The sequence below is a fragment of the Olea europaea genome, chromosome 13 (assembly GCF_002742605.1).
Source record: "Olea europaea var. sylvestris chromosome 13, O_europaea_v1, whole genome shotgun sequence".
NCBI lineage: Eukaryota > Viridiplantae > Streptophyta > Magnoliopsida > Lamiales > Oleaceae > Olea > Olea europaea.
Genome location: NC_036249.1, coordinates 25,034,445 through 25,088,724, shown reverse-complemented (window position 1 = coordinate 25,088,724; position 54,280 = coordinate 25,034,445). Strand labels below are relative to the sequence as shown.

At 34.9% G+C, this 54,280-nt stretch overlaps 1 protein-coding gene and 2 pseudogenes across 1 annotated transcript; 2 read left to right on the top strand and 1 right to left on the bottom strand.

Annotated features, from left to right (window-relative positions):
* Nucleotides 1–15,747: 15,747 nt before the first annotated feature.
* LOC111408585 lies at nucleotides 15,748–16,781 on the top strand (annotated as a pseudogene).
* An 8,475-nt stretch (nucleotides 16,782–25,256) lies between these two features.
* LOC111408004 lies at nucleotides 25,257–31,988 on the top strand (annotated as a pseudogene).
* Nucleotides 31,989–32,775: 787 nt separating this feature from the next.
* On the bottom strand, nucleotides 32,776–33,982 carry LOC111408584 (expansin-A10-like). The gene is made up of 3 exons (XM_023038329.1): nucleotides 33,853–33,982; nucleotides 33,440–33,752; nucleotides 32,776–33,079 (listed from the first exon to the last, which is right to left on the bottom strand). The coding sequence occupies exons 1-3, from the start codon at nucleotides 33,980–33,982 to the stop codon at nucleotides 32,776–32,778; spliced, it is 747 nt and encodes a 248-aa protein (XP_022894097.1).
* Nucleotides 33,983–54,280: the final 20,298 nt, after the last annotated feature.

The window sequence follows — 54,280 nt, the reverse complement described above, 5'->3', positions numbered from 1 at the left end:
CCAAATATTAGAGAGAGAATTGCATCCCAAGCTGTTTCACAATCTTGGATACAAAGAGTGAGTCATTCCCAGAAATTATCAAGTCATCCACATAAACAAGCAAATAGGATATGATAGATCAAGAATGATATATAAACAAAGAGGTATCTTCTTTAAAGTTGATATATCCAAAACTAAGCAAGGCCTCTTTAAGAGTAGAGTACCATGATTGATGGGCTTGCTTAAGACCATAGGTAGCTTCTCGCAACCGACGCACATGGTCTGGATATTGGGAATCTTTGAACCCAGGTGGTTGTGATATGTAAACATCCTCTGTAAGTGTACCATGTAGGAACGCATTGTTGACTTCAAGTTGACGCAAGCTCCATCCTTGCATCATCGCAATATATAAAATAGTGCGGATGGTAGCCTGTTTTACAACCAGACTAAATGTCTCTTTGTAATCAAGCCCTGGGCACTGATTATACCTTTTTACCACTAGAAAAGCTTTAAATCTATCGATGGTCCCATCAGGTTTACACTTTACATGAAATATTCATTTACAACCAATCAAATTGGAACCCACAGGGGCATGAACCAAGTCCCAAGTACCATGTCACATAAGTACACTGAGCTCTTCAGACATAGCAGTACGCCAATGGTGATTTTGAAGAGCTTGGGTCACAAATGTTCGTTCTAAGGTAGGAGGTATGGGATGCTTTGTAATAAGATTGAGCTGTTTAGGTTTATATATATTGTTCATAGCTCTAGTGGTCATGGAATGTGTTTTAGATGAGGGCAATGGTAAAGAAATAGGTGATGGGTGTGGTAAATCTAGAAGAACAAAAGAGTACTGGATGGATTTAGACTTAGGACAGTTAGTGGAGGAATCGTTTGGGCCAACACTGGAAGAGCATAAAGAACTTATATTAGGGGAAAATGGAGGGGACATACAATGAGGAAGTGCAGAAAACATCAATCCTTGCATCCAGATTCACTGGTAGCTCTATCAGAGGTTGGGTCATTGGCGACGTGAGAGAGATGGGAAGTAGCCTTGGCTGGCGCAAAAAAAGCCTCATGACTGGGGATAAAGCTTTAGGATCTGGTTGAGGTTTTTGAGAGGCCAGAGGAAAGGCGTCTTCCGCAAATAGAACATGTCTACTGAGATAGATGTAAAAGGTTTTGAGGTCCAAGCACAGATAGGCATTTTAGCTTTGGAAATAACCTAATAATACACATGGCTTGGATTTTGGCTCAAGCTTATGAATATTGTAGGGCCTAGTATAAGGAAAGCACAAACAACCAAATTGTTGGAGTTTTGAATAATTTGGAGAGGTACCAAACAATGCTTCAAATAATGATTTATTTTTTACGCAGAGAGTGAGCATCCTGTTTATAAGGTAAGTGGCTGTTTGAAAGGTATATGACTAGTATTTTAGGGACATGGAGGCATCAATAAGAAGAGGAGACCAATTTCAACCAGATGGAGATGACGACGCTTCAAGACTCCATTTTTTTAGGGGTGTGAGGAGCATTAGGATAGTGACTAATCTCATTGAGAGAAAGATAGGATTTTAAGGCAACATATTCACCACCATTGTCAAAATAGATGCTTCTAATTTTGGCTTGAAATCGTTTCTCCAGAATAATATTTGAATTGGGGAAAAATGCTTTGGACGTTGGATTTTTGTGCCATAGGATATGACCAAACATATTTAGTGACGTGATCAACAAGGATGAGATTGTATTTTGAGCCATCTATTCCAACTTCATGAATAGGGCCCCAAACATCAGTATACATTAATTCAAGAGGGATAGTGCTAGTGAGACTAGTAACGCGAAAAGGTTATCAATGATTCTTATCAATTGAGCAAAAGATACATAAGGAAGATGTTTTTGATTGTTTAAAAGGTAAATGAAATTGATTAACAATATGAGAAACAATTTTTTAATGATGGATGCCCAAGCCTTCTGTGCCAACCAGCTTCCATGGTGCATTTATGAACATAAGCTACTCTCTTTGGAGTAGTAGGTGCCAGTGAATCAAGAAGATGATATACACCATTTTCACATTTTCCTCATAGTAGTGTCACCTCTGTGGTCCAATTATTCACAAAGAAATGAGATGGGTGAAACTCAAGCAAGACATTATTATGTTTAGTAAAATGATGAACCGAAATTAAGTTATTTATAATACTAGGGACATATAGGGTATCTCAGAGGTGGAAAATATGAGAGGGTGATTTTAAAGCCAAAGATCCAACATGGGAGATAGGCAAACCTAATCCATCACCAATGACTATTGCATCCGTACCACCATATTTTGAGTGAGTAGATAAATTGCATATGTCGGAGTTGATATTGTGGGAGGCTGCAAAATCAACAAGCCATTTTTCTGACATGTCCAGAGGAAGAGGCATAGTGGGTCGAGACACTTTGGCCTTGTAGTTTAGGGTAGTGTTTAGCTGTGTAGCCCAAATCATCGTGTAACTGACATTTAGGCTCATAACGGTGTGTTTCGAATAACTGGCCTTGTTGGTCATAAGATTGTTGTTTAGGAGATGCAAGATCATTTTGGCTATTGTCTCTAGTTGTAAGGTTGCGAGGCCTAGAGTACCCATCACCATGAGGTCCTGAAGTAGTACGATGCTGGAATGTGTTGGTGGTGGCAAAAAGAGGATGGATAGAAGTTTCTAGGCGTTGGAGGTAGCTCTCATGACCAACAAGCAACTCATGGATCTCTTCAAAGGTCAAGGATGACTCACGATTAAGAATGGTCTTGCAATCTCTCGAAATTCTTATCCCAAACCATTGAGAATGTAGATAGTGAGATCATCATTGGATTTTGATGGCTTGGAGTCTATTGCCAAGCGGTTACCCCGTTGAATAACAGTGAGTTCTTCCTTCAACTGAATGGCACAGGTCTGAGATTTGCTCACATACATCTAGTGGTGTTTTGTCCAGGCATCATGTGATGTCTTAGACTTTGCAATAAGAGGGGTGATGGTGGGAGAGATAGATAAGATAATGCCATGGAGGATGAGTTCATCCTGGCGGACCCATAGAGAGTGTGCAGTGTTTGGGGGCAGAATCAGATTTTTATGGACAGACGGAAACACCTGTGACATAATCCATGAAATTGTAGCTGATAAGTGCATTTTGTGCACTTATTTATGCCACATTACTAAACTTGTATGTTGTCAAATTAGTGGTTTTATACTTAATTTGAGTTAATTTTCATTTGTTTCAGTGTTCAACTCGTTTAAAGCAACTAGGAAAAGAAATAAGGATCAATTAGCTATTGGATGCATGTTTTCGGGGTCAAAGTCTACACTATAGAAATCGAAGGACTAAACTACACATTTGGAAGAAATGAGATCTTGAAAAGAATTATTATATTAATTGGGCTTTGAAATTGGACTCCCAATTGGCACACAAAACAGAAAGGGGCTTGACTCTTTTTCCATAGCAAAAGGGTGGCTCACTTGGATTTCATTATATTAGACATTTAAAATTCCAATTGGACTATATGAGAAAGCAAAAGAAAGATACATAAAAGATAATGGCTATGAAAAGCGAAGGGGGCTGAATTTGCAATATAAACATACGCAAAAACACAAGAAATTGGACAGCTGCTTAGGGGCTAAATTGATACATTTTTCAACAGAAAACGGAGAGAAAAAGAGGAGAATTAGATTTTGTTTTGAAGTCAAACATTGCAGTTGGTTGGGAAACATATATACATGGCTGAAAGACAAAAGGAAAAAAAAAGGCAGTTGGCAGAGAAAATAAAGTAGATAATTGCGGCTAAACTTACAGAAAAAATGGGAATTTGCTAGAAAAAATTGAGAAACAAAGATGAATTTGAGGGGAAAAAAGGAGGTTACTTTTGGCTGCAATTATATACACATACAAAAACCAAAGATGGAAGATGAAGATATACACAAACTCATAAAACAACAACTTGGGGTCCTTTTGAAAAGTTTAGAATTGAGGCTGAATTATAATAGATATACACGCACAGAAAAAGCAAACACGAGACGGTACACACATAGGAAAATTAATTATGTTTCATCCATTTTTGGTGATGTTCTCTATCTTTTGTCTGTTTAATTCCAACAATACGCTTGATTAGATTTTTATATTGTTAGGATATGATGAACCATTGTTATGAAATTTTTGGTTTGAATAATTAAATTAACGTTAATTTGTTTAATTGTTTGGATGTTTATTATGGTTTAATTTACTTTTCAATTATTTGGTTATTAGTTGGATTGGTTGTGGATTTTATTATCATCGATAAAGCTATAAAATCAATAGCACATAGTGATAAACATTGTGAGGTTCGACAGATAATACATATATGCTTCACATGATTTCTATAAATGTTCTAGTTCGTCTAATGCTTTCTTGCACGTTTGTATTTTTCATAGAGATATAGAAAAATCACGTGTAGGATTATATTTAATTTCTATCGAGAGAAGATTTTTAATAAAATAGGAACATTGACCAACAAGTATGATTTGAAGTTGTCAATTTAAATTGTTGAACTAAAAATGCATTAGCAAATGATATTCTACACCTTAGCAATATGTCTCATAAATTTGATAAATTTTTACATTGCTTTCAAATTAGTTAATAGATTTGATAGTGTTAATACAACTCGATTTTTCTAATCGATTAAGGAAATTGTTAGCTTTAACTTGATCAAACACATAATCCTCATGAGATTGACACTCTACACACTACTATATTACTTGTTCATGATCTCGTTCACTTGCCGGTAATCAAACGATCAGTAGCCAATGAGTAAGGCCTCAAAATCGGGCGTGACATAGAGGAAAAGCGGATAGGGCGAGCTTTTCATTGACTTGTGCAGCAGCATTTAGAGTAACCAAGTTAGGTTCTGAGGGAGAGATGACAATGACAGGAGAAGTGGAGGAAGAGGTGGTTTAAGTGGAAATCATTTCAGAGGATTCAAGATATTCCTTAAAGGTTGTACACTCTGATACCATAAAGAGAATTTCAGACTACACTTCAATTGTAGAAAAGCCTTCACACACTTTTATTCACACACACACACTCACTGCATAGTGTTCTATGTATAGAATATACATAAGATCAGCTCTAGAATTTTTCTCCTAGTCACAGCCATTATTTCAACTAACAGTTGGTGTCCTAATGTTTTGTTGATTGCATGATTTTGGCCTCCTAATTGCTTGCTAGTTTAGCTGGACTTTCTTCTTTAATATATTCTATCTTTTTTAGATTTTTGTTCATTTACTAATTTTCAATTGGAGGGGAATCATCATTTGTAGGCTAGTTATTCTTATTTAATGGAAAACAAATGTGATAATTTTGTTTGACTGGCTTCAGTTTTGAACCTTCAAAATTTGTTTGCAATTTATATATCTTTTATGTATTTTGAAATAATATTAGTCACTCTATCCTATTTATGTAGACTGACTTTCTGTATTTTCTTGTCCTAATTATATAATTTCGTTTCTTTTATTGTGAATGTTTTGTTTTGTTTGTTTGCTAATATACCCTTATTTAATCTACCTAGATATAACCAATTTTCTCCACATAATCTTGAAATTGTATAAATATAAATAAGGGTAAAATAGGATTTTTTTTTTGACAAAAATTGCTTTTTCAATGATATTAAGTAAAATTTCTTAATTAATGTGAAAAACCAAACCTGCCTATATAAATGGGATGAAGAAAGTATTTTATGATAAAATATATATTAAAATAAAAATTAATGAATTTTTAAATTACAATTCAAAACAACAATAGATTTTTTTCCATAGTAAGCTAATAAGAATTAGCAAAGGGAAAAACCAATGAAAGTTATTTAGTAATTACAGAGGGACATAGTTGTAGAAAATTATGTTGTTTAAAAAATTCGTTGGTAATTATTGATGAAATTTTTTGTCTTTATTTCATCGTTTAATAATCGAGGGACTTTCACATAGAAATTTATCAACGAAATAAGGCAACATTAGCGAAGAAATTTCGCCTTTTTAATTACTAGTGATTGTTGCTCAACAAACATAAAATTTGGAAAAAAATTGGTTGTCCAGAGCCAACGTGGCCCTGGATGGACAGGGAGGCCAAACGGCGCCCCCCACCTGTCCGTCCAAGGCCCACGTTGCCCTAGACTTATAGTATCTCTCATACAATTTATTTATAATATTATCAAGACACAAAAAATTCAAATAGGATTTTCTTGGTTGCTTTTAAAAATGACTCTAAACCTGAGAACATTAGTTAATATAAATAGAATGCCCTATAATCCCTAATATGCAATAAATTATAAAGCATATACTCTAAATTCTTCGATCTACAATTTGCGGAGAACTATTGACAAGCATCCAATTGCCTTTGGATGGATATTCCACCCCTTTTAGTAGATACCTTTTGCATTTTTGGAGTTATTTTTTTTACACCATAAACATTGATTGAATTCAACATTGCTTTGATGGGTTTTGATACTAACTATACTAATAGAGAAAATTATTGGCATAATTAGAAAGTGTTTGAGCCTCTTTTTTGGGGGATAATGGATTTTGTAATAATGATTTTTTGGTTAAAAGGTATGAAAAATTTTGAGTTTATATACAAAATTATTTTATTGGGAAGAATGTAATTAAAAATGAGATTGAAGAAAAATATTTTATTTTATTTTTTTAAGATGAAGCTCAAACATGTTATTGACCACATATTTTTCATAAGTGGATACAATTAATAAAGTAACATGACATTTCATTTTTTATTGAGTCTTTAGGTTATATAATAAAAAATAATACTTATATATTATTATTTTTATTATTATTTTAGTGCTCCAACGAGTTAAATTATTTTTCTGATCTTCATCATTTCTCCCTAATTTCTAAATAAATCACACCTCCACTCCTTCAATTAGGAATAACCTTTTAGTTATTAATATTAATGCCATATCCCAAGTTTCGCTGAAACTTATTCATACAAAATGCATATCTTGAGTGTTCATGAAATTATGTATGTACAATTTATCAAATGTACGGTTCATTACCAAGTAGTGAACAAATTATGAGTCCGAGTATCGTACCATAGAGATAGAATAGTTTTAATTCTAAGTAACATGGCCTTAACCAAATCAAGTAGAAAGATTATGATATTTTAAATTGAACTATATTAGCTAAAATGCGATTAATGTCTAAATTAATGGAATGAATACAAAATTATATCTAAATGCTAGTTCATGAATTTATATGAATGAAAAACCTACTAAGATCCCGAATCCCCATACAATTAACATTTCATTTTTTTTTTTACCTTAATTCTACAATTTAACAACACAAATTTAATTATGAAGAATCTATGTTCCTATCCTATTCGACAACCTTTTTCGGTTAATTGTCGAATCTATTCTCATACATGACCCAACTATATATCTATGATGGATGCAAACATACATGAATCCATTGAATTTTTATAAACACTTAATGTTCGTATAGAGTATGATAATATATTTCTATTCCCTATTGAACTCTATGATAATAGTCACTATGTTATATTTATTTTTCTTCTTTCTAAGGCAAAACAATTCACCACATGCATAAAATTACCATGTACTATAACTGAAGATAGATTCAAATGAAATTGTTCAATATAAAAAACATGCTTTTAATATCAAAATTGTAAAATTCAGACTTAAAATTTCAAATTACATGGTTCATCATTCTCATAGCACCAAAAAAATCTAACCTAGCATGCTAATAAGAAGAAACAAAAATATGTAAGAATCGACACCACCCCCATTAAATGAATAATTTTTGGAAGCACTTGATGTGATTTTGATGTTTCCTACCTCCTTCAATGCTCTTGATTGTCAAATAATGCGTGGTATCCCTTCTGGAGGCATTCTATATCGTATAAATATGTTACAAGATTGTTTCCATAAATAGTTGATTGAAATAAGGAAACTTGATTTTTTCACGTTTTTTTTTTTTTTATCAAAGCAGGCGCTTAGTTCTTTAGTGAATGCCCTTTAAAATCCTTGCATGCCTCCAAGTGAGTGCTTGGACTTTCCTCTTATGCGGGCACATATAGTTATGCATCTTTCAATTCTTGTGTTTTGATCCCTGAATTCCATCTTTTCGTTTCTTGACCTCTTTTTTCCGGTTTTTCTTCTTTCAATACTCTATTCCTTTGCTCAGTTGATCTTCAATTCTTTTGCATCTTCATTTATTCTTTTGGATAATCTTTTAGCTATTTGCACATTGGTCCTAAAACTTTATTTTTCCTCTGTTTTGGTCCTTTTTCACTTCTTTTCTTCAATTCCTCCTTATTCATCAATATTTTCTTATAAAACACAAATCACATAGAGTCAAACCATAATTCATGATAATTCACAGATAAAAGTCCATATTTTGTGCCAAAATAAGTACATAAAATACACTTATCATTGAGTTTTTTTAGTTTGAATCTCTTCTCTATAAATGTGACCTTTTAGTTAGGTTGTCGAAAAAACCATGCCCTAACACCATAAAATGATAAAGAATCAATCTCGATTGGACTCTTTGGACTTATAAAGATCAACTATTATGCAACGGTCTTCTTGGCTCTCTATCTAACAGAGGTGTTTGTTCTTGATGTACCTCACACGACATCTCAAGGAGTGTGTAATCATTTATTTACCTTCTATACAAACAAATCTAACCCTCCAGTCATGGGACTCAAAAACTACTATCAAGGTTGAACATGGGTCTTATACCACAGCTTAATATTTACGTACAATGAATGGGCTGGCGATGAGTTTGCAATGATTGATGCTCTTCTACCCAATGACTATCTTATTGTCCATGTCCTAAACGGACTAGGTTTTGGTTATAATTAAGAGATCTCAGTAGCAATTCATGCGATAGACATATTGAACGCCTTTGTTGAACTCATTGACAAAATAGTGGCACATGGGGCTTTCTTGAAGACTAATAATGAAATCACAACAACATTATGGGCCTGTTTGGGAGCGATTTTTCCTCCCAAAAAATTAATTTTTTGATCGTTATTTCACTATTCCAGCCGTCATATTTGACTTCCTCTCTCACAGGTGGACCCCACTTTTCTCCTAACGGTCAAAAAATCAATTCTCAAAATCACTCCCAAACAGGCTCTATATATCATAACTACAAAAACACAACCCGTCTAGTAAAGAATGGAAATCAATCTTGCCAAGAAGCTCTTGTACCATAGAGTGACAACAAAAGATGTTGATTATAAAGACTTTTCATATTAAAGGTCAACTTTGATAAAAACAGTAGCCTTGGTTCTTGGTTTCATAAATAACAATGTGAAATTATTCTCCTTAATATGTTTTGAAATATGATGACTTGTCTGATAAAACAAGTTTTGAATCATATGACTCGTTAGAGCTTCTAAACGAATTGAACGACTCATCTGAACATTAGGGCTTCAATACAATATTAAGCCCTTGTTTGAGCCGCATTATTTTTATAAAAATGCATCTTTAAATAATGTAATGTTGGGAAATGTGTGGTTAAAAGATAAGAAAAGTTTTGGATTCACATAAAATATTATTTTATTAAAGAATGTGTGGTTGAAATGATATCAAATCACTATAAGAATGTATTTTTTTTCCCAAGAATGTGGCTCAAACAAGGCCTAATTAAGGCATAAAGTTCCCTTTTAAAATGTCAAACTCGTTAAAAGTAGTCTAAGTCCTTTATGTACCACTCGTTTGAGAACACCAATCTCAAAATCTAATTGCTTGCTTAAACTTTTAAACATGTGAGTTTGCTTGTTTGAGTTTATCACATAGAAGTTTGGAATTCTATCTTAAAAGTAAATATTTTGTTAAACGGAGTAGCATAGCCCTTATATGCTGTTATTCGTTTCATATTTAACTAGTGTAGGAGTTTTATCTTAATTACTAATGAATTTATTGTGTATTAGTTCTCATTATATAAAATACATATACAATTCCTTAGGAGGAGAAAAATGAAAGAAATCAATATATATAGAAAAATGAGGAAATGACTTGGCCTCTGTTCAGGTTTCCTAAGTGCATTTGTCCATGGTCGTCTATGTAAAGATATCTACATATAACACATCTCAACCTCCGAGGTTTATTGATGAGTCCTACCCCAAACATGTTACTTCCTAGAAGCCATCAAACGAGTACTTGGAGTCAAACGAGTACTTGGAGAAGGATTCAATGAGCTCCATTCATTCATTCTGTCTTGTGGTTTTCATAATTCAAGATCACATATATAATTTTTTATTTATAAAGCCGATAGCATAGCTCTGTACATTCTTGTGTACGTTGTTGATCTTGTCAAAGGGAACTCAATGCAATTCATTGGCTTTTTAATTACAACACACACACACTCTCTCTCTCTCTCTCTCTCTCAATTTTTATTATATATATATATTTTTCAAAGTTTTGATCTCAAAATACATTTTTTCTCAAACTCATTTTTAATCACACATTCTCTAATAAAATAAGGGGAATTTACCAAAAAGTCACTTTTTTTGAAAATGCACAAAAAATTTTGATGTGCACACAATTTGTACAAAAATGTCACTTTCTTGTTGTCAAATGTCTAAATTACCCTTAATTTGACCTTATTTGGAGCATTTAATGCTCCTTCGTGATTGTTTTTCAAAACAATTAAAGTTGTGATTTGATTGTTTAATTTGTATATTATAATCATTGAATATATGAATATTATATTGTAAAATACGAATTTACTTAATAAAAAATGAATATAAAATCCTTCAAAACCCTAGTTAATATAAAAAAAATTATTATTAAACAAACCCTTATTTCATTCATCTTCTTCATTCATTTTCTTCTTTATCAAGAAGACATTACTTCATCCATATTCTTCATCTATTTTGAAAGGTCGATTATTACGAATTGTTTATATTTTTATGTAATAGCTTACTCTTTTTAAAATGTTAAAAACAACATGGTAATCACTACTATTAATCATCATGGTCTTTTTTTTAAATATTTTTGAAGGAAAAACATACCAAAAATATTTAGGAAAATATGAAGTATTCCATATTTAATGAAGCATTCAGCCATTTATTTCTTGGAAATAGGTTGTGATGTTGTAGTTGAGAAATGATTATAAACATTAATGCTACTCGACAATTCGAAACTGTCGGGATCGACATTTTAACTTTCGAACCTGACATTTATAAACTACCGGGATAGATAACTAAACTGTCAAATTGGACAGCTGAAAATTCTTGATACCCTTCATTTGACCTTGTACTATTGCATAGGTTTAAATATTTGAACGTGTCACTTCCATGCTATTATATAATCGACATATCAATTGCGCATAATTCTTATCGTTGCAATCCCAACATTTCAGGTATGAACAATAATTTGAGATTCATCGTGTCGTACGGGAGAAAGTTCGTTCACGTAAATGACGAATGGAAGTGAACTGGGGACAAAATCACTTCCATTTTAGTGCCGAGCAGTATTACACTATCGGGGCTATTGTTATAGTTGAACGAGAAACTTGGTGTTCTCGATCTGTGCACAAAAATGGAATTGAAGTTCAAAATTCCGAACATAAATATACTGCCGGTTGAAATACTCGAAGATGAAGACGTAAATTGGTACATATTAGTTTATAAGGAAATTGCCCTCTGCGTTACAACTTTGGAAACCGGCTTGCCAAATGTTGAAATGGAGAGAGATAGAAATTACAGCCAAAAATTGTTCGCGGCAGCGGAAGATCACCAAACCGTACAGGACGACGAGCTCAATCATCAGCACAGTGTCCCAAACAATAATGCAGTGGATACTCCAATTTTCGATGTTGGGACTGCACCATTAGATGAGATGTTCGACAACCCCTTACATAGTACAAATACTGGTAATATTGCTGACGTTGACGAAGAAGTATTATCACATTCCAAAAGTCCGGATACATGTGACTAGATTTCCACTGTGAATACGTCGGATTTTACCGAAAGGCAAATATTTTTTACCAAGAAAGAGTTGTACTCGAGAATTCATCTACTTGCTTTGCGAGAGAAGTTTCAATTTCGGGTTAGCAGGTCAAGCCTAAAAATGTTAACCTTTGTATGCGCGGAAGATAATTGCAAGTGGATGTTACGTGCTTCGAGTGTCAAGCAGTCCGCCATTTTCATAATTCAAAAATTCAACAATGTGTACACATGTTCCATAGATTATCGTCGTAATACATATCGACATGCCACTAGTTCCATAATTGTCGAGCAGATTATGGGAAAATTGGATAGTACGTACAAATCGTATGATCCTACCGCTATTGCACGTGATATGAGTTTGGTGTGAAAATTAGTTATTATCAAGCACGTAGGGGGAAGGTCGTTGCTTTACATATGCTACATGGTACACCGGGTGATAGTTTTCAAAAACGTTCTTCGTACTGTCACGTCCTAGGAGAGAGTAACCCAGGGACAATAACACATATCGAAGTAGATTCTCGTAACAGATTTCACTACTTTTTCCTAACTTTCGGTGCAAGCATTCGGGGTTACGTGCACTATCTGAGGCCTGTTATTTGTGTTGACGAAGTCACTTGAAAGGTCCATACAAAGGTACATTTCTACTGGTAACTGCCCAAAACGCCAACAAATAGATTTATCCGTTAGCGTGGGGGATCGTTGATGCCGAAACGAATAGATCGTGGATGTGGTTTTTATCAAATTTGAAGATTTTATAAGTGACTCGGACGAATTGGTGTTAATTTCCGACAGGAAAAATAGTATTGAAAACGCCATTGCCCACCTATTTCCTCTGGCTCACCACGGGTGCTGTGTCTGGCATATGAAAAAGAATTTAATCCAGCGGTACAACAATGCAAGTTCAATATTTCTATTCAAAAGAGCCACAAAAACTTACCGGACCAAAGAGTTTGAAAGAATTATGGAACATTTTCGTAGGGTAAGTGCAAGAGCATACAGGTACTTGGAGTTAGCAGGTTTCTCATTTTGGTCATGGGCACTATTTGTTGGCCAACAGTACAATATTTTGACCAACAACAACGTAGAATCTTTGAACTCAATGTTGAGACATGCCCGTTCGTTACCGATCACGTGCTTAGTGGATCACGTTCCGCATACTATGCAGAAGTGGTTTTATGAACTTCGAGCCAGTGCAACTGCATGCAGTACCGTACTATCACCAATGATGGAAAATGAGTTATGGACGATGTTCGAAGCATGTACTAGGCTGCGAGTGCATGGCTTGACAAATAACTTAACACAAGTTGGAATATCCAACGACACGGACATCGTAGACTTCTCCAAAAACATGTGTACTTGTCGTGAGTTCTAACTAAATCGTATGCCGTGCGTTCACGCAACCCGTGCTGCTTGCTTGAGAGGTAAGTCATTGTACAATCTATATTCGCCCTATTACACATCCAACTACTGGAAGGGTACCTACAGTGAAGCTATATATCCTGTTTTGCGTAAAGTGGACTGGATTGTTCCAATCGAAATTACAAGTACTCCTATTATGCCCCCAGTGTACGTCATCCTCCAGGTAGACCACCGACACAACTTAAGCGATCCAGACACGAGTGTACCACACGACTCAGGAAATGCACTCACTACGGTGGACTTGGTTATAACCGGACCACATGTTCAAACCACACTGTACCACGTCCGATGTAAGTAGCATTTTGTACGCGAGTGGTTGAAGTTGTAAGTGAAGTGTTCTCCCAATGTCGTTCGTATATGACAATGTAAATATTGTATTACTGTTTTCATTCTCTTACGCATAAACATTACTCTCTCTTATGTTCACAATTATAGTACGCAAATAGGCACAACGTACTGCATAACACCCTCGAACCAAAATACAATTTTGTTGTGCATAACATTGTTGCCATTGTTGACACATGTAAATTGAATGTACGGAATAGGAAATGTTCAACCAATATATATGTTTCCTTTCATATGCATATTACGAACACATCATTTTTAGCGCATAACACTTCCCGCATTGTTCACAAAGTACATTGAATGTACACATGAGGTTGTGTTCGTTAACCCAAAATACATGTTATAATTCATATGCATACTACAGACACAAAAAAATTGCTAGTAAACCCTGACAGTTCATCGGTCGTTCCCGACAGATGGTGCCTGCCATTCTCGACAGTTGTTGGACGGTCCACTTAACAAAATACAAAATACACATAACATGCTAACGGGAGTTTCCTACATGCTACAGAATTTGTACATACGTAACAAAATCCATCCCTTACAAAAAAAAATACTAAACATACATATGTAGAAACCCACACATGTAACAAAGTCGGACTCTTCACTCGGAGCTAACACTTGAACCTTCTTTCCCACCGTCATCATCTGAATCATCCGAGCTTATGACAATTACCTCAGGCGATGGAATGTGACCCTGCCCCTCATCCTCGTGATGTTCAACTTCGTCTGCATCCATAAATGGGACGACCCATTCAAGCACATTTATCGGAGACTCACCTGCATCACTTGCAACTTCGTCCAAGTTCGGAAAGGGAACGACAGTGATGGCTCTCCAACCACCATTCGAACTCACTTCGTCATCGTCCGAAGAAATTACGATGGGACATAGTGGGGTTGAACCGGTGTTTGCAAAGGCTCTTGAATTGGCGGGGTTGAATTGCTTCCCGTGGACGATGCCATTATTTTGATATGATGAAACAGACTTGAAATATTATGATACGTTCCTGCTACAAGATGCCTCACAAAGAGTCTCATATATCCCACTTGAAGAGTGTAAGTCATGCTTTATGCTGGAGGTATTTGAGGACATTTAAAACAATTTAGCAACCAACTACCATTTCATTTCTACTTAACACTTGATTGACCATTGGTGTGATGGTTTAGTGTGATGGTTTAGGGTGTTAAGTGTACTTTCACCCCTAGGCTCTCTCCATAAATGGTGAGAATTATGAGTAAATTGTACCCATGTGCAAGACCTGCAATGGCAACATTCTTGCAGCCGGATTGACAATCAATTTGGAAGTTAAATGACTTTATTGAATTTTTGTAGTCCTTAGTCATAATTGAATACAGTTTTTAAAATCTAAATCATATGAATTGCATTAAAAATTGATAAAATTAATGTCCCTACCAATGAAGATGAACATTGGGTGACACAACAAGCCATTGTTCAAATAAATTATAATTTGTACAAACAAGCTAATTTATACTAAAAGGCATGTTGAAATAAACATACACCGGTTGTAATGTTGGGGCCAACGTAGCAAAGATAACAACGAATTATTCATACTACGGTAATGTGAATTTTACAATAATCATTGTCCTCGATCCTTCGACCACACTCCATTACACACAAAATCATTACATACCATGATTCATTTATAACACCTTCAACTCCAATGAAATTAAAGTACAAAATACTACTGCTTCACCAACTAGCATGAACATCAATCTAATTAGAGTACAAACAAATGTCCTGTCTCAATGTCCGTTCTACTTAACCATATCCCAATATGGAATTGAAGTAATCTAATAACCCCCTTGAGATCTTTAACCACATCATATGGAATAGGAGTAATAGTCTCCACAGTTACACCTTTAGGCATGAACCCAGGTTTAGGTCGCTTTGGCTGTTTTTTGGTGCTAATCACTTCAACTCTTGATTTAGTCTCAGCCTTCATTTTGTCTATACTCTTCATCATTCTGCAAAAATTTATCATCACACCTCGATGAATGCACATGATCAACTCAAAAATCAGCCCTCCGAATGAATCTGCTGCCAGCTTGCATCAGGTGTGTGCTAAACTGAAATGACACAAAAGAGAATGTTTGTAACTATCCATCCAATCAACGTACAAACCAAAAAATTTACTCACCCATGGAATAGGAAACGTACATGCAATCTAATCTCCAAAAAATGAACAACCCTTTTACATATCATAAACAATACATGCCATAAATATAATGTTCAGGCCAAGATACAAGACAAGGAAGGCATGCCATCAGACCAACAGAGGCTCATTTTTGCTGTAAACAGCTTGAGGATGGCCATAGTTTGGCCAACTATAACATTCAGAAGGAGTCCACACTCCACTCGGTGTTGAAGCTTCGTGGTGGTAAACAGATTTTTGTCAAAACCCTTACTGGGAAGACAATAACTCATGAAAGTGACAGCTCCGACACCATTGATAATGTTAAAGCTACAATTCAGGACAAAGAGGGAATCTCACCAGACCAGGAGAGGCTGATCTTCGCTGCTGAACATTGGCAGACTATAACATTCATAAGGAGTCAATTCTGCAATTGGTGCTGAGGTTGAGGGGAGGCATGCAGATTTTTGTGAAGACTTTGACAAGAAAAATCATCAGTTCTTCTTAAAAAATCATGTGACTGGGATGTATAAGAATGATGATATATTCATTTTAGTTCTGATGTTGATCTACCCTTTCACATTTCATGAACAATACATACATTATTTTGTCAACGTATACACATAAAATTGATCAGCAATACCATCTCATGCTTGCACTAAACATTTATGGGAAGACAATAACTCATGAAAGTGACAGCTCCGACACCATTGATAATGTTAAAGCTACAATTCAGGACAAAGAGGGAATCTCACCAGACTAGGAGAGGCTGATCTTCGCTGCCGAACATTGGCAGACTATAACATTCATAAGGAGTCAACTCTGCAATTGGTGGTGAGGTTGAGGGGAGGCATGCAGATTTTTGTGAAGACTTTGACAAGAAAAATCATCAGTTCTTCTTAAAAAATCATGTGACTAGGATGTATAAGAATGATGATATATTCATTTTAGTTCTGATGTTGATCTACCCTTTCACATTTCATGAACAATACATACATTATTTTGTCAACGTATACACATAAAATTGATCAGCAATACCATCTCATGCTTGCACTAAACATTTATTATCGCAAAACGATATGTACTCTACATAAGACAATTTAACATGTAGCATATGGCTGAGCAAACATATTCGTCCATAAAACTAACCAAATTAAAATTATGTCCTTATTACGAACAACGTATCTACTACTACAACACACCTTATCGGACTACTTGAACTCACTTATTTCTTTACTCTCTTTGCCCTTCCTCTCGTGTATGGAGTCCGGGTAGGTGGTGCAAGACGTCGAACACGAGTTGATCATCGCCTGTTTGTGCTGCACACATTGCCTCCCTTTTCTGGTACAATCGCCTGTGCTGGCAACTCTGTGGCAGCGCCCATATAAAAAATTTCAGAATTTTAGTGAAACAGTTATGTGTGCAGGAGGCCACATAGTCATGGAATAAGATTATTCAAGGAAAATAGGCACGTATCATCCACCTCCGTGACGTCATGGGTCGATGGGCCTTCCTCGTTGTCGTCGCTGGGGAGGGTGGGGATGGGTCTCCTGGGTCTAGTTGAAAGCAAATTGGGTGAAATGGACAAACACAAGATATAAATTATTATTTGCATAAGGGGAAAGTGATTGGTAATAGAACCGAAATCACAGAAGTTGAAAACAATTTCGCACGTACCGTTCACTTCCTCCATGTCGCCCTCTTCTGCACGGTGGTTGTCCTATGGGCTCCGTTCGTCTTCGCTTTTCCCGTCTAGTTGGAAGACAAAGAAAAAATTAATGAAGGAGTGAAATTGAATACATATGCATATGACAAGATGAGATGACAGAAGTTGAAAAAAATTACGCAGTACCGTTCACCTCCTACATTTCACCCTCGTCTGCATGGTCGTCGTCGTGTGGGCTCCGTTCGTCGTTGCCTTCCCTGACTACTTAGAAACAAAGAAAAAATTATTCAAGGAGTGAAATTGAATACATTTGCATCTCATGAGATGAGATGACATAAAATACAAAAATGACGTACGTACCGTTCACCTCCTGCATTTCAGCTTCCTCTGCATGGTCGTCGTCATGTGGGCTCTATTCGTAAGCGGCCTTCCCCGTCTAGTTGGAAAAAAAAAAAATTACTGAAGGAGTGAAATTGAATACAGTTGTATATCACGAGATAAGATGACATCAAATACAAATATGTGTTACACATAACTAACCGACATATCATTCACCTCCAAGTTCCCGGTAGGCGAAGGACGACCACCATCATCTGGGCACAGGTCCATGTCTCCTCCATCTACATCTAAGTAATTTGGCAATTAAAAAAATACATTTGTAAGCGAACGCAGAGAAAAAATTGCACAGCTCTGCAGATATCTTGTAAGTGGAAGTTGCAGTAACATAAACTCATTACTTCGTGGGGGTCGTCTCAAATGTTTGGCTCATTCATGATAGGAGCTGCAGCGGAAGTGGAGGTGCCACCGGACGAGGGCACCAAAGTAGATATTAAGTCCCTCAGTCTGGGAAACTCCTCGGTCACGTGCTAAATGATTTCAAGCTTCACAGTCCGCAACCTCATCTCGATGAGGATGCGCTGGTCCAACAACATGCCCTCCACGTCCTCTCTTGTCACAGTCGGTCTACCACGCGTACCCTACAACCCAGATGTGGACATGACAACCATTGGAGTGGGTAATGCACCCGACTGCCGTCTCGAGACATCCTCATCGTCCTCGGTGTCACCAGCACCGGTCTCGCAGGAGGTGTCACGACTACTGTCTCCATTCTCATTAGCCTTAGACCCATCATCGCTGTTGCCCTCTGGTGTCTGATGGTCATTGCTCGCGAATGTCTCATCGTCCTCGGCCCCTGCACCGAACTCATCGTCATGGTCGTCACCCGCAGTCCTACCGTCATGTCCCCCACTGGCCGGTGCTACCTCATGGAACTGTGGTCCGACAACACTCCTAGCGAGATCATCCAAAAATTACACCGAACGGTCGGGAAACCGCACCAAACTGGCGATATATGGGAGATCACGCTCGGCCTCCGTGGGACACAGTGTAGCATGCACGTGCAGCTATAGAAACATGGGAGAACGGGTAGTTAAAATATATTGCATACTATTCCCAAGAAAACAAAATAATTGAAAGGTAAATGAAAAATGTCCATGACCTGTACATCCCTGAAGAACGCATCGTACGTTAGCTGCTGTGGTTGTTTGGTAGAGATCTAATACAAGAGCCAGGGCGATCGTTCACCCACCCACTTACCGAAGCGTTCGTCGAGTTCGGGCACGGCCTCATATGCCCAAATCTGTCCGAACAAATACAAAAATTTGGACGAAAACAAAAAAAATTGTCACATAAGTGTCCATCCAAAGAATGTAGATAACTGTTGGAATACTTACAAACAAAAAACATAAACTTAATGCTATTCTTATCTGCATTGCGATCGAAAATCCATGAATTGTGTAACCGATGTCCTTCTCGTTCTTCATCTTTGGAACGCTCATTTTATGTGCTCAAGTACCTCGAAATCCCTTCAACAAACGCCTATATCCCACTTTGGCCCAGGGGTAGGAAAAAACAGCTCCAAGTCATCGACGAGGGAAAGCGTATCCTCATCAATGCCAACATTATTGTCCGAAATAGTGATAACTCCTTACACAATTAGAGCACCGAGCTTGTATCTATCTGCCCGGGGTGTCAGCGCACGGACAAAGGTCTTCTCCAACTAGGCACATGAAATCTTCTCCAGTGATTTGAAATACTTTTCCTTGAGCCTCATTTTCTCCAATGCTTTTCTGTACCGATCGCCCTCCGGAAAAGAGCCAGCATGCAGTCCAGTGACAATAGCATACTCCTGCAGTCCAAACCAGGTAAGGTGGCCCAGCACATTGAACCACAACTCGTGGGACTTATCGCAACGGATCCCTCGGCACACAAGTGCCTGGATTAGTTGAGCGAAAAACTAGATCTCCGGAACGTCAGCAAGAAACCCAAGGTAGCAGTTGCGAAAGTCATCCCGCAGTCAGTCGTCCAAGTGATCCATCACCGTTTTAATGTACTTCAGGTTGCTCCATTACGAGATGCGTGCGGGCAACCGTACATTCTCTGACACCCAAAATTGGAATTCCATCTATTTTGCAGATGAAATGATAATGGTCAGACCATAAATCAACACCAAATGAATATTTCAAAGAACAAGCGTACTTCGGAAGAGCATACAACCACATCAATCGGAACAAGTAATACGAGAAATGTATAAGAACAGATCATCTACCCAAACGGCGTCACACATGTTATGTCGAATTGTGCATGCAATGTTGAACTCAAAAAAATGTTACTAAAAATACTTTTAATGTGCGAAAATACATGCAGCAATGAGATATGAATGTTCGACATACATGTTATTTCTAAACGCATGTGCAATGTCGTCAGTGCCCACAGTTATCTGTCGAGACACTGTCACCGAAGCCCGTGTCGACAGATGACTGTACTCATGTGGCAGGACAGTGCCATCTGTCATTTATCGAGAATGCCTGCAGCTAACTATCGAGGACGACAGTTCGTCTATCAAGATTCACCCAACTGTCGAGAACTGCAGCAGCCAAATGTCAAGAACGACAGTTTTCAACAGACACATGTGATACGTATGCATGGTGCCCCAACACACAAATTTGGTACATAACAGCGAAAATCCAGTCATCACAGCCGAAAACAATTACAAGTGAAAACAAACACCCTCTAAGTCCCTTTCTATAGGATGTCTAATTACACCGTCGTGTTACAAATGTAGCATATGGGTTCTAAGGTACATATTGCAAAAGGGTTCACATCATAAGTATAATTCATCTAATAACCAATTACAAACTCTAAAAAAAACTAATCTGTGAACACCGTTGAAGAGTATTAACAACCTAAGGACAAAAGGATGAGTTCGAAATAAAATGAGGGAACTAAACATGTACTCTATAAATGTAAACAATTTGAAAAAATATATGTCTGTCTGTCCATGTCCACAAATATTGTCCTAACTAACAACATTTTAAATCGAAAATACTTTGTATCAAACCCAAAATTAATCGAGTATGGCCTCAGTTTCCACATTTCTCACCCACTGCCATTGCCAACCACCCACTGTCCACAATAAAAGATTTTCATTACATCAACCAACAACCCAATGCGAGATACCGTATTTCATGTAAATAATTACCATCACAAATATTTATCCTTCATACAAAACGAGTATCAAATACTACTACTAAACAACCAATAGCAACCAACACACATGACTCAAAACTGGAATCTGGGACCGAAGAAAATTAAATAAAAAACCTAATTCATATTAACAAACAGCAAAATTTGACGTTTACATTAATGTAACACCTTCGAAAACTTAAATAAATAAACCTAATGATTCAACAAGAATAAATAAGCGCCGCATTCCTTGCAAAATTAATTTCAAAGATAAATTTAAAAAATGGTATACCTTTTGCACTATGTTGATTTGCAATTGCACAGAAGATAAGATACAAAAGACGGTGGGCGATTCCTCCAACACTTCCAATATCGTCGCTGGCCGGAAGCAGGAGAGATTTCCGTCACGGAGAGGAGTTAGCCGGCAGTCAATGTAGTGAGAGAGAATAGTGTAGGTCCTGTGATTTTAGAGGCATAAGGCAAACTCCACAAATTAGGCCCCCTCCAAAAAATTTGTATTGTACATGCAAAATTTATAACAGTATTACAAAACCAATTGTCAACTTGTTAACTTAAAACATAACAGTAAAATTGATAATAAGAAAACATTTCAATCATCTCACAATGAAAATTTTCAACATAATCACTATGTGCGCCTCTGCAATTGATTATATGATTAAATTCTAGCAATAGTCAATATAACCCCACAAAGGTACATTCTTGCAACACAATCATATGAGCAGACAATAATTTCCTATATGTTAATAAATAAGCAAGCACAGGACCTTGCTTGCCTAACAAGTAGGATTTCGGCAAAAATTTTGAAATGACACAATTCAACACTTTGAGAATTCCATCGTTACAACTCACAATCATGAAATCAAAAATTTTAAATGTGATGGATAATTATTATTTTCTTTCTAATATTTCACGAAACCCTCTGTTTGGAACACGTTGAACACCATATCTATTGTCAACGCTAATTTGAAAGACAAGTACAGAGATGAACTACATGAAGCAATCCGAGGCCAAACAAGATGCAGTAAAAGAATAGAGACTGCACCAAATGTTAGATTTAATCCCCTCTAAATGCTCCATTAATGATTTAGTTTCAATTTAACCCTTTCCTTATCACTCATTAACTAATCATACAGTTTGAACATGTTATTGGACGTGATTGCAATGTCTGTCTTCTATGAGAACAAGATAAAGTTTAAGCTTTGAACGATGAAAAGTCTAACATATAACTTTTGAAAATGATCAAGCTACAAACATATCTAAGGAGTATTAAATAAGTGAAACTTCCATTCAACTACAGACTTCTCGGAATACTAAGCAATATTAGCAACAACGATCACTTTATAGTAGCAAAAGATTCGAATTCAGGTCATATGTCATCAAGTAATATTGTGTAAATTTTTATCTTTATTGGGAGTAGATACAATGAAAATTTTTACAAAATTCAAAAGAAACTGATGTGATTTACATAGCTTGACAGCCAAAATAATGAAGAGAGAGTCAATTATGTGGAAGCAAAGGAAGATGAAGAATTGTTGTTGTTGTTGTTGGCAACCAAAGAAGAAAAGGATAAACAATCATAGTACCTTGACATCGGCCATTAGCACTTAGGAATCTATCCAAATTAATGATAAAGATAAATATTATTGTCTGTTGAACACTTTTTAGCCTTTAATTAGTAGGATTAAAATTAAAATTTTAAGTTAAACTAAGAGTCAACAATTAATTTAAATCACGTATTTTATGGAGTTTATAATTTTTCAATTATATATTTCATCAATTTCTATCAAAACCTACTAAAGATTTGAAAATTACAATGTAACCCCGATTCTAATTGCACACAGGGGCCTCTCATGTCCCCAAAATAAAACACACCATCTTATTAAGGAAAAATAAAATCCCCAAAATCAACCATACTTCTTCTCTCTGTCGGCGCTAGTGCCTATATATTTTCGCTGCCGATGTCCCCTTCCAGTAAGAGTTTTGTAAAGCCATGCATTTATTCCAAATCGTGACAACAACAAAGTTGATTTTTGGGATGACACTAGAATCTCTCCTACACTACTGAAGCTACGATTTTATTATTGCTATTCTTCGATATGGAAATGCAAATCCCTCGTTCTGTTTCTAGAGACTGAACTGTGACGAAAAGGATTACCTACTTAAAATGTACTTGTATTATGTTTTGTGCTTCACATTCATCAAAAGAAAAATGACAGGTTTGGGAAGTGCAATACATAGTCCATCAAATAAACACCAGAAACAAAAACTCATAAATCATTTTCACAAAAGGCAAAAACAAAAAAAGCATCCACACAAAACAGATTACCGTACGTACGGGTACTGTTGAGCAGTCGGCAGATGACACTTACAGATCGGAGCAGTGAGAAGATCGCGCTTTGGGTTTCTGTTTTCGGTGAGAGGAGTGTGTTTTAGAGTTTTAGGGATTCCATTTTCGGTAAGGGAGACGAGTTCGCCGGCATTATGCGATTTCGGTGGTCGGACTGTGTTTCACAGTTTTAGGGATTCCGTTTTCGGTGAAGAAGACCAGTTCGTCGGTGATTTGCAATTTCGGCGGTCGATTTATCCACAGAGAGGAGTGGGTTTTCGCGATTTAGGGATTTGGTATTCTCTTGCTTTCCTATCACATTCACGGCTTCTCTTGGGACGACATTAGGGATTTAGGGATTTCTCTTGGGATGGCATTAGGGATTTCTCTTGGGACGACATGATTTCATGCATGCTCTGCTTTTTTTGGTTGCAGGATTTAATTTTTGTCTGACCAATTTTGTATAATTTCTTTGATTGGTCAAATCTCATTTAATTAGGATATTTAGGGTATTTAAAATTAACTTTAAGGACAAATATATCTAAAATTGACATTCTTGCAATGTCAGAAAAAAAGTGACATTTTTGTAATTACAAAGTCAAAAGTTGACTATTTTGATAATTTCCTCATAAAATAATATATACATAAACTCAAACATTTATCCTACATTTTAACTACACATTTTTCAAAAAAATTACCATTACAAAATTCATTGTTTGTTAAAAATGGGGATCAAATTGGGGGCTTATAGAAAGCCTCCACCAGTAAAGGTTTTTCTCAATTTCCATTGAACTTTAAAAGCTCCGCATATTATAATTAAACTTACTAAAATATTATTTTATTTGTTACTTCGTTCTTGCTATTTTAAAAGTTAACGAACTTGATAAACTTATTAATACGTTATCTCATCCTTCATTCCATTTACCATGTTATTTAGAGTTTAATTTAGTCTAAATGTCAAAATTATTGCATTAAGGATATATTTATTAATTTTTTATTCCAAGATTTTGCTTCTAGAGATTAGTTCATTAATACAAACTCAAAATCTTTTAGTCGCTGTTTGATATATATTTTTGATAATAAAATTTTTGGGAAGTGTTGTTTTTAAAAATGTGTAGTTTAAAACTATGGAGAAATTATGAATTCATGTGTAAAACTATTTTATTAAAAAATATAATTAAAAATGAGTTTCTCCTGATTTTATAGCTTCAATTGTGCTTACTCTACGTCTCTATATTTGAATAAAAGTTGACCGATAGCCCCCCAACGCACATTCCAACTGATAAAGATGAGGGCGCTTTAAGGCTGGCAGATCAGGGGTCGTGAGTTTGATTCCCGGAAGGCTCTTGGAAGACAGATATTCTCCTGGAAGGCAGGATTTATCTTGGAAGACAGGAGTTCTACTGGAAGGCAAGGTGCAAAGATTGGAAACGACTTGCTTGACACTTTGGCAGATCAGTTGGGGGGCTTTTGAGCACTAGTCAGTTTGGAGTACAACCTGCGGTTTAACCTATCTATAGCTTGAGGGGCCAAGGTGTAGACTCCAAGATTTAGTCACTGTAAGGTGGATACCTGTATCTCAAAAAAAAATAAAAATAAAAAATAAAAGTTGACCGATATTTAAAGAGAAAATGTTTTAGGTGAGATAATCATAATATAAATTAGGATTTTTTTTTTTAATTCTGATAATTACATTAATGACAAGCAACGAAATCAGTTTCTTAGTTACACTTACAAAGTCCAAGTCAACCAACACGTTCATTTCCTACCGTTAGATTTCGTATTGTCTTACACGAAGCAAACTGACGGTCTAGATTCAGAAATGGGTAAACAAATGATGACAGACGCTTACAGAAGAGGAAAACCATACGCAGGTGACTGAACAGTTATGGGTACCATAGTCAGGGAAAGTACACACCGTATTTAAGGGCAGTTAAGAGATGTATGTGAGTGAGTGAGAGAGAGAGAGAGAGAGAGGGGGGGCAAACATAAAAAATCTTGGATGAATGGAAAATTCAAGATCTGGGAAGGATATACAGTGTAGCTGGACGGTTTCATCAATTCTGGACTGAAGCTCAAATCTTTCTTGGTAATTTCCCCTTAGTCAGCATTAAAAGACTAGATTTTTTCAAAGTTATTTAGATTTGAGCATGATGATGACTGATCTATGAATACGAAGCTTCATCTATTGTTGAATTATATAGTTTTTCTGGTGTGTTAAAGATGGGTTTTTGATGGGCTCCTTTCGGTGTATTTTATCCTGATTGAAAAATTGGTTCTTTGATTACTTGGAGTGGTATTTTTGATGGGTTTTTACTGGGCTCCTTCGGTGTATTTTAACCTGATTTAAAAATTAGTTCTTGGATTACTTGGAGTGGTATTTTGGTTTCGAATCCTACTGGGATTTTTGTGTTTATATTGGATTTTACTAAAGTTTGAAATTACAAAAGTTTGTGTTGGAGTTTTGTTCATTTGTTAGTATTGGTTTTGGGGAGGTGGAGGTGGAGGTGATGAAATGGAGGAAAATGCAGCAGCTTTGCATACAGCTATGAATTCAGTGCAGGCACTGGGAAGGGGTTTTGATGTTAACTGTGATACGAGGTTGCTTTATTGTAAAGGATTGGCAGGGTCAAGAATTGTGGAAATTGATGAAGAGCACACCCGTGATTTGTATTTGACGGATAATTTGGTTATCCCTAATGTTTCTAGGGACATCAAAAATTCGCAAGATTCCCGAGGGCGTGATGGCTTTGGTGTTTGCAGTTATAATGAGGTATTTCTTAAGTTCCCTAATATTTTTCCAAATTTTTGGGTGGTATAGAGATGAGCATGTGAAACTTGTTTTATTCCGTATTCAATAAGATACTTATTTAACTGCACGACTTGTCTGGGAACTTATTTTCTATACTGCTTGATATGTCTTTGAATAAATATGTTTTGACTTATAAGTTTAAGGTGAAGTCTGAATTGCTTAATACAATGCAAATGCATTTCCATGATTACCAATTACCCATGTTGCACTTCAAAATAAGTTTGTGAAATAAAGAAATAAAATTTCAATAACATGTTAGAGTAAAAGAAACAAAGGATCGACAGTATTCTTTCTCTATGTCCGCGAATCTAGTGTCGTAGACTATGAAATATATTATTTTCCTGTAATGTATGAAAGCGAAGTAGTTGTAGACTATGAAATAAATTTACCATGCCAAGAAATATGGAAGGGATGCCATTTTTTCCCAAATATTGTGAAGGAGACACATTTAGCACTTGAGAGACGATGGTTGGTGTCTGATAACTTTATGTGAAGATTCGTCCTGAAAAAGTTAAGTTTGCATAAGATTTCATTTGATGTACTGTGAGCTGGAGAATATGCTCTTGAAAATTATTTTCCAAGTTTGGGAACCAATATAATCTTGCCTGTGCATATACCTTGATTTTGAATGACGAAAGTCAATACTGATTGCAAACAAGAAAATTCATGGGAATTTCAGTTAAGATCCAATTGTTTGTGATGTAGGTTTCTTTTTGATTTGCAATGTTTAAACGATTCTTCCATAGATGATGTCTCTATTTCTTCGCTAACTAAATCTTCACATGGTTTTAACATGGGTTATAGAGAACTTGCTCCTACCACAAGCAAATATGGCTTCCATGTATTTCCCATTACTAAATGCTTAGTTCTGATTAATGTGCTCGCTTTTATCAATCTTGTCTTGTACCATCTAGTACGTCTCATGCTTTGGAGAAATTAGTAAGCTTAATTCTATGAATCATGCTGTATCCAAGATTGGTCAATCTTGGAGGTATTATCATGTACTGTACGGTCTGTTGTTGACCTGTAACAGAGAAGTCACAACAACAACATCCATATGTGTCGTGGCAGTAGATCAGTGAGGGACCATTGTTATTATGTTTATATCCCTTAGTTTCAATCTGTAGGATCTTGTAACTACAGTTAATGCGTCCAATGTGCTAGCAAATGGAAGTCCTAGTAAATTCACTGCCATTAGTTCCAATGAATCTTCAAAGATCAAATATTATACTAGATCTGCCTCATGCCGGGGGCTAGATTTACAGAGGGTAAAGAAGAAACCAAGGGATTCTTTTCCTTCTTTTTTTGTCTACACAATCAAAGTTATCCCTTGCTTTCTATTTTCAATGTTTTAATACCTGGTTTCTTCACTTCTTTTTCCTCCATTTTTTTTGGTAACATTGAGTATTTTCCACCTGGCTTGCTTTCCTTTAACGTTAATATGGTAGCTTATATATATGTAGTTTAAGTCAAGCAACATATTTTTTTCCTGACTACGTAAATTTAAGCAGTGAACCTGCTTATGCAATATCCTAGATAAGTCTGGTGCTGTTAGCTAATTTGCCATCTAACAACCTTTGTTCTCGGCGCGTATTTATAACATTTTTCATAGTGGTTCATGAATAGCACAACATTTAGCCGCAAAACAATGAAAGGGTAAAGCAAAGAACACTAATTTAAAATCTCAATTTCTACAATTCCTCCAATTTTGCCAATTTTTGCTTCATAAACATCATGATGACAAAATCTTTGAGATCATATTGTCATGTGGCATACAATACCTATAATTATGGAAACCATCAGTTTCTAGCTTGGTTGACTTGCCCTTTAATTAGTTTGCATGTGTTGTAATGACTTGCTGAGCCTGACATCATCTAGATGGGGCCCACTCATTGGTGGGAATTTATAAAGTGAACATGGGAAACATTTACAACTGTTGTCAGTGGGATGCAACCTGACACTTTACTGCTGGCAGTGCTAAATAACATCGTTCATACTAATTAAAAACCTGAAATACTACGAATCTGGCATGAGTTTTGTTTCTGCCCAAACTGGGAAGAAGGGCCTATCTAATTTGTATCAAGAGAATGAGAGTTGGAATAACCAGTTCTCTCTTGGTAGGGTCCTCTATGGAGATAGACAGAAGAGATCTTGTAATACATATTCTTGGGTGACACTGACTGTTCTTCAGGAAGTGTTCGTTTACTTATTTGTCTTATAACACAGAGTAATATTTTTGAAGTCCATCTATATTACCTCATTTTAGACTATTCTTTGACCCAAAAAGCATATTCTTGCGAAACTGAAACAGGAAAAGGCTTATTCTTGTTATACTGACTCCCTGGAACCTGACTAAACAACAGGAAAAGCTCCTTTGAATTATATCTTAGACATGGGGTAATATGCTAGGAGTTTTGCACCTCACTTTGATCTGTGTTTCCAAACCAACCAGTGAACCATTTGGTTCTATTTCATGAGGAAATTCATTGTATAATACAGGTTGCATTGAATGATGATGTTGTGGTATCTTATTCTACATAATGAAGAATACAATAAATGTTAATATATAAAAAGTCTAGAAGAAACAATAGTTATTAATTCAATGAATAATGCTTGGAATATCTGCGGACAAAGCTAGCAACTTTTTTCTTGCAAGGTTATTAAAGATGTGAATGTGATAAGCAAATAAATACAATGATAAATCATGGTATTGTTCCTGATGTATGATGCACAAAGCCCTTATATAAAGGATGCTTTCAATGAAGATTGTGGTATTCTGTAGAAGAGTGCTGAAGATCAAGCAAGGACTATAGGAATGTGAGTTTGTGCTTGGAGAGAGAGTATACAAGCATTTCAATGTGGCTTTGTAATTTTCCTCAGTTAATTGCAAATGCTAGAGTATTCATATGGGCTGGTATGTGCAGGTAGAATCTCGTTTAGTTTGAGTTTAACAGTAATCCCCATCTTAGACACCTTTTTCCCTTTCTCTTCATCATGCTAGCTTGCAACTTAGACACAATAGATGGGTGATTCTCATTCTTACCTTTTAACGAATTGGCGGAGTTCGATTTCAGAAACATTGATGTTCATGTTCTGCTGTCAAACTCATGCACACCTTTTCCCATTTTCCATCGATAAATTTATAGTTTGACACTTATGATGACATGGATTAGCACAACAAATAAGGCAAACTAATTAATGTGGCGTTATTTGATGATCTCACAATCTTGCATAGTAAGCTAAGTCTTCTTTCGATCACATGACTGCAGATGATAGAGTACTTCAATAAAAAGGCTAATATCTCTGGGAACGTTCCTCTTGGTAGTTTCAATGCCGCTTTCAGCTTTACTGGTTCTAAGCATGTAGATGCTGCTGCCACAAAGTCTCTTTGCATGGATGGATTTTTCATTCCACTAGCTAAGATTCAGATTATCAAATCTCCCATGGTTTTGCATGAAAATGTTAGAAGAGCAGTTCCAACATCATGGGACGCACCAGCCCTGGCCAGGTAGAATTTATATTTTGTGTATTTCGTCATCTGTCTAATAGGTTTAATGCTCACTGATTCTTTTATATTCTGTTCTTTTTGACAGTTTTATTGAAAATTTTGGGACGCATGTTATTATTTCAGTAACTATTGGCGGTAAAGATGTAATCTATGTCAAGCAGCACCTATCTTCACCTTTGTCCACAATGGAAATAAAAAATTATGTTCAAGATATTGGAAATCAAAGGTTCTCTACTGCAGAAGGCCTTACAAACTCAGGTTTATTGAAGTCCAAGGATAAGGCTAGTTCCATCCCATTTCTTACTTCTCATTCCTTCGACAAATATTTACGTAATTCTTTTGGCATAATCTTTCTTTGCCATGGACAAGAAAGCCACAAGCGTAATTGACGAACCAAATTTCTTTAGCTTCCTAACTTCTTTTCGCCCGTTTGAATTTGCAGGGCAGTGACCCTTCTTTGTTTAATAGCCAAGGGATATACCCACAACCTGCTGATGCACCTTATCTCTCCGGGATTGGCAAAGAAGTATGTAGAATATCCTCCTCTTTCTTATTTCCTTCCTCTACCTCCTTTTAATGAAGGTAATCTGATTTTTCGGATGATAACTTCGCTGCATTAGCTTCAGATATGGAGAAATTATCAAAACAAAAAGATGAAGAATATTGCCAATAAACTTAGGATCCGCCACGTTATCTTTTTTCACCTTGTCGTTCCTTTCAAGTGGAGCAATTATCTCAAAAAAAATAAAAAATAAAAAAATTAGTACAAGATGTGGAGAATAAATGCTCTCGTGAATGGATTTGCTTCCGGAATTTTATTTGATTATATCTGATGCAGGATGTTACGATCATTTTCAGAAGGAGGGGTGGGGATGATCTTGAACAGAACCACACTCAATGGGCTACAACAGTTCAATCTTCTCCAGATGTCATTGAGATGTCATTCTTTCCAATAACAGAACTTCTTGAAGGAGTTAGAGGAAAGGAGCATCTAGCACGTGCAATAGGTCTCTACCTTGAATGTAAGACATCTCATTCCTTCATGTTTTAGTTCACTTTTATATAATTGCTGCAATACTATAGTGATAGACAGGATTCCTTCTATTGTCCACTCTGAAATTATTTTAAACTATTATGTGCAGACAAGCCTCAAATTGAAGAACTGAGATATTTCCTAGAATTTCAGGTCCCTCGGATATGGGCCCCTGTACAGGACAGGTTCCCTGGACATTGAATTTTTTCAATTCCTTTTTTTTTTTTTTTTTTTTTTTTTTTTTTGAATATTGAATTACATTATTTTGGAAGAAAACCTGAATGAGGTGAGGTTGGTTACTCATATTAGTCCATTAGTCTTCATTGCAGAGTCGACTATTAATTGGATGTCATCAGAGAGCTAATGCATGTTTCCTCAAACCTTTTTCCTGTATTGTACATTGTTTAGTATATCATCGTAACTTGGCTTAATTTGGGCACAGGTATCTGTTGGACGCAAGCCTGTAACTGGTATGCAATTATGTCTTGAAGGAATCAAACAAAATCGACTTAGTATTCATCTTCAACACTTGGCATCTCTTCCTAAGATTCTCCAGCCATACTGGGATATGCATATTGCAATAGGTGCGCCAAAATGGCAGGGTCCTGAAGAGCAAGACAGCAGATGGTTTGAGCCAGTGAAGTGGAAGAAATTTTCCCATGTCAGCACTGAACCCATTGAAAGCTCTGAGACCTTCATTGGCGGTGCTATCTCTGGTGTGTACATAGTCACTGGAGCTCAACTTGGGGTGTGGGATTTTGGGTCCAGAAATGTCTTGCATATGAAGCTTTTGTATTCAAGGCTTCCGGGATGCACAATCCGTAGATCATTATGGGATCACGTTTCAAGCGATAAGTCAAGAAAACAGTTTTCCAGTGGAAGTAACTCCGACGACTCGAGTTCAAGTTCCAGAGAAAATAATGTGGGCAACAAGTTGATGAAATTCGTTGATATGTCGGAAATGAGCAAGGGCCCAAAAGATCCTCCAGGACAATGGTTAGTTACAGGTGGAAAACTCAGTGTAGAGAAAGGGAAAATTGTAGTTAGAGTGAAGTATTCATTGCTCAATTACTGAGTTCATCTGTGAGTTTTTATGATGTGCAGCCCTTTATCATATGATAGAGGTTTTGATTTTTGTGTACATGCTACCTTGTTCATCATGCATTTAGTGGATTATCCGAGTTTAGTTAACTGTATTTACTAATAGTTTTGGTGGCTTTGGATGTGTAATTTTCTTTTTCTTTTTTTTTGCCTGATGAGTTTGGAAATCAATATATGGGATGAAGTTTGAAATGTTGGTTTCACGTAGAGTGAGATGAAATCTACACACGTTTGGCAAAATAAGTAGCTTAAAAGAAAAGTATTGACTTGTTCTTATGGACCACTTAATGTAACAATATCTAAAACAAAAATTGACTGCACGAATGGCGTGAGGTCTCATGTCAAGAGATGGAAGGTGATTATAAGTTCGATTCAAGTCTAAATAAACTTGATACGATACATACCGTGATAGATGAGAAAAAAGTTAACTGTGTTTCACATAAAATCAATCTCATACTTAGTAGAATTATGATTTGGAAAAGCACCCTTTATGAAAATGGGCTTTACTTGTTTATTTATTAGAAAGACAGATGTATTTCATTCATAGGACAATGACTTGTTCACAAATTTCGTGTAAATTAATAACCACAAATGGATTGGAGAATAAAAATAACAATTATTATAAAACAAAATTTAAGACAAAAGCTGCAAAAATAACATCTTGATTCAATATCCAACCGGTCTAAATTATACGCCACTATTATGGTTTGTTCAATAAGCCAGGAAAAAATAGAAGTTAAAATTCATTATATTATTCAATGCATTCTGGTACTGCATAGAAAACATTATACACACATAATTTATCTATAGGAATTTAGAAACTTCTACAATGCAAAAGCTATACAGCTGCATTGCCAATATAGAATCATAAATAATAAGAGACAAATATGTTTCTTAGGACTTGATCAAAATTGGCCTCCTTCAAAAGTTTGTCCAAATTGCCAGCTTGCTGGTACAACGTTGTAGCTGGTAACTGTGTGGCCATCACTGGCTGTAACTCTAAAAGAAAGACTTTGGTCATTTAGGTAAGAATTACTCTGCCAATTTTGGCCCCAATTTCTTGACATTTTTTGCCAACCAGTGCGTGACCCTTTGATCCACAATGCATGCACATCTCCTACTCCTCCAACATTTGTTATCAACACCAAGTTAAAGTAAGAATGGCCATTGATGGTGAACCTCATTCCTCCTTTCTTCTCACATGGAACCCTGTCAAAAAGTAACATAAACGATGTCATTAAGCAATACCACTTGTGTCCTCTAAATAGGTGAAAACGTGCGTAAAAAGTAAGATAACTGCAGTATGATTACTATAAGAATGACACCATGCAATTTCTAAGTATCTTTGTGCCAAACTTCTTGTACACATGTAGAATGTTTATATAGGGCGACAGGGCTAAACATGTGTTTTAGGCATTGCATCGTGATCCAATTATGCATTTCCATCGTTTACAGCTCATTTTGGAAGTTTAAATGAAGGTTTGGTGACAGTGAAATTCAATAAAATATGAAATAAAAAATGAAATTACATAATTTCTGAATTTAAAGTTTTAAGTATTTGCATTATACCTTCTATACGCCACTGGTACTATTCCAGCACGATATTGTGCAATTTTCAAGAATGCAGGCTGAGCGAGATCAAAGTGTTGAAGAGGTGGATTGCACCAGCCGCCGTTGTTATTGGCCAATGCATAATTTGGTGGGCAGAAATTGGTGGCGGTGAAGGTTATAGTTCCCGGAAGACACCACTTCGGGTCGTCATTGCACCTCATTTCATAGCAGGCACCACAGCTCAGCCCACTGTTGAAAAGGGCAGTACTCAATGCAGCAGTATTAGTCCCATAACCTTGGCTATACAAGTTACCATATCCACATGCACCACCTATACATATACATAAAAATAATGATGCCGTGTTTTGTATACTGGACTGGACCCAACATTGTTAAGAGAAAAAAGCAATTACTTTACATCGTTAACGTACCCATTGTGCCGGAAGCATCGGAGCCTCCGTAAAATGTTGCATGGGCACTTTTCCAACCACCATAGGCGCCGCCACCATACGCGTATGTGTTATGGAAAGATAAAAAGAAAACCAATAAAAGAAAATGCATGTATTGTACTTTGCTAGTCATTTTAAGTGAGCACACTAGGGTTAATTAGGGTCTAGCGCGTGACTTATTTTTAATTATTTATTTTTGAAATTCTTGATTTCTAGTAATGAAAATGGAATGGCTATATATAGGAAGGTTAGGGTGGGACTAAAATGAAATAAGTAACAAGTTATTACGTTTGAAACCGGACAAACCTGAAAAACGGATTGAATTTAAGGCCTGTTTGGTAGTGATTTTGAGAATTGATTTTTTGACCGTTAGAGATAAAAGTGAGGGCCACATATGAGTGAAGAAGTAATAAATGATGGCTAGAATAGTAAAATAACAGTCAAAAAATCAATTTTTTGAGGTGAAAAAACTCTACCAAACGGGGCCTTAATTTCACAACAAAATTATTGCTTATTAATTAATTTTTTCTTAATTGGGACCTTCTCTTCTCAAAATGGGTTGAACTTAGCTCTCATTTTTAATGGCTTTCAACTGATAATTTAGGCGGTGCACGTGCATAATTTTATATGTTTCACTTTATTCTTATTTATAGATGAATAAAAGGAAAACAACATGTTAAGTCAGTTAATATAAAACTCAAATCTATGGTGGCAACAACAAAGTAAACTTGTAATGTTGAAATGGACTCCATAGTCTATTATTGTTTTTAAACATTTGTTGAATTGGAATAAAGAAGTAAATAGAAGTCGAAATACAGCGATCGATCGAGACTCTTCCCAGCTAACACATGCCCATACAAACATACCTGTACAAATTCTAGTAAAACTTTCACAGTTTGTCATGTTAAATTAATTATTCATTTATTTTTAAAATAAGCAACTTATTTTTAATCAATCTACTATGAACTTATCCAATGGTGGCGAAAACTTGTTAATTTGTCGTCAACCACACAAAATTTCAAAACATGCATTAAGTACAAATATAAGTGGGTCGAGAAGTCACATGAAATGAGATACAAATCAGGAAGGGCACAAGCCAAATGTACGAGTAATTAAAGCAGGGTGGGTAGGTTTGCTCGGTGGTTAGTCACATTTTGAGAAAAAATATAGTAGGTAATAAACCGTTAGCCTACCATATTATCTCGACTCTTCAATGTCAAGGTATTACGTGCCCTTCTTGACTATTCCCCCGGAATTAATGCCGTTCTTTATGTTGAAGTTTTCAATTTGTGTTTTTAGTTAGTTTAAGGAAATATAAGTCATATAACGTAGAATTTTATTTGTATTTTATTTATATGGTCATATAACAAATTAACGTTTCTTTAATAAGGTTAAACAAGGGGGGACATTCATGGCAAAACCAAGTTCTTGAGTTTCGAGAGGAATAAAACAGAGGTAGAGACTCAAGTTAGAATGAAACATATCTAATTAAGAGATCGTTTAATTTAGGACAACACAAAATAGATTGACATAGACATCATGTGCTTAGTTGAATTATGAGAAAGATGTATGTTTCTTCAATTATTATATATCGTTTGTCTCGAAATGAAATAGAGTGAAGTAAAAACATTGTGAACCGCTCATGCTAAAGATAAATTTTTTGATGAGGAAATAAGTTTTGAAGTGGCAAATTATCCCCATATGGCTGGTTGCAAGCAATTTTGTAATGAAGATGTTTTATTACAATAATTTATTTTATTTTATTTTATCCTAATGATCGATTAATGATTGTTGTTTTTAAGGATTGGTACATCATTTTCCTCCATTTCATTTCTTTCTTAAAAAAAAATAATAATAATAAAATCTATATAATTATTAATAAATTAATGACTTACAAGTTGAATATTGAAAAAATTCGAAGAAATTAGCCACAAGAAAATAGTTATTTACTTTTGTTGGTAAATTTAATTGGTAGTGCATGGAGCGGAATTGGGTTTTCATATACCGTATATGTGATTTAGACACCGGATTCACGTTTACCGTATTTGGCAATTGCTTACTGTATTTGGTAGTTCAATTCACTATATATGGCAGCTTACCGTATATGTCAGGCAGCTCACCGTATATGACAGCTTACCGTATATACCAGGCAGCTCACTGTATTTGGTAACTTACCAAATTTGGCAGTGACACAACAACAGAATTTGTAGAAACTTTATGATAACTTAAACAACACGGATTTTGGACAAATTGTTTGTTTTCATAAAATAATTTAAATAACACAGAATTTGAATTTCCATAAACACAGTTTCATATCCCAGTTCTTATATACAAAATATTATCTAAATTGTGAGAATTAAAAAAAATTAAACTGCTTGAATAAGTACAACAATTATATTATTTGCAGAAGCACAAACGTAGTATAAATTCCAGAAAATAGAGATTTAAACTGAAATTTAAATAAATCTTAAAAGCATGTAAATCTGCAAATAAAGAAATGCACAGAGATTTAAACTAGAAAGCATATAAATCTAAAAATAGACTTTTAATCCGAGGCCTGTGTAATCACAGTTTCCTTAAAACAGATTTGCCCCCTCACCGTAAGTACTTGAGGTCTAGTCCGAGCGTTTGTTTCCCAGGATACACGGCAAAATCAAAAGAATCTGAGCACTACAAAAACTACTCCGACGAACCGATTTAACATCTAAACAATATCACCATCATGACGACTTCACCAGACAGAAAGAAGACAACGACAGGATTTTTCGTGCAAAGAGAATTTTGTGTGTTTTTTCATATATTTAATTGTTGGAAAACTTGATATTTAATATAGTATAAATCTGTCATTAACTCTATGGCAATTAACATTGAAGTCACTTTAATTTCTTAGAGTTTTGGAAGTTTTAGAAACTCAAAAGGCAGTGGAGAAAGCAAGAAAAGAAATTGCAAAACATGGGCTCTCCAAAGCAGCCAATTTTTGCTCCGTTCGGTCCGACATTCGTGTACGTAGGTCTCGCCCCTACACAAGTTCAAGGTTCGAAGGCAATTTTGGTCCGAAATTTGTACCCCCTGCGCGCGCTCGTAGAGAGAGTCTCTATGCTACACATGATTACACCATTCCAAATTGTAATTCTATATAAAGTGGTTCTTGCTTTCATATTTTTCCTATGTGGGACTAACTTCAATTTTTCTCCCATATAACCATCTTCTAATGGTCATCTTTGAGCTCCAATTTCTCAATCACCCAAACTTCATTTTTTGGCAAATAAATATAGGATTTTGATGCTCTCACGGAGGAGAATACGGATCAACTTTGATCTTCCAAATTGGACCAATGGGTCCTACCGAAAATTTTACCAAAAGTGAGTTATTACTCATTTTTTCCAACAATCCCCCACATGAATGAAAACTGGGAGAGACATGAGACCGTGAGACACAAGACTTGGTGACTGTGAGACACAAGACTAGGTGATAAAGTTCAACGGTTGAAACCTGCATAGGATAGGTAGGTATTAACCTTTGAACCTCCCCTTGTGAAAGTATATTTACTTTACTTACTGACCAGTAGATATGTTGTCCTTGAATCGTTTTGTCATTTATGTAAACGATGATATACTCCACACAGGATTCTTTTTAACACAATTCAGTTCTCATTATTATGTTCGTTTTGGCCATGAACATATGTCTGGTTTTGTGAGAGTTCTTAAGAATTGAGCCTCACACAATTCTCTTAGAAGCGACCCCACTTCTTTCTCACATAGGTGATTTCTTATTACAAGTAACCCGCATTACTTGGCTCGATTTCGACGCATAAGAATCTTTGAAAGCCTATTGCTTATCCTTCATCTTTATGGGTATCACTATTAAATTATAGGAATTGACAAGAGGAAACACCCCCACGGTGATTTTATTAAGCCTTTACAATTAAGTTGTTCCTTTGAACCTAGATTTTGGGATTTCCAATCAATTAGGTTGGGTTTCCTTTGTAATGACTTATTCATTCAAGGGCTTAAGTCTCATTCCTTTCGATGATTTCTCAACTAACTCTCTATTTATCCCTTTGGTTAGCGGATCTGCAATGTTATCTTTTGACCTTACGTAGTCAATAGTGATAACTCCAGTTGAGAGTAGTTGTCTTATGTTATTGTGTCTAGGACGTATATGTCTAGAGCTACCATTGTACATGTTACTATGTGTCTTTCTTATTGCTGATTGACTGTCACAATATATACAAATTGTTGGCACAGGTTTTGACCATCATGGAATATCCTCTAAAAAGTTGCGTAACCATTCAGCCTCTTCACCACATTTATCTAGAGTTATAAACTCAGATTCCATCGTAGATCTAATTATAACTGTTTGTTTAGAGGATTTCCACGATATGGCAACACCCCCAATGTGAACACAAATCTACTGGTGGACTTTGAATCTTTTATATCAGATATCCAATTAGCATTATTGTATCCTTCAATGACATATGGATATCTGGTATAATGTAGTTCATAGTCACGAGTATATCTTAAATACCTTAGTACTCTTACTATTCCCTTCCAGTGATCAGCTCCTGGATTACTCATGCATCTACTCAATTTACTGACTGTGTAAACTATGTCTGATCTTGTACAACTCATCAAGTATATTAGACTTTCAATAACTTTCTAGTATTCTACTTGAGAGACACTTTCACCTTTGTATTTAGATAAATGTTGACTTGTATCTATTGATGTTCTAGCCAAGTTAGTATCATCCTTATTGAATTTTTCCAAAATTTTGTCCACATAATGTGATTGACTTAGAACAAGCCCATCTGATGTTCTTGAGATTCTTACTCCAAGTATAACATCAGCTAAACTCATATCTTCATGTCAAACCTTGAATTCAACATATTTTTAGTGGATTCAATCATCTTATTATCATTACCAACAATAAGCATGTTGTCAACGTAAAGACATAAAATAACATAACCATCTTTAGTGTCTTTGACGTAGACACATTTGTCACACTAATTGATTTTAAATCCACTCTCTATCATGACATTATCAAATTTTTCATGTCATTGTTTGGGTGCTTGTTTCAAGCCATATAGTGACTTTCACCAATTTACAAACTTTCTTTTCCTACCCTGGTGACGAAAACCCCTCAGATTGTTCCATATATATTTCTTCTTCTAAATCCCCATTGAGAAAGATAGTTTTAACACCCATTTGATGTACTTCAAGATTTCGCAAAGCGACAATCGCAAGTATCAATCTAATAGATGTTATTCTCATTACTGGAGAATACGTATCAAAGTAATCAAGGCCTTCTCTTTGTTTGTAACCTTTTATTACTAATCTAGCCTTAAACTTTTCGATAGTTCCATCTGCTCTCATTTTCCTTTTGAAAATCCATTTATAACCTAGTGGGTTGCTTATTGGAGGAAGATCCATTAGTTCCCATGTCTGATTCTGTAGTATGGAATCTATCTCACTTTTAATCGCCTCCTTCCATTGAGGTCCTTCCGAGGAATTCACAGCCTCTTGATAACTTTGAGGCTCACTTTTTACCATATAGGACAAAAAATCAGGACTATACGATTTTTTCTGTCCTTTTCCGTTTGCTACGTCTAACCTCAATCTCCTCTTCTAGTTTTTCTTCATGACTATTTTCATATGTTCGTTTGGAGGAGCTTGCTTCCTCTTTGGACTTGTACGGAAATACATGTTCAAAGAATGAAGCATTTTTTGATTTCAATATCATGTTTTTGTGTATGTCTGGGATTTTTGAATCATACACAAGAAACCGATAAGCACTATTGTTGTGTGCATACCCAATGAAGATGCAATCTATTATCTTTGGCCATATCCTTACCTTCTTTGGTGTTGGAACGACCACTTTAAGACACCCCCACACTCGTAAGTAAGATTTTCTTCCTTTTCATAACTCATAAGGGGTATTTTCCATTTTCTTTTGGGGCACCTTATTTAAAAGGTAATTTTCTGATAACATAGCTTCCCTCACATGTTCTGAGGTAATCCAGAACTTACTAGTATTGCATTCATCATTTCCTTTAAAGTGTGATTTTTCCGTTCAACAGCACCTTTTGTTGCGGTGAATAAGGTGCGGTGGTTTCATGTATGATTCTGTGTTGTGCACAGAATTTCGCAAACGGTACTTCATATTCACCACCTCGATCGCTTCTTAACATTTTAATTTTCTTATTAAGTTGAGTTTCAACTTCAATCTTATAGAGAATAAATTTCTCTATAGCTTCATCTTTATTTTTCAGCAAATACATATAACAGTATTTGGTGCTATCGTCGACAAAAGTAATGAAATACTTGTGGCCACCTCTTGTTTGTACGAGTTTTAAATCACATACGTCACTGTGAATTAAATCAAATGGTTTTGTGTTCCATTCAATTGATTTAAACGATGACCTTGTCAATTTTGTCTCAACACAAGTTTCACACTTATATTTTGAATCAATGTGGAACTCGGGTATGCAATTCAAGTTAACTAGCCTTCGTAAAGTATCATAATTAACATGTCCTAGTCTACCATGCCACAAATTGAAAGACTAAAGCAAATAAATAAAAGAGCTTGCTTTATTCATTTTTGGTTTAACAACTATTACATTGAGTTTAAACATACCATCTGAAACATATCATTTTTCGACAAACATTCCACTTTTTGACAAAATAACTTTGGCTGACTCAAATACAATGCGAAAGCCATGCTTATTCAAAAGCGACCCGAACACTAAGTTCTTGTGAATTTCTTGCACATATAACACATTGTTGAGAGTCAGCTCTTTTCTTGAGGTCATCTTCAGAACCACCTTTCCTTGACCTTTGATTTCAGAAATTGCTGAATTTCTCATAAACAACTTCTCCCCATTCTCAATTGCTTCAAACTCAGCAAACAACTCCTTATCAGAGTACACATGCCTCGTAGCACTAGTGTCAATCCACCACTCCTTAGGGTTTAAATCCACCATGTTCACTTCAGAAATGACAATTGAGAGATTCAACTCCGACACATCTTGTACCATGTAGTCAACCACATTTACTTCTTTCTTCTTCTTTGACAATCTGCACTCCAAAGACTCGTGGCCCACTTTGTCACAATTGAAATGTTTTCCTTGAAATTTCTTCTTAGAAATTCTACCTTTCGGTCTTTGCTTGGTCCTTTTGTCACCGGATGACTCAGACTTATTTTTATAGTTTTTACTACTTTGACCATGCTTCACAACATTAGTTTTAGCAGCACCAGGATTGAACCACTTCTTTTTAGAACTCTTGTTGTCTTCTTCAATTCGAAGTCTAACAATTAGTTTTTCGACATTCATCTCTTTTTGCTTGTATTTCAAATAATGTTTGAAATCTTTCCATGCGAGGGGCAATTTTTCACTAATTGCAGCCATTTGAAAAGTTTCACTCAAAATCATCCCTTCAACATGAATTTCGTGAAAAATTACTTGGAGTTCTTTCACTTCACTAATAACTGTTTTGAAGTCCACCATTTTATAGTCTAGGAATCTGCCGAAGATGAATTTTTTAGCTCCGACATCCTCTGTTTTATATTTTTAGTCCAAAGACTCCCACAGTTACTTAGCAGTTTTCATAGTACTATACACATTGTATAACGTGTCTGCTAAACTGTTCATAATATAGTTTCGGCACAGAAAATTCGAATGGTTCAAGCATCAAGTGCACTGATGGCCTGAACATCCAATTTTTCTTCGTGATTAACCGGAACATTAACGGTATGGCCAATTGTTGGAGCCACAATTTGACTCACAATATGACTTGGTAATTTAGCCACAGTCTGAGCCACAACAGAGCTTGGCCCTTGAGCCACAGCTGAGGCCATAACCCGATTTCTAGTAAGCACAGTTTGGGTTACATCCATATTGGTCATTCGGTTGCCATTTCTGAAAATCAAACAAAAAAAAAATTAGTTTCGAAAAATTAACAGTATAAAAAACTAATTTTTTTCCCTTTAGGAATCTGTTTTAAATTTGTTAGTAAATTTAATTGGTAGTGCATAAAGTGGAATCGGGTTCTCATATACCATATATATGATTTAGACACCGAATTCACGTTTACCGTATTTGACAATTGCTTACCATATTTGGCAGTTCAATTCACCGTATATGGCAGCTTACCATATATGCCAGGTAGCTTACCGTATATATACCAGGCAACTCACCATATTTGACAGCTTACCGTATATGTCAAGCAACTCACCGTATTTGATAGTTTACCGTATATGCCAATCAGTTTACCGTATTTGGCAGTGACATAACAATAGAATTTGTAGAAACTTTATAATAACTTAAACAACACAGATTTTGGACAAACTGTTTGTTTTCATAAAATTATTTAAATAACACAGAATTTGAATTTCCATAAACACGATTTCATATCCCGATTCGTATACACAAAATATTATCTAAATTGTGAGAATTAAAACAAATTAAACTACTTGTAAAAGTACAACAATTATATTATTTGCAGAAACACAAACGTAGTATAGATTCCATAAAATAGAGATTTAAACTGAAAGTTAAATAAATTTGGAAAGCATGTAAATCTGCAAATAAAGAAATGCACAGAATTTAAACTAGAAAGCATATAAATTTGAAAATAGATTTTTAACCCGAGTCCTGTTTAGTCACAGTTTTCTTAAAACAGATTCGTCCCCTCACCTTAAAACAGATGTCTAGTCCGAGCGTCTGTTTCCTAGGATACAACGGCAAAACCAGCAGAATCCAAGCACTACAGAAACTACTCCGACGAATCGATTTAGAGTCTGAACAATATCAGCACCACCACGACTTCACTGGACAGAAAGAAGACGATGACAGAACGATAGGATTTTTCGTCTAGAGAGAATTTCGTGTGTTTTTTCATATATTTAATTGCAAAAAAACTTGAGATTTAATAAAGCATAAATCAGTCATTAACTCTATGACAATTAACATTGGAGTCACTTCAATTTCTGAGAGTTTTGGAAGTTTCAGAAACTCAAAAGTCAGTGGAGAAAGTAAGAAAAAAATTGCAAAACGTGGGCGCTTCAAAGGGGCCAATTCAGTCCGACATTCGTATACGCAGGTCACGCCCGCACATAAGTTCATGGTCCGAAGGTAATTTCGATCCAAGATTTGCACCCCCTATGTGCGCACGTGGAAAGAGCCTCTATGCTACACATGCTTACACCATTCCAAAGTGTAATTCTATATAACATGGTTCTTGCTTTCATATTTTGCATATGTGGGACTAACTTCAATTTTTTTTCCCACATAACCATTTTCCAATGGTCATCTTTGAGCTTCAATTTCTCATTTTCCCAAACTTCATTTTTTGGCAAATAAATATATGATTTTGATACTCTCACGACGGAGAACACGGATCAACTTTGATCTTCCAAATTGGACCAATGGATCCCACCGAAAATTTTGCCAAAAATGAGCTATAACTCATTTTTTCCAACAACTTTATCATATCTCAAAGAATTATCTCTAGTTGATTGTATTTATAGAAGAATTTTGAGTTCTTAACCAGTCAATATATAGTTGATAGGATTAGACTACTTGTATATAAAAATGGTACATAAGAAATTATATAAAATGATATGGAGGGAAATTAAATATTAGATAAAAAAGTTGATTATATTTTGAATTGACAAATGATAAAATGACATGTCGTATTATGTAACCCATTACGTAAAGTTTTTTTACATTTAGTAGTGTCCTAGTTGATAAACCAGCATGAAGAGTTAACCTCTTAAAAATTCTTGTCTGAAAAAACCATTAAAAATAGAACAAATTTATTTATTAATTCTGATCTTCAAAATAGTTGATTGTCAAAAACGTATTTAACTGCTTTGAAGACTTCTGTCCACTGGCTTTTACCTGAAAAATAAATAAATGTATAAATTAATAAATAACCAAATAATAAAAAATAATTAAAGAAGGAGAAGACTTTTGCGGCACAGATAATCATGCATGACTAACGGTGATTAATTATTTTTATCAAAATGTTTTGGCCTTTGTATTATTTTATTTTTATCTAGAAAGTTCTTTTTATGAATTTTGGGATGAATGTATTGGACTCATGAATTCATCTTTTTAAATCCTATTTTCAATTCTCAACTCATATAGTTGGTGATATTTATGAATGCATGACAATCATTAATTCAATTCTATCTAACTATCTCTCCAAAGGTAAGTTAAATATATTCAAAGTACAATCCGATCATATTTCTATTTCGGTTTTATATGCAAAGTAACGCATTCAATTACACAACTATCTAAGTCATGATTGCACATGTCATACATTTTATTTCTAACATTTATTGCCTGCATGTTAATCTTGTAAAGTTTAACTTATTATGAACCTTTCAGTCCTACAACAAATAATTAGTTGTCTAAATGGTGCACTAACATTTAAATAATGTAACAATCATCCAAAATTAATCAAAAAAAAAGAAGCAAGAATACACTAATCTTCTAATCATTGATTTAAAAACAATCAGCAAAAGTTTTCTTCTTAAACCAATACAAAGGAATCTAACCTAGCATATTTATATATGAATTATACAAATTTTTATGAGACGACATCAATAGGATTATATAGAAAAATATAAGAATCTTGATGAAAAATTAATTTGTTGGTCATGATCTTGAATTCGGACATTGAATCTTCAAGTCCTTGTATAAATAGTTTTAGACGCCTTACTATGTTGTATCTTCTCTCCCAAAAATATGTGATTTGACCCTTGATTCTTCAATAATTTTATGATATGGATGTGAATTGAGATGTTAGAGATAGATCATTTACTATTTCATCCTCATTCTATACTACATTATTATTTGTAATTGTTATTTTGTTAATCGTGGTCGTTTCTGTCAGTATAGTGTTGTAATTTTCACTTCATATAGCTACAAAAGTAATGTCTATCAATGACATTTATTAAACTAATTTCTCCAAATTATTTGTAATAAAAAGTTCTAAATTTTGAGACTTAACTGAGATATGTGATTCTTGTCAACCCTAACTTGGTTTATAATATCATACATATTTGAGTTGCATGTATAAGCAAGCTGTCTAAGCCTCTATTTGGGAATGTTTCTTTTTCACAAATAATTAATTTTTGTGGAAATTACATAATCTAATATATTTAAAGATTTTATTTCATAAATTATATGTAAAGTTTACTCTTTCAAAAATCAGATTTTTTTATTAATTATATATTTAAAAATTAATTAATTAATACATGTAAAAATTAATTAATTTACCAACACAATTTCAAACCCTACATTATTTCACCATCAATTTCTCTCTCTCTCTCTCTCTCTCTCTCGCTCTCTCTCTCTCTCTCTCTCTATATATATATATATATATATATATTTTTTTTTTTCTGGACTCTCTCTTTGTCGAAAATGACGCTGTCGGAGACAGCTTTATTTGTCAGCATGATGCCGGTAACAACTAGAGTTTCGAGAGGAGCTTCCTTGCAGTGGTGCGATATAATTTGAGGATTTGGTTATTTTGATTAGGGCTTTAAAAAAAACCGTCAAACCAGAAAATCGAACCGAAAGCGAAAAAATATATAAAAATGAAAAAAAATGAAAAAATGAATTTTTTTGAAAATTCATCCAAATATGTAAAATTCAATAGTTTTATCATTTATGTGTATTTTTGTCAATTTCTAATTTTCTAATGTAGATATATTATTATTATCCAATAATTCTTACTTTATATCTAATAATCTCAAGACTAATATAATCTATCTAAAGTTCTTTTCCTTTTCAAAACTTAGATGAACTCCAGCCGACACCCAACACATTATTGAGCCACGTCACCATACACTATTTTTCTTCAGATTTTTCACTCCCCTTCAAAGTTGAATTGAAGTCCATTATATCAAAACAGAGACAAAGATATCATAGCATTTGGTGATAATATTTGTTACGAATAAAGTTTCAAATCAATAATTTTTTGGAGCAAACTCAGGTAAGAATATGAAATTAAATGCGTTTCGTAACATCCTACAAACGTAAGCTTTGGTAATTGTTATGTTTCGATATTATAAACAATTACTTTATTATTGTGGTTGGTTATTCTCTTTGTCTAATCAGTATCCCTTTTTTAGATATGATGATCACGAGATCTCATTGGACATCATTATTTTTTTGGGCATTATATCTAGTTTAGTAGACTTGTATTGTAATATTATTGTATCGTCATTATCCTAAAAAAGGTGAACAAAAATGATAAAACAACTATGTTTTAATTTATTGTGATTTCACTTTAATTTGGTTGATATTTAAATTTATAGTAGATATATTTAGCTCCTGTTTGAGCCATATTTTCCATATCATCATAATGGAAAATTGACAGTTGGAAAGAAGGTTGGGTTCCGCTCATGAAACAGCAAGTCAACAAAGACTACTGAAATTGTGGGATAACGATCCAAATTTTCATTTTTTTATCCCAAAAATTTGGTTCAAATAGAGACTTAGTTTATTTTAGATTTATTGCTAGTAAGATATAAATATCTTGAATTCAATGAATTAATGACATAAAAGTAGACAAACAAAAAATGGCAAAATCGACAGTTTAAAACCGGACCAAATTGTTAGGTTTAGATTTAAGTTTTTTTCAAATCGTTCAAAATGGTTTGATTTAGGTTTAGATTTTTCTCAAATCGATTTAAACGGCTTAGTTTAAAAATCTGTCAAAAATCGGTAAAATCAAACCGCTTACACCCCTATTTTTGACCGATAAATTGGGATTATTGTTATATATCAAAAGCTTGAGAATGAGAGATTTTGCTGTGTAAACACCGGAGAGAGGAAAGAGATGCCATGGAAGTGCTCTGCCTCTGTGGTTTTGGAGTCCAAAAGAATGGGTTATGCCAACGGTGCGCCCGAAGCGATTAAAAACTGAACCCAAACTGATCTGGCTAGATTTGACCCAAACATTTTTTTTATTTGTTAGGTGTGAGCAGATATGGTTTTATTGGAGGCTCTTGGTGATTTGTTTGTTGATTTGGAGAGGTGATGGTGAAAATATGGTGGTCGGTGGTGTTGCAGTGGGTTAATCTAGTCAGTAGAAGACAGGACACATGGGCGGTGTTTTTAGGGTTTTTTATGGTGGTTTGGAAATTGAGGTGGTAGTGGTGCGACGGCTGCGGCGACAATGGTGATGATAGTGTTGGCAGGGACGATGGAGGTGGTGGTGTGGTGTTAGTGATTACAGTTGTGGTGACTGTGTGGTATGAGTTTGTGACCAACTTTTTTGGGTGGGGGCAGTGAGGTCGAGGTGGTGGTCGTGGGTGGTTGGGCGATTTTTTTTTTTTAATCTTTTGGGTGACGATTTTGTTGGTGTTTGGACAGCGATTGTGGTTTTGCAAGGTTTTGTGGTGGTAATGGTGATAGTGATGGTGGTTGTCGCGGTCATGGCGGTGATCGTGGGTAAGATTAGATGGGATTGGATTAGATGCTTGTGATTTAATAGTGACTAATAATTGGTTAATTTGTAATACGTAACCAAAAAATTGTGACTGTGACTCACAAGTCATTAAGTTGTGATCGAAAAATTAATCATGACCAATTAATCTAATTGATTTACAATGAATAAATGAGTTGTGATCAATAAAAAATTTGATTCTGTGACCGACGAATAATTTGTGACCTATAAAATTTATAATTCGTGATCGAAAAATAATATATGACTTATAAATTTTTTTATTCGTGATCGAGAAATAAGTTGTGACCAATAATTTGATATGTTGTGTTAAAAATTAATCCGTGACTAATTAATTTTCTGATTTGTGACCGATGAACAAAAATGTGACCTGCAAAGTTTTTGAATTGTGATCATAAAATAATTTGTGACCAAATTGTATATATCTGTTACTTAAATATATCTAATTAATAAAATAATTAATTAATTCATTAAATTATAAATAAAATTTAATAAAATTTTGATTTTTGAAATTTGAAACTTGCTTTCTTGATTTTAAAATGTGTGATACTTAAACTCTTACTTATAAAATTTTTTCTTAATTTTTTTTATCATTAAAATGGGGCCCATTTCTGCCACACCTTACGCGCTCACAACAATTGACAAATCAAATGTGACTACACTTGTCCAACTACAATTTTGCCCTCCATTACTAGTCAAGTATAAAATTATTGAGAGAATCATATTATTTTGCTAGAAATGTGGAGGGTAAAATAGTCGCATAGATAAAATGTACTCCTACCCTACTATACTTGGTCAAATGGTAAATTATTTTATTAAGAAAATTCTAACCAATCTATCAAAATATGATAGAATTGGGATTAAAACGGCTAAATAATCTCTAACAATCACTTTAAATTGAAATACTATGGATAAACCCACATAGAACAATTAGAGCATTTATTATTATTATTAGTATTAATTTTTTTTTTTTTTTTGGGTACAACAATTAGAACATGCTTATCCGTACTCATCACTTGTTATGGTTGAATAGGGGAAAAAATATTTTTTTTTTTTATTTTAAATATTGTCTGATAATTGATTGCGTTTAGATACGTAATTAACGTAGTGTTCCTCAATGCACATGATCATTGAGTACATTGTGTTCTAATTGAAAATTGTCCAATTTGACCGTTTCATATGTAAATTTGTCTGTTAAAAAACAAACCAGTTTGACAAGTGGGCGATCAAACCTGTTGGTCCAATCCAATTTTAATAACATTTAAGAACAATGAATAAACCTGAGAGATTTTATAATTTAAGGTCAATGTAAACAACCATAGTCCACCACTATCCACTTATTTTGCCAGTTTAATTTGCATTCATATATGATATAACTTTTCACTATTGTGTTCGTTGCTAGTTGCACTGTTTTATTGCTTTCAATTATTAACTCTCTCTATATAAATATGAAGTTCCTATTTGAGTCCCATATTTTACGAATAGATTATGTAAAAAGTAAATTTTTTTTGGAAGAATATATGGTTAAAAAGTAAGAAAAAAGTTTTACTACATATATTTTTTTTATTGGTTAAAAGTGAAATAATTAATTTATTTTGAAAGTATTTTCTACTTACTATCGAAACAAATAACTTATTCTAGTTATAAGTAAAAATTAACTTATCCATCATATTAAAAAATAAAAAGTTGTTTAAGAGTAAGTTTTAAATATTGTTCTAACTTTAGCTGATCAGGTAGTGTGGTGATAGACTGACAGTGGAAGCGCGTGGCGATTTAGATTTGGGATGCAAATGTCAAGGGTTTACTTAATGGAGGCGTGGGTGGCGGTGTTTATGGTGCTACAAGTGGTGGAAGTTAGGGTGACGGCGTAATGTATAAACATTTTTAAAGAGAGAAAACTATGTACACAATATTTCGAATATTTATTAAAACAGGGAGCCTGTAGCATAATTTCCACTTCAATCTTGCAACGTATACATTTTAATTTATACTTTGACTTATCGAATTTACATTTGGTACAATCTTACACATAAGGACCTTTAACCCACGAGCTCGTGATTTTTTTAAATTTTATTTTTTGCACATCTTTTGACTTTTTTTTTTTTTTTTTTGTAAATTTACATATTTTTTGACGAGCCCACGAACTCGTCAAAAATGGCTTTGTGGGCACACGGGCCACGAGCAGCTCGTGAGCTCGACGAGTCGAGCAGGCTCGGCTCGTGGGATTGAGCCTCCTACTTGGCTCAAGCTCGTCAAATGCCGCCCACGAGCCAAGCGGCTCACTGTTTGACATCCCTACTTACATCACTTTTCATATCTTACACATTTAATTCAACCATTACAACAATTCCACATTATCAATCCGTCAAGAGAGAAGTACAAATAGCTTAATCCTTCCCACTTTGGGTGCTCTGTCTAGTTCCAGTCCAAGTGAGAGCTGCCCAATCTTTTCCATGAGTGTATTTAATTTTAATAGCTCGCATCTTGACCTGTTTTGCGATTTTAAATAGCTCTGTAGCTACTCTTCTGCCAAAAAGTTTAGTATTTCCATTTTTTGGAGGCCATGCAATGTCCTCTGTACATCGTTTTCAGACAAATTCTGCCTTCCATTTTCCCTCTCAAGATGTATCGGATGGCAAACTTCATCCCGTATAAGACAAAGTTTACAAACAGTACTAACTTGAAGGTATAGAGCAACCATCGTTTTGTCTTTGCCATCTCCAATATGTCTCTAAGTTACTGGCAAGTTTTCAGAAGAACAAACAAACTAGAAATTCAACTGAGTTTAATGTCCTAAATATTTAAAAATAACACTTCTCAATTTTCCTCCGATTTAGAGCTAAAACTGAAAACAACGGTAATTAGAAGGTTATTCATTTAAATTTTTTTCCCAAATGATTTCACCGGAATTCCTCTTCAATTTTACCTTCTTATGAAACAAATCATCTTTCTAGTTAGCAGTACAATCATCCACCGTTGAATCTAATCCGAAGTGTTGGGTTTTTTATACCCAATAATCCGAGAGATAATTTAAAACAGTTGTCGGATTATTTATCGACACCATAGACTTGACTCGTCTCGGAGACAAACTACACGTTTGGATGGCCTAAGTTTGGTTTTGGATGGTTATTTGGTTAGTTGGATATTAGTCCAATAGTTATTAGGTTTTACTTGGCCCATGTTGTGATGTCTAGGCCCAATTGGAGTGACCTAACCTATGCAATATGTATCCATCTCTTGTACAGCCGTGAAAGTATGGTGAGTGGTCAGTGTGTGTTGGGCGAGAGAAGGCCGAGAGAGAGAGAGAGATGGCCGAAAGGTGAGGAGAAGCTAGGTTTGGGGAAAATTAAGAGAGTTTTCACCATTGTTGCTTCTTCTGTTGGATAATTTAATACTTTAAAATACCGGATCTTTCATGTTAAATCATCAAGAATTATAATAATTAAAGCGGAAGCATACCTGAGTCTGACATGGTTAGTGCAATATGGATTTCGCGGTATGATCTTCCAAATCTACACGCAGTCTCCTATTCCTCTCTGTGATGGGATGCAGTAGAGAATGAACAATTCGTTTCGTTGCGTGTGATCTGGGGACCATAACCTATTTATATGAGAATGCCCTTTGACCTAATTCGGCCCATCATAGAATTAGGACTTGGGCCCGGTCTCTACACATATGTAAACCCATACTTTAATTGGATACATTAAAGCCCAAAACCGAAACCTTATTAGATCACTTTAATCGGGCTCAACCGAATTCGATAGCCTATAATTTAACACACAATTATTCACACATACAAGCCCATCTTTAATTAAAAGTCCTTACATCTTCTTCTTCTCGTCATCACCACCATCCATTCTCCTTTGTGGAGATTGAGAGAACGAGGTATGTCCAAAGTGAAGGCGAAAGTCTTGGATCGAGACGAGGTAAACCGGTGTTCGTTTGATTGTTTTCTGAGTCTGGAATCAAGATTTATCGAAGGATTTTCGTGACACGAAGCATGATCACCTTTGTCAAACAATGTTGGGAAAAAAAAACTGATGAAACTGCAATCGAAGTCACTGAGTTGTTTAATGGTTATGATTCACTATTTTGAGCTTTTCAATTTGAAACCATGGATGGAGTTTGGGGTGTTACCATCTTCATAGATTGGAGCGTTACACTACGTGGTTTACTCCTGAAATACATTTTTTTTTTTTTTTTGCCAACATTGCATTATTTGTTAATTACACCAATATTGCAATTTTTCCCCAGTATTTGTTTATTTTTAAGCACCTTTGAGTTTCACCAGTATTTCTCTGAATACAATCTTGGGTAGTTACCTAGAACCCAAATTATTTTTGTAACATGAACTTTGTTTGGATGGACCTAGGAATTTCCATATCTCGACACGACATTTAACTTATATATTCATAACTACACTTTACAAATGTTGGAAGAAAATCATGTTGAACTTTAAGATGATGAAATTTGGCTTCAAGGCACGTGATGTCGCTTTTTTTAAGACGATATTTGCCTCCACTACCAGCACATGTGAAAGCGAAATGCCTCCAGGATATTATCAAGCTGATATTGTATTTCTGCATTGAGTACTAACGAAAACAACCCGAAATATAAAGGAGATAAGAAGTCAATAAAAAGATGCTTAGGTTCTCTATTCCCGGATTAACAGAATGCAAAAAAAGCTTTTAAAGAGATGATGCAAGTTTGCAGGAAGAAAATAAAGGAGAATTATATGTTTCATATATCTCAAACAAGAAAACGCCAATCTGTAGATTTTAAACCATTTCTTCCCAAGAGTTACAACTACACATTAGATCACAACCATTTGAAAATTCAGTTGCATTACCAAATTTGGGGTGAAGAAACATATTCTGGGTTCAATGGAGAGAGGCTGCTTGCTGCGTCCCGGTCACTCAATCGCAAACAATGGCTGCCGACTAGCTTGTTGGTTCTAGCTGGATCCACTTCATCCTCCATCTAAATGAACCTATCCAGTATGATTTAATGACTAGTGCAAACCCTTGATTGCATCCAAGAATATCAAAAGTTGATAGTAATTAAAATCCTCCAACATTTTAATAAAAATCAAGTTTTGATAAAATCTATCGTAAAAGCTTTAAACTTATCCATTAATGAAGATGTCTCTTCGACTTGAACCTCCACCTAGTGGTAATGTTTCCAATGTTAACCAAGGCAACCTATTATGCAAGCTTTGAACCAGTACCCTCTATGGCTAAACAGAAACACTTCAAGCACATGCTTGCACATTCTTATATGTTTTTAAACTGACATGTGAATAGGTTGTCATTTATCCTAGAATTTCATGAAAATTTTAACAGTACAGGATTAGTATATTTTATACAGTTATTTGGACATAAAAATATTGACATTTAATAGTTATTTGAACAATTATAGCCTAGTATATTGTATATTTCGTTTATTAGGTGAAACTCAATGGAATTGAGAGAAAGAAATGAAAAATGGTAAAAAGGAGCAAGATCCAAAGTTTGGGGACAAAAGTGTAAAAACTCAAAAGTCATGTCGAACTTCACGATGAAGTTCAAGAATGCTAAAGGTCAATTGGATGCAATTAGAAGTAAAAAATGAGTGAAATATGACCAAAACAATTTCATAAATCAATTTTCAACCGTCCAAGAATGTTCCATATTTTTAGCTTGAGATTGAGACCCATTTTTAACCTGATAAACATTCGAATTGAAAAAGAGCTATCTCGAGTAAACACTGTAGGCATTTGAGTTATCTTTACAAACTTGAATTGAATTGCTTCAATCGGATACAGAGAGAAAAAGTAGTGAGAAAAATACAAAATAAGATGTAGTGCTGAATTTTTCCCTAGAGGTCTTTGTTGTGCCGATGCTATCTAATGCATCTAGGGCGTGAATTTTTGGCCTGCTTAAAGCCCATGAAAACTCTCAAATTTGATAGAAGGAAGTATAAATTTAAGAATGGAGGCACTTTTAAAGGTTTCCTCATATTGTGATACAATGAACATAATTTGAGATTTATGAGAGTGAATCAACAAGAAAAATATCAAGAAATAAACAATTTTAGGCATTGATTGGAAGAAGAAGATTTCGGTGGAAGAATCATTCCCTTTTCTATAACTTTCTTTAAAATCCAGTGATGTACTCAATAGAATTCTTTCTATTCTTATGAGTAGCTAGCTAAACCATATATTAGTGGTATTCGAAGCAGATGTGATTAATATGCGAATTTCCAAATTCATTGATTTTGTGATTAAAGCTGATGAAGAGATCGAAGTATTTTTTTGTTGAGTTTGAATTAGATAATTTAGGCAAACTATACTGTATTCAAGATGGCAAGGTACAATTTTTGAGGACTTGTAAAATATGGAACAAAGTTAAATTAAATGAGCTAAGCAAGACATCTAAATCAATATTCAAACTGCCATAAAGCATTTGTGCAAAAGTTTAGCTAAAGACTTTAAATTAAACGTTTATTGGGAGTTAACTCAATTTCTTACCTTTTTAATTATTATGTTTTCTATATTTGCATAATATATATAATTTATTAGGGTGAAATAATTTTATGCATGTTTCTGTTTTAAGAAGAAGGTCATCATATCTTAAAAGAAAATCATATATTTGAGTGAAAACTGTCGAAAACACATATAGCACATTTTTCAAGGCTCAAGGGGCATAAAAAAAAGTTGCTTATCATACACACTACATTATAACTTTTAAACATTTTTTTTTCTACTTTTATATTTGTCTTCTTCTTTCAAATTATAGAGATGTCGAATGGAAGGAAGCTTAGCAAGCTTAAGAATGGAATGGAATGATCCAAAAAGCCTACTTCCAATATCAAACAGAAAAATTTAGTAGGTATCTTCTGTATTTCTCCCCCCCCCCCCCCCCTTTTTTCTCCATTTTTTTTTTTAAAATTTA

Coding starts and splice junctions, on each gene's coding strand:
- LOC111408584 (XM_023038329.1), bottom strand. CDS start 33,982: ATGCATTTTCTTTTATTGGTTTTCTTTTTATCTTTCCATAACACATAC. Junction 33,753..33,852: donor CGATGCTTCCGGCACAATGG/GTACGTTAACGA, acceptor GTATATGTATAG/GTGGTGCATGTGGATATGGT. Junction 33,080..33,439: donor GTACCAGTGGCGTATAGAAG/GTATAATGCAAA, acceptor ACTTTTTGACAG/GGTTCCATGTGAGAAGAAAG.